General features: G+C 44.4%; 1 protein-coding gene across 5 annotated transcripts; it reads right to left on the reverse strand.

The window, feature by feature from the left end:
• Nucleotides 1–7,164: 7,164 nt before the first annotated feature.
• LOC127002509 (uncharacterized) lies at nucleotides 7,165–47,754 on the reverse strand. 5 transcript variants are annotated; one of them, XR_007756303.1, is made up of 5 exons: nucleotides 47,676–47,754; nucleotides 46,030–46,142; nucleotides 45,332–45,424; nucleotides 41,778–41,890; nucleotides 40,759–41,423 (listed from the first exon to the last, which is right to left on the reverse strand). XR_007756303.1 is itself a non-coding variant. In XM_050868562.1 (4 exons), exons 1-4 carry the CDS (start codon nucleotides 46,109–46,111, stop codon nucleotides 7,384–7,386), a joined length of 369 nt encoding a protein of 122 aa, XP_050724519.1. In that variant the 5' UTR covers nucleotides 46,112–47,120; the 3' UTR covers nucleotides 7,180–7,383. The 5 variants fall into 5 exon arrangements, 4 of the variants coding, with proteins under 4 accessions (XP_050724521.1, XP_050724519.1, XP_050724518.1 ...); XM_050868562.1 differs by lacking the exons at nucleotides 40,759–41,423; nucleotides 47,676–47,754 and adding an exon at nucleotides 7,180–7,464 and having other exon boundaries at nucleotides 46,030–47,120; XM_050868561.1 differs by lacking the exon at nucleotides 47,676–47,754 and having other exon boundaries at nucleotides 46,030–47,120.
• Between the last annotated feature and the right edge of the window lie 24,335 nt (nucleotides 47,755–72,089).

The following is a 72,089-nucleotide window of genomic DNA, read 5'->3' on the forward strand; positions in this document are numbered from 1 at the left end:
AGGTCCGAGTTGTCTGGCGAAGAAAAGTGCGCACCTACGACAGGCTGGGGCGTAGGTACACGATGGGGTGTCTCGAACGGTACGAGGTAACGAGACCCCCGGTGTAGAATATGGGCTGTGTGGAGTTGCGGGCCGGGGCGGGGAGTTGCACTCGGGTGCGGCTGTGTGCGGACTCGACTCACCGGGGCAGGAAAGGCCGCGCGCATTGGTTAGCATTTGCTTGATGTTTCCGATACCGTTCACTGCACCCACACACTGTCACCGAAGTTATGTTTGAGAGAGAGAGATATAACACCTATTTAACACTTCGGAGAGGTCCGTAAATCGTTGCCACCACTTATGTTACCCTTTTTTAAGTGTTACTTTTAAAGTGGTTGGTGTTAAGTGTTAAGTTTAAGGCGCGAACTGTTATCTCACTCGTCACAGGGCCGGTGTTACCGTGGCCTGCTTCACAAGTTGATTGTAGTAGGTGAGATAACACAATAGCCTTTAGTTAAGTGAGGTGTGTGGCCGAGCGGTAGCCGTTATAAGTTCGCTTTAGGTTACTTTAGTTCTCTCTCTCACAGGGACATTAGAAGGTGTGATGAATTTTAACTATATTAACAGTTTTACACAATAGTTATGTGAGCGAGTCGCACGAAACGAGAGCCAGCCACACCACAGAGCGCGGACGGAGGATATCACCGTCCGCCACCCGCTGCCCACTGTCTTCTCTCCTATTCTCGGCGTCATCTCTACTCCTCCGTTCCTGAAACTGGCAAACTCTGGAACAATCTTTCTTCATCTGTATTTCCTCCTGCTTACGAGTTGAACTCTTTCAAGAGGAGAGTATCGGGACGCCTCTCCTTCCGAAATTGACCTCTTGTTTGGCCACTCTTCTAACTCTTTTTATAGGGGCAGTGATCAGGGGGCTATGTTTTCTTACATTATGATTTTTTTTATTTTTACCCTTGACCCCCCCCCGCTCCCCACACACACACATAAGCACACACAGGTATACAGAAACAACATAAACACGGGTAGGAAACTATTAAGCCTAAAACCAGAGTGACTTTTTGATCTCTGAAAAACCTATTTTGGGGAACCCGGAATGACGATAGTTATTATAGGAGAGAGATCCTCGCTCTCGCGATAAAGCCTAGAGAAAAACGGCAGATATCCCAACTTCTAGTCTACAAAGTGTCTAGGCTGCACCAGCAAAATGAAGTAATAACACGTGGAATGAAGCGATCGAGAACGGCGTCAGCAGCGCCACCTGGGCACAGGTAGAGGAAGGTGCCGCCAGTCCCACACCTCATTCCTTCAATGCGCTTCGACAGAGACTGGAGGAACATTCTGAGGGAAAGGAGGGGGGGAGTAAGGAATGTGCACTAGTCATTCCGGGTTCCCCAAAAAAGGGTGCACGATAGCTAACTCCCACTTGGAGCCGGAGAAAAGGGAGCTCAATCGAAGTACCACATACTTGAGTCTACATTTGCGTCCCGCCAAGTTGGTAAGTGTAGAACCGACTGAGGTCGCCCGGACTTACCGTAGTGTCAAAGTTAAGTAATCCACTCCGTTACCCGAGAGAAATACCAGCAGAATAAATCTCCACGGTAGTCGTGAAACTTCATTTGATAACAAAAATAGGCACAACGATCTATAGCGTAGCACAAAAAAAAAAAAAATTGCAAGGGAGAAAGAGGAACATACATTCATGGAGAGAAGAGGTAGGAGTGCACCTTCACCCTCCGTTTTTTTTACCTTGCTGCCGAGGAGTAAAAAAAAAAAGTTAAATTTCTTCCTATTCCATCTCCCTCGACGGGGGAAGTCCTAACGCAACGCAGGGGGCGTCGTCCACAGACGGAGAGATAGGAACAGGAAGCAGTGCTCCACTGGACGCTCTCCTTGACCCGGTCCAGGGAATGGGTCCTAAGGAAAGCCAGGGAGGCCGCTACCCCTCGGACATCGTGAGCGCGCGGGTCATGTCCCGGATCTCCTTCCTCTATGACGGTCCTTAGGAGGCCTGCAATCCTCCTGATTGACAGAGGGAGGGCTGAAGCGGGATCACAGAAAAGGTGATGTTGTTCGTGCGCCGTAGAAGCTGTTATGTAGTTCCTTAAGGCTGACACGGGGCAGAGTGGGTGAGGCTCGCTTTGCAGGCACCAGACTGGTATGACCACTGGTTGGAGACAGTGGTCGAGGCGCTCATTCTTGGCTAGCGATTTTGGGGAGGAAGCTAAGGACACTGCAGGTCCATCTGTCGTGAATGTAGTGTACCTGGGAAAACGCGTGAGAGTCCTGAGCTGCGAGGACCTGAACCTAGAGGCGAGGGCGACGAGGAACAGGGTGTGTATTAGGAAATCCATTTCTGAAGGTCTGTCCTGGTATCTAGTGGAAGATAGAGACGTTATAACCTTTTCTAGGGACCAAAAACGGATGTCTCTTCTAAGGGGATGATCATGGTGAAAGAGGCCACGCTTAAGGAGTTGAACTGAGCGGGGTCTAGGACAATTCCCCAGCCATATTTAAGAGGGTCAGCAAGGGCGGCAAGGTGAGTTGCAATTGTTTATGGCGCCCTCTTTTTCGTGTGGGAAAGAACAGAAACTCCAAGACAGTGGCTTCGGTGGTTCTGTCGAGTCACCTTCAGGTTCTGATGTGGCTTCTCCGGCCTCGTCCCAGGTGATGCATGCTGATGAAGATGCACCTCACATTGCTTCGCCGAAGTCCGCCAGAGGTATGAAGAAGCGACATCGCGGTTCTTCAGATTCAGTTGAATCTGTTCTGCCAACTAAGATTACTGTAGGTATACATGATTCTGGGGTCTCTCAGGATAGGCCTATGGAGGAAGATGCGGAGGCTCATATTGAGCCTGCTGAGACCCCCTCTGTTCCAGTTCCTGTTGCTTCTAGTGGTTTTCCTGATCGGGATATGGAAACTGAGGAATCCCTTGGAGATAGTGTTGGGAATCCTCCCCGCGAGCACGTAGCTTCGGGGAGTGGTGTGCGGTCTGGCTCTAGTAGTGCGGCGTCCGGAGGGGGCGCAGGTTCCTTTGTTGGGAGAAAGCTCGAGGTCCCTCGACCCGGCTCCTCTCGGGTCCCAGTCTCCTCTTCTCGTCGTATTACCGTACCGAATCAGGTGGGTAAAAGGCAGTCTCTTTCAGGGGCTCGCCTGGAGCGCACTCGAAAATAGACATCTTCCTACTCCTCCAGTGGCATTGTAGAGGCCTACGAGCCTCGTGGGAGGAACTCTGAGCATTGATATCTCGGTTTTCTCCTGCTTGCCTTTGTTTACAGGAGACAATGCTCGGAGACTACACTCACTCTAGTCCTCCTGGGTATCGGGCCGTTTACATTACCCCTAATCCTGGACAGGGCCACCATGGTGGCACCGCCATATTCGTTCGCTGTGATATCCCTTCGGTCCCATTACAGCTTCACTCAACGTTGCAGTCTGTTGCTGTTAAGGTTTATTTGGGCAAATTTTATACATTATGTAGCCTTTATCTCCTTCCTGGTGTTCCCGTTGACAGACACGATCTTGACGACCTGGTGCAGGAACTTTCCTCGCCTTTACTTTTATTAGGGGATTTTAACGGTCGCCATCCGTTGTGGGATGATGGTGCTACCAACCCACGCGGACTTTTAGTTGCTTCTTTTATTGAGGATCAGGGATTAGAAATTTTAAACTCTGGGGAGGTGACACATTTTCATAGCCAGACTGGTACTTTTACCTCTATAGATCTTTCACTTTGCACTTCTAATTCTCTTCCTGATTTTCGTTGGCGGGTCTTACCGGACTTGTATGGCAGTGACCACTTTCCAATTTTATTGGAACGCATTGATTCTGTACCACAGTCACGCCTTTCTCGCTGGCGTCTAGATAAAGCAGACTGGCAGCGATTTACGGAACTTAGCTCCTCTCTTCGTCCGTTGGCTGACTTTGGAACTTCTGACGAGGTTGCATCCTATTTCACTGATGCCCTACATTCTGCAGCCCTTCAATCCGTCCCCAGGACGTCTGGCCAGTTTCCTAAACGTCCTGTTCCCTGGTGGAACGCCGCTTGCACTACTGCTGTGCAAGAGAAGCGTGCTGCATTCTCTCGACTTCGTCGTCACCGTGGGGACCCCCAGTGTTTGGATGCTTTTCGGCGAGCGCGTGCTCGAGCACGACGCACTTTCAAGGAGGCTCAACGAATTTCTTGGAAGGCTTATCTCTCTTCCATCACTACCAGAACTACACTCACAGAAGTCTTTAACAGAGTTCGTAAGATCTCCGGGAAGTTTTCCCCCCCTCCCCCTCCAGCGTTATCGCATGCAGGGAAAACGATGGCGGACCCTAAGACTGTTGCTGACCTATTCGTCAAGCACTTTGCCAGTGTCTCTAGGAAAGATCCTACTGCACCTCGTCATCACCGGGATTTGGAATCACTCGGCGTTAACTTCGCTTCCACCGGAGGGGAATCTTATAATATCCCATTTTATCTCCGAGTTGAAGACGGCTTTATCCCAGTGTCATGATTCCTCGCCAGGTCCAGACGACATCCCTTATGCTTTCTTACGCCACATGTCTGACTGTGGTTTTACATTTTTATTGGATCTTTACAATTTCATTTGGCGTACCGGTGATTTTCCATCTCTGTGGAGTGTGGCTGTAATTCTCCCCATTCTGGAGCCTGGGAAAGATCATCTCCAAGCAACTAACTATCGTCCTATTTCTTTAACATCCTGCACTTGTAAAGTGATGGAGAAGATGGTGAATGTCAGGCTTATGTGTGTTTCGTGGAAGTATCACGAAATTGGTGAATTGTGCATCATTGCTAGTTACTTTTTTTTTTATATGAATATTACTGTTTACGTTGCGCACCTCGTGTTTTGTTTATTTTCCACCTTACCCCGGCGCCAGCAGCCGCCACGTAGGACAGTTGTCTGTGGTGGCTGCTCCCGCTAGGATGTGGGCGTGATGTAGTAGCCGTGTGACCTGGCCCTGCCGGTTCCCTGCTGTTCCTTGCTGTGGGTGATCTGCTACGTCTGTGTTTGTGCTTACACTTTGGGCCAGGCGTTGTGGTTTACGGGGAAGCTGACTGCCATACCTTCATGATGTGCCCAGGGCTGTGGGCTATTTACTGCTGGTTGGTCAATATTGTAAGTAAATGTGCTTGTTTTAGGTTAGGTAATTTATGTGAACTTACTAGTTGATGACATAATATTTAGGAGTATGTGAGCTTGGATACAATGAGATTTGTAAGACATGTGGTGTTATGTTTTGTGATGTTTGGGGTAATTAGGTGATTGTTCTCAGGTTGGATCGACATAATAAAGTTGAATGCAACGCTCGACCCTCTCTACCCAGCGGTTTGACGAAACAATGTGGTACTTGGAGAGCCGGAATTTATTGACCCCGGTGCAATATGGTTTCCGAAAGATGCGCTCCACTTCGGATGCTCTTTTATCCTTGGAGTCCTCAGTTTGTGAGGCGTTTGCCAATAAGCACCACCAGGTGACCGTGTTTTTTTTATCTGGAGAAGGCCTATGACACCGCTTGGTGCCATGGAATTTTACTTAACCTGTTTGAGTTTGGTCTTCGTGGCCGTCTCCCTGTTTTTATTAAGGAGTTTTTATCTCATCGTCTTTTACCTCATCGTCTTTTACGGGTTAGAGTGGGGAGTACTCTTTCCGAGGTTAGTCCACTTGAGGATGGTGTACCACAGGGAAGTATTCTCAGTGTTACGCTATTTGCCTTTTTTTAGTTTTTAACTCATTGAATGCGGCGCCATATGACCCTGGCTGTTGCGGCGCCTAATTTAAATCAATCAATCAATCAATCCACTGCATGAATATTGCACACATGTGTCTTGTATTAACTGAAAATCACACAGTATACGCTAACCACTCTTGCAGGAAGGCTGTGACAGTTGCGGACGACTCAATTCGAGCAAGGAGGGAAGGAGGGAGGGGGCGGGAGAGCAATTAATTATCTTCTTTATTCTTTGTTCCATATCACATAATAGAAGGGTGTCGATCCAGTGCAGATGTAGCTAACAGATGTGGAGCAGAGGACCTGCATGGAAACAGTGCTCAGAAGGGAAAGACTCCGATGGTTTGGACATGTAAAGAGAGCAGGGGAGGACACAGTGCTGGGAAGTTTGGAGAGATTGGCAAGACAGGGTACCCAGTTCAGATGTAACTAATAGATGTTGAGTAGAGGACACATTATAAATTAGGAACAGCAGACGCATTATAAATTAGGAACAGCAGACGCTTTTAAAATTAGGAACAGCAGATGCATTATAAATTAGGAACAGCAGACGCATTATAAATTAGGAACAGCAGACGCATTTAAAATTAGGAACAGCAGACGCATTATAAATTAGGAACAGCAGACGCATTATAAATTAGGAACAGCAGACACATTATAAATTAGGAACAGCAGACACATTATAAATTAGGAACAGCAGACACATTATACATTAGGAACAGCTGACACATTATAAATTAGGAAGAGTAATCACTTAAATTATCTTGAGAAACAAACAAAGATTAACATGATTCTGAGGGGAAGTAGGCACCCGTTTATTATATATATACATGTCTGTACATCATCAAGACCCCAAGACCCAGACCAAGCATTCCTAAACGTATACTATAGTCGCAGCACATGAGTCTGAGGTCTTCGTTATCGTGTTCTGGCAACTTGCCAGTACACATGCACACACACATACAGCTACATAATCAGCGACCTTATTTTTTTTTTACAACAGAGGAGTGGCCGAAAGGTTGATAAGAGCTGTGTGGGTGGAGCCCCCCACACGTGCGATGCATACTCCGTACGAGGGCGGACAAGGCCCCTGTATATGGATAACAGCTGTGCGGGAGAGAAGAACTGGAGGAGACGATACAGAACGCCCAACCTCGAGTAAGCTGATTTAGTGAGAGAAGAGATGAAAGTTTCCAGTTAAGATTTCGAGTTAAGGACAGACCGAGGATATTTAGTTTTGAATAATTATAAGGTGACGTCTGAGTGTAGTAGAAGAATAGGGGATAGGTGTTTGGAAGATTGTGTCGAGTTGATAGGTGGATAAATTAGGGTTTTGAGGTATTGAAGGACACAAGGTTCCTTTTATCCCAATCGGAGATGCATACTGCAGCCTCAGCCTTATAAACTACAACAGATTTTTGCGACAATTTCAATAATATGATTAATACTGACAAATGTGTCCTATGCGTAGACTATCATATAACATCGTAGACGCCATGACGCCAGGTTGCCAGAGCACGATAATTCACACCTCAGTCTCGGGTGCCGCGACGAAAGCCAAGGCTGTTACACAGAGACAGCCTTGGCACAGCACCACTATAACTCCTCCTCCTCATTTCTCTCCTTTCCCTTCCCTCTTCTTCCTCCTCACTCAGGCTTAGTGATGCGGAAGACGAAGACGAGACCCTCCTTGTCACAGAAATAGTTTGGGACGGTGCGCCGCTCCACCTGAAGGAATTATGACCATTTCAAATACGTGACCTTCTCCCCCTGGCCAGCTCCTGACCATCTCCTTATTCCAGAGTGTCGTGACAGGCGCCCATACAGTGAACAGCCCCGCCAGACAGAAACCTTGATTAGAGTAAATGTTTTCTTGTACCAAGGTTGCCAGATAGTTGTACTCAGCCTCTTATATATTTACCAACTTCCGACTTCAAATATGTCTCCTGGGACTCAATAACTAGATTCATTTATATCTATCGTTAAAATAGTTGATTCCTGATGTTTCTTGGCTATAGTTAGGTGTCAAAAAACGGTAAATACTATGCTCTGAGTACGATAATCTGGCAACAGTGCTCCCTACCTTCTTCCACTTCCCGCCCGCCTCCAGCTGGTCCATGTAAGGCTCCAGCTTGTCCTTGTAGGAAGGCACGGTCTGTAGGTACTCATGGCGCATCACGATGATTACGAAGCCTCCTGGAGTGCCGGAGAGGAGGAAATTATTTAATCATTGGGGCATACACTAGGAGGCGCGTCATCTAGCCCACCCTAGGAAGACCACCTCAAAGTTTACTCGAGGCAAATCTGAAGTCTCTATGTAGGCTCTTTCCTATCCTAAACGGCGCCTAAGTTCGGCTGTTTGAAAAGCCTCTCGTAAAAGTTGCTGGGATTACCATGAACAGTTTTGAGATCCTATAGTGATGGTTCTACACGTCTGTCACGATCTTCAACGGGAAAACCACCCATGAAAACCCGGTGAATCTTCTCAGTGGCCTTGGGAAATAGTCGTGGCGGAAGATCGGCACGCCCAGGAGCAATGCTAACCTACGGGTCCTCGCACGAGTATCTAAACTGAGGGTCCAACTTCCAGCACCTTCACCCACTCAGCGGACCTTGCAAAACACACACACACACACACACACACACACACACACACACACACACACACACACACACACACACACACACACACTCACCAGAGCCTTCGCACTCCTACTAACCATGAACTTTACATTTCAGCCCGGAATCGTGCCAAATCTATTCTCCGACTTACCAAAACCTCTTTCATCAATAGAAAATGTCAACACCTTGCTTTTTTCTAATTCTTCCCGTGACTTCTGGCACTTAACCAATAAGATCTCCACCACTTTCACATCTTCCACTTTCCCTTCTCTCCTTAACCCTTACGGGAGCACTGCCGTCTCATCTATCTCTAAGGCTGAACTCTTCGCTCAGACTTTCTGTAAGAACTCCACCCTGGACGATTCTGGGCATATTCCTCCTACTCATACCCCTTCTGACTCCTTTTTGTTTGTTATTAAGATTATACATAATTATGTCTTCTATGCCCTCTCTGGCCTCAACTCTCAGAAGGCTTATGGAGCGCCTCCTATTGACCTTAAAAACTGTGCTTCCATGCTGACACCCTGCCTGGTCAAACTCTTTCGTCTCTACCTATCATCATCTACATCTACTGGCAGTATGCTCGTTCCAATCCCTCAAACTATAGCCCTGTAGTTTTACTTTCCTGTCTATCTAAAGCTTTTGAATCAATCCTTAACCGAAAGATTCAAAAGCACCTTTCCACTTATAACCTTCTATCTGATCGCCAGTATGGATTCCGTAAGGGGCGTTCCACTGGCGATCTTCTTGCTCTCGTAACTGACTCTTGGTCATCCTCTCTTAGCCGTTTCGGTGAAACTTTCTCAGTTGCGCTAGACATATCGAAAGCCTTCGATAGAGTCTGGTACAAGTCTTTGCTTTGTAAAGTGTCCTCTTTTGGATTATATCCCTCTCTCTGTTCCCTTATCTCCAGTTTCCTTTCCGGCCGTTCTCTCTCTGCGGTGGTAGACGGTCACTGATCTTCCCCTAAACCTAACAACAGTGGTGTTCCATATGGGTCTGTTCTATCACCCACTCTCTTCTTTCTATTCATCAATGATCTTTCCATAACAAACTGTCCTGTCCACTCATACGCCGACGTCTCCACTCTGCATTATTCAACTTCTTCCAATAGAAGGCCATCCCAACAAGAGGTACACGACTCCAGACTGGAGTCTGCAGAACGCTCAGACCTTGCTATCATTTCCGATTGGGGTAGAAGGAACCTTAGACCTTGCTATCATTTCCGATTGGGGTAGAAGGAACCTTGTGTCCTTCAATGCCTCAAAAACTCAATTTATCCACCTATCAACTCGACACAATCTTCCAAACGCTTATCCCCTTTTCTTCGACAACACTCAGGTGTCACCTTCTTCAACACTAAATATTCTCGGTTTATTCTTAACTCAAAATCTCAACTGGAAACTTCATATCTCCTCTCTCGCTAAATCAGCTTCATCGAGGTTTGGCGTTCTGTATCGTCTCCTCCAATACTGCTCCCCCGCACTATTGCTATCCATGTACTGAGGCCTTGTCTGCCCTCGTATGGAATATGCATCTCACGTGTGGGGCGGCGCCACTCACACAGCTCTTCTGGACAGAGTGGAGTCTAAGGCTCTTCGTCACATCAGCTCTCCCCCTCCAACTGATAGTCTTCTACCTCTTAAATTCCGTCGCGATGTTGCCTCTTTCAATTTTCTATCGCTATTTTCACGCTGACTGCTCTTCTGAACTTGTTAATTGCATGCCTCCTCCCTTCCCGCGACCCCGCTGCACACGACTTTCTACGCATGCGCATCCCTATATTGTCCAAACCCCGTATGCAAGAGTTAACCAACATCTTCACTCTTTCATCCCTCACGCTGGTAAACTCTGGAACAATCTTCCTTCATCTGTATTTCCTCCTGCCTACGACTTGAACTCTTTCAAGAGCAGAGTATCAGGAGAGGAGAGTATCAAGACACCTCTCCTCCCGAAATTGACCGCTCTTTCGGCCACCTCTTTTGATTTTTTTTTAGGAGCAGCAAGTAGAGGGCTTTTTTTTTTATATTAGTTTTCTTTCTTTGTGCCCTTGAGCTGTCTCCTTTGTTGTAAAAACACTCACTCACTCACTCACCATTCTTTGCGACGCGCACCAGGTCGTCGAGGCCACTGTCTGGGATGTGACCTTCGCCCATACCGCCCGAGATGACCAGCAGGTCGTATGTGTCTGAGAGAGAGAGAGAGAGAGAGAGAGAGAGAGAGAGAGAGAGAGAGAGAGAGAGAGAGAGATGTAGAAGAAAAATACGTATATTAATCTTTACATATGAAACAACAACAATAACAATAATTCCACTCACACAGCTCTCCTGGACAGAGTGGAGTCTAAGGCTCCTCGTCTCATCAGTTCTCCTCATCTTACTGACAACCTTCTACCTCTTAATTAAATTCCGCCGCTATGTTGCCTCTTTTTCTATCTTCTATCGATATCTTCATGATGACTGCTCTTCTGATCTTGCTAACTACATTCCTCCCTCCCTCCCGCGGCCCCGCTGCACACGACTTTCTACTCATGCTCATCCCTATACTATCCAAATCCCTTATGCAAGAGGTAAACTCTGGAACAACCTTCCTTCGTCTGTATTTCCTCCTGCCTATGACTTCATTCATTTCAAGAAGTGTATCAAGACACCTCTCCACTCGAAATTGACCTCTCTTTTGGCTACTCTTTACTTTTATCTTTCATGGGAGCGGCGGGTAGCGGGCTTTTTTTTGTACTCTTTTTGTTGCCCTTGAGCCGTGTCCTTTGATGTAAAAAAAAAAAAATACAAATACCTTTGGGCACGGTGGAGTGTCCGCTGCCGATACACTCCAGGAAGTCGTTGGTATAGATGCCAGTCTCCCGCTGCTTCATCATGCCCTCCGACGGGTCCACAGCGTCTATGTGCCTGTGGGAGTGGATGTAGTAGTTGTAGTAGTAGTAGCAGAAGTTATAGCAGTAGTAGTAGTTGTTGGGAATCAGTAAATTTACCCTACCCAACAGTTAGGTCACTCGCAAAGTGAATAACACACCCGTCAGACAATCCCAAACAAACAAGTGCTTACCAGCTTTTAGGTGGTGAAGGTATCCAACAAGCACCTCCAGACAGCCGAACAAATAATAATCCTACCGGATCCGTGTAGTAAAATCTATCTGTCTCAAATAACTGCTGGGGGCACTTAGCTGAGAAGCGGGTTTCAAAAGATATTGTTGTCTCTGAAGTCTCGTTGCCGGGTGTAGTATCCCTCAGTCAGGTAATAGAAGGCACACTGCGTCCGAGTTAATGGGTGGGCTGCAGTGCCTTGGTCTTTACTTTGTGAAGGCCGGTGGTGGAGTGAGCGAAAACCAACCACGTGGGTCTGAAGCGATGTTTTGAATTTCTCGCGCCAGATGGCGTGGCTTTCCTCTCTGTTTCCATCGGTTAAATTATCCTTGCTCTTTAATTATAATTCAGCAAGAACAATTAGTTATTATTTTTTGAAAGGAAACACTTCACTATTGTTATTCCTTTCATGGTAAATGTGGTTAGTCTTCAGGCAGTGAATAAGTTGATTCTGTCTCGGTTTGGGAGCCGATGACCGAAGTATTTAAGTACCATCCAAGGCTTAGTTGAGCTCAGGCGATACTCATAGTTGGCTTGAGCTCTCGGCCCGAGACTAGTTCCATAAGGGAAATAGTTAATTTGTCTAGTCCCCCGGTTAACTGGCCTAATTCCTAACATAGTATAGTCTATCGATTTTAACTTGAGCCCTTGGGCGCGACACAAGGATTCCCCACGAGACCGCGCTGGTGCCACATCACTCCATTACTCTCCTCAGAGAGGGTGTCTCTCTCTCTCTCTCTCTCTCTCTCTCTCTCTCTCTCTCTCTCTCTCTCTCTCTCTCTCTCTCTCTCTCTCTCTCTCTCTCTCTCTCTCTCTCTCTCTCTCTCTCTCTCTCTCTCTCTCTCTCTCTCTCTCTCTCTCTCTCTCTCTCTCTCTTTGCATGGCTGCGCAGAGTGAGATCTACTTGATTTGTCCATTGTGGCGTAACGCTGAATGGTGCGCCCTGGCGCCTCTTGCCAAGGTCCGTCAGGCGGCACCATAGGAGCCACGTTGCCAAGTGATATGGAAGGTTTACTGAGTCGTTGTCTTTCCCTCTAATCCCAAGCCATTCATAACACCACGCAGTCGTAGTATGAATATATATATATATATATATATATATATATATATATATATATATATATATATATATATATATATATATATATATATATATATATATATATATATATATATATATATATATATATATATATATATATATATATATATATATATATATATATATATATATATATATATATATATATATATATATATATATATATATATATATATATATATATATATATATATATATATATATATATATATATATATATATATATATATATATATATATATATATATATATTCAAAATAGATAACGTACAGACTAACAGTGAGACAAAACGCCATGCGCAGGTCATCGCTAGATCTGTAAACAAATGGAGTTTCCCCGGGCTAAGCCACAGGGCTCAATTTTAAGTTAGAGTTGATGGACTATAGTAATGCCGCTCCTGCCCGCTCCCAGTTCTCACCCAGCGGCCCTGCCTCTACACAAGCTGCTGTAATTTCCAACACATCATCTTCATCTCTTGGCGTTGGACTCGTGTTGAGGCTGAGGCACTGGCAGGCAGGAGGCAGTGGACTGGAGGATATTTAAGTATGGTGACCGGACATCCCCCTCTCTGCGGCCCTGCGGCACCCACCTGAAGCCTTCCCGGTGGAGTTCGCGGCCCACGCAGCCCGTCCCGGCGGCCACGTCCAGCACCCTGGCCTTGGCTCGCCGCTCCGGGGATACCCAACGCAGCGCCTCCTCCAACGTGATGGCGGGGCCACGGTACCCGCCTTTCCAGATCATCTAAGGGGACGGGGAAGCAGATGATTACAGGTGCGTACCCCAGGGGCCGCATCACTTCACTCCCGGACCTCACGGAGTAGTCGCCGGTTTAACGCAAAATCATTCCAGCGATACCCCATGGTTCTGCATAGGCACTTGGTACCGAAGGCATCTCTCTCTCTCTCTCTCTCTCTCTCTCTCTCTCTCTCTCTCTCTCTCTCTCTCTCTCTCTCCATCTCCTCGTAGTTCTCGGACCACTCGTCGTAGCCGGCCGCCATCTCCTCCGGCGTGATCCCCGGCCTGTGGACGTTCGCGTCCACCCTCATTGCCACGTCGCCCCGACTGCCGCCCTCAGACATTATCCTGCAGCAGGGAAGAGACGGGAGAATCACAGGCAGGGCATGACTACAATACAGTACAATTCCTTTATACATCCTTTATATATTTACGAAGGTAGGTACGGTTTTCTAGCCCGCGCCGCACTCCTCGCTGACTCGCCGGCTGGCTCTCAAGCTCCGCCCACCTCCATGACAGGTATGGCCCGCCTCTCTCTCTCTCTCTCTCTCTCTCTCTCTCTCTCTCTCTCTCTCTCTCTCTCTCTCTGGAATTAAATAGACAAAGCAATTACATAGTTAGTGCAGAGACGATATCTTGGTTTAAGAGTAGACTGGATAGCTACATGGACGAGGATGACAGGTGATAGTGAGGTGTGGGTGCAGTAAGGCTCCCCAGCTTACTGCACGGCTAGCTGAAGTTGCTCTCTCTCTCTCTCTCTCTCTCTCTCTCTCTCTCTCTCTCTCTCTCTCTCTCTCTCTCTCTCTCTCTGTGTGTGTGTGTGTGTGTGTGTGTGAGAGAGAGAGAGAGAGAGACTCGTGATCAGGCTGTGATGAATGAACTACACACACACACACACACACACACACACACACACACACACACACACTGCCAGGCTTCACGGTCTGACAGGGCGGCAGTTCGAGCCCGCTCAGGGCGAATTCTTGCCGTTCACTAGGAGTGGTTACTATCCCCCCTTGAGCAAAGGGGATGGGGTGTGTGAGGTCCTGGCAGTACCCAGAGATCGACGATAAAGAGCACATGCTCATGTCGGGAGGGTACCTGCTGCTGGCGATTATGAGCTCCGGGAGGGCAGCATGAGCCAATGCAAGATGGCGCCACTATAAACACTCGCCTGCGCCAGAACGGGCTGGGCCGACCATCAGGCCCCACCGGGAAGAAGCCTACCGGCGCAATAGCCCGCGACGTAAAAAAAAAAAATAGTAGCTATGTCAACCATTTTTCTTTTAATCCGACATAAAAATAGTTGTAAGCTCTAAAATGTCTTACTTCTATGAAAATTACATTTAAAAGAAATATGTTAAAATCCTTCAACCTATTAGGCCCGACACATACCATTCAAGTCACTTGTCAGGACCCAGAAGACCATAACAGCACAATTAATTAATAGCGATCCCAATCAGAGGCAAATACCGGAGGGAGATATGGAGACAAGTATTGTAAATATGATAGGAGAGGGAAGTGTCACGGGGTTAAATAAGATTAATAACAGGAGTGTGCTCACAAGGAGGTCGCTAGCCGACAAGGGTTGATTCCCGCGGCACGCCAGGAGACACAACGGTGTACACACCCTGACTAGGGAGTACTAACACGACTTACCTGCTCAAATCTCCCGTGGGGTTCTTATTTACTCTCCTTATGGGGCTGGAAGGCACATACGCACAGGCAAAAGGGTTACTGATAAAGCTCGTGTACAACTATGCACAGACTTAATTACATGAAGGAACAAGACACGGACAAATCTCACATACACACCCAGCTGAGCCTCGCGTTTCTCGTGCTCGCACAAGACTAACCTGCCCTGGCTACGCTAACAACTAGCTACTTAACTTGGTACGGAGGGAGAAGAGTAGAGGCTCGTTGCACAGCCTTGCTCGAGGTGGCTGCAGCTTGTCCTTCCTGCCGTGGGTCCTCACATCAGGCGCGTGATGTCGGCGGTAGATGCGGCTTTCAGAAAGAGGCCGCCGCGGACTCGACACACCCAAACTGAGACCCGGTGTGGGCTGTATCCCGAAGTGGCGAAGCCCAGGATCCCCACACTCCAGCAGGAGGAAAACCGCGTGGTGCCAAGAGGTAGGCGAGAGTAGAGGAACGTCGCCCCGTGACCTCACCAGACGGCGGTCAGGGGGAGAAGTCAGCCCCGAGCCGCGGCGAGTGACCTGACGGTCCCCAACTCGCCCGGCCGAGATGCAAAACGCTGCTGGCGAGGAAAAATACAACAGAGGGTGCTGACAGCACTCTGAGCAATACTGCCATAGGCAGATATCGTTACACTTCTCTGACGCGCAGCTATAACTTGCAAGTGCATTGCACCGCAATATAAACAGCGGAGCAAGCTATGTACAGACACGAAGAGGAAAGCAACAATCGCGAGCTAGCAACACAGGCCGCCCAGCCAGGCCGCGGGCGGCAACAGCCCCCATGGCGGGAAGCACAAAGACAATAGCCCAACATCCTCACAGCAGTGGCGTACAAGCTGCAGTAATGCACACACTACTATGCACCTGCAGAGAGTGGAGTGGTGACTCCTGAAAGTGCGTAAACGCAGGTAAAACACAGCGGGCGACCCGCACGAAAATGCACGCCTTGGCATCACTACGCTCGTCGCCTAGGCAACGAACAGGCTGAGTCATCGTGACCCGCCCCGCGCCTAGGTCACGTGACGAACTAGGAAAACGCGTCAACAGTTTCCCTATAGCAAATACTATAAAAATAACTTGTCGCGAATCTAAACCGCGACAGGAAGGAAAGCAATTAGTCAGATATACAAAGTCGTAAACATCTGATAAGCACTAACACTAACAAGGGAGGTTACGGAAAATACCAAGACCCACATACAGAAAACAGATACGGTACCCAGTAGGCGTGGTCAGAAAGTGTGGATAACCATTCAAAAGACTTTGAACACGTGACCTCAGTCGTGACGACATGCTATAAGCGAATAACTGAACAGATAAGTCACTGTGGGAGCGTCATAAGAGTGAATCACGAATAGCAAGAGAAGTAAACAATACAACATAATGAGCGAGCCAATGTTTGTTGACAGGAAGTATTGGCTACTGGTTATGTAGAAAATTAAAGCGTGTCAAGAATGTAGTTCCGCCTCAAGCAAAGAAAAAATGTGACCTAGAAATCAGTAGTAAGACCAGACCGAGCTTGGTTCTCGCCTCAAGCAGACCTGCTACTCACTCAGCTGAGAATGGCTGTTGTGATCTTAATCGAGAGTAGAAATTCGAGAATCTAAGGGAAACCGACTGTATTGTCCTGGAGATTATAATGTAGGAGATGTGTAGTAGGATTGTGAGTGGGACAGGATTGTAATTATTTTATTGCGATGTAAAGCAAAGGTAGAAACCTCTGGGTGTGGTATAATTTGGTGCTTCCGTGAAATTGTAGTAGATTATACTATAGGAATGTGTTATTAGGATTTGAGGAGAGTACTTAATTATTGTGATGTAACCAGAGAGAAACAAACCACTGCTTGTGGAATGACGAGTGTTATTATTATTGGCAACAACTGAGCACATATTGTAGTATTATGTTTTAGACATGTCGTTTGTCATATGTTGTATCCATTGCTGAATATGCCAGTGTTATGATCGTCTGAGCATAGAATATTGCGTAAGGCAATTACTTTCATTAATTTTAAATAAATGTATATTTTCTTTTTCCCTTGTTTATCTCGGAACACCAGTCTCCAATAACAACTTCAGCCAGATCACTCTACCAGGGATAGGAGACGGTGATATCATTTATGGAGTAATTAATGAGTGATAAAAGAGTTGTTTTAATACAAGCTGATGCAAATAAAATAAAATGTAAGAATTAAATACAAGAAAAGAAGGATCCACAAAATTTGCCGCCCGCGTTCGTTACCCTTAAAAAGGAGGGTCTTGAAATTATGATATAATAAATACGACCCTCCAAACTTGCTGATTCATTCAGTCATCTGTAGTTACCTAGTAATCTTTCAATGACATTTTGTACGAATCTTACTTCTCTTCTATAAATACTATCCGTTAAAATTACTAATACCTATGTAATTAATCAAGCACTCGATAACATCTGTAATCGTCATTCAGGTGTGTCGAGACTTTTGAATAATGTACGTACGTCATTAGGCTCGGGATATCGCAGATAATGGCGGACACTTGACTTTCTTCGCGGACAGGTAAAATACGGGACCTAACACTAACCCGGGAACACACACACGTTACCGCATTAATCACACGACGGACTCAAAATAGCCACGCAACCGCCTTGGGCGGCCGCCAAGTCATTACAAATAAGTCATCCAGTGTGAAAGAGGCTCAGCCTCCAAGACACATTACCGGCAGCCTTAATGGAGGAGTTCGTTTCCGAGCGGGAGAGCGTGCGAGGAAGGGCCAGTTTGCCGGATTACTTGTTTTCGTGTTTTTCTTGAAGGCCGGACTTGGGAGGTATTTGTATAATGAATGATGTATAACTATTTTCACTCACACCCACTATCACATCTTAGTGTTGCTTAATACAGATGAAGGTTTTCCTTAACTACTTATTTGTTATGGAGAGAGAGAGAGAGAGAGAGAGAGAGAGAGAGAGAGAGAGAGAGAGAGAGAGAGAGAGCTTCCTCAGGCAGGCTACCCATTTATCGACCAGCCCGAAAAGAAAGAAGGATGAACAGCTGGGTGAGCACACTGACTGCCCAAGTCGGGATTCGAACCCGGGCCCGCGGATTCGAAGCTAACCACTAGACCATGGAGGCATAAAAAAAGATTCAAGGGGTGAGAAACTTGCTATATGTGGAGAGACTCAAGCATCTAATGCAGCCATTGTCAACAAGATGAGAAAACAATTTAAAGGAAATAAACTGAAGTTGCTAACGCTTGGTTGCACTGCACACACTTTAGATGTTCTGGCTTATGATCAAACAATTGGTAACATAAAAGAAAATGTGGTTCATGTTATAAAATACGTTTGAAACCATCACCCTGCCTCAGCAAGATATGGAGAGAGACGGTCAATGTCTTGTTCTGCTCCAGGACACTAGACGAACCATGTTTGAACTGGGTCAAGGCGTGGCTTAGCAATAGGAAGCAAAGAGTGCAAATCAATGGTAAAAGATCTCACTGGGGATGTGTTACGGGTGGGGTCCCACAAGGTTCGGTATTAGGTCTACTTTTGTTTATTATTTATATCAGTGACTTAGATACAGGAATTAGTAGTGATGTCAGTAAGTTTTTTTTTGTTTTTTTTTTACAACAAAGGAGGCAGCTCAAGGGCACACAAAAAAAGAAAACAATAATAAAAAAAAGTCCGCTACTCGCTGCTCCTAAGAAATATATAAAAGAGGTGTCCAAAACCAAGGTCAAATTCGGGAGGAGAGATGTCCTGATACCCTCCTCTTGAAAGAGTTCAAGTCGTAAGCAGGAGGAAATACATATGAAGGAAGATTGTTCCAGAGTTTACCAGCTTGAGGGATGAAAGAGTGAAGATGCTGGTTAACTCTTGCATAAGGGGTTTGGACAGTATAGGGATGAGCATGAGTAGAAAGTCGTGTGCAGCGAGGCCGCGGGAGGGAGGGAGGCATGCAGTTAGCAATTTCAGAAGAGCAGTCAGAGTGGAAATATCGATAGCAGATAGAAAGAGAGGCAACATCGCGGCGGAATTTAAGAGGTAGAAGACTATAAGTATGAGGAGGAGAGCTGATGAGACGAAGAGCCTTAGCCTCCACTCTGTCCAGAAGAGCTGGCTGAGTGGAGCCCCCCCACACATGAGATGCATATTCCATACGAGGGCGGACACGGCCCCTGTATATGGACAGCAACTGTGCGGGGGAGAAGAACTGGCGGAGACGGTACAGAACGCCCAGCCTCGAGGAAGCTGATTTAGTAAGAGATGAGATATGAAGTTTCCAGTTGAGATTTTGAGTTAAGGATAGACCGAGGATGTTTAGTGTTGAGGAAGGTGATAGCTGGGTGTTGTCAAAGAATAGGGGATAGTTGTTTGGAAGATTGTATCGAGTGGATAGGTGGAGAAAATGTGTTTTTGAGGCGTTGAAGGACAACAGGAAATTATAGTAAGGTCTGAGGCTGAGCGTTCTGCAGCCTCCAGCCTTGAGTCGTTAAGTTCTTGTAGGGTGGGTATTCTATTAAAAGAAGTTGAGTAATGCAGAGTGGAATCATCGGTGTAGGAATGGACAGGACAGTTCGTTTTGGAAAGAAGATCATCAATGAACAACAGAAAGAGAGTGGGACATAGGACAGAACCCCGTGGGACACCACTGTTAATAGATTTAGGGGAAGAACAGTGACCGTCTACCACAGCAGAGATAGAACGGCCGGAAAGGAAACTGGAGATAAAGGAACAGAGAGAGGGATAGAATCCGAAAGAGGGTAGTTTAGAAAGCAAAGACCTGTGCCAGACTCTATCGAAGGGTTTCGATATGTCTAGCGCAACCGAGAAAGTTTCACCGAAACGGCTAAGAGAGGATGACCAAGAGTCAGTTAAGAGAGCAAGAAGATCGGCAGTAGAATACCCCTTGCGGAACCCATACTGGAGATCAGATAGAAGGTCAGAAGTGGAAAGGTGCTTTTGAATCTTCCGGTTAAGGATTGATTCAAAAGCTTTAAATAAACAAGAAAGTAAAGCTATAGGACGGTAGTTTGAAGGATTGGAACCGTCACCCTTCTTAGGCACAGGCTGTATGAAGGCATACTTCCAGCAGGAAGGAAAGGTAGATGTTGACAGGCAAAGGCGAAAGAGTTTGACCAGGCAGGGTGACAGCGCAGAGGCACAGTTTTTAAGGACAATAGGAGGCACTCCATCAGCTCCATAAGCCTTCTGAGGATTGAGGCCAGAGAGGGCATAGAAAACATCATTTTGAAGAATCTTTATAACAGACACAAAGGAGTCAGAGGGGGGATGAGTAGGAGGAATATGCCCAGAATCGTCCAGAGTGGAGTTTTTAGAAAAAGTTTGAGAGAAGAGTTCAGCCTTAGAGATAGATGAGACGGCAGTGTTGCCGTCAGGACTGAGGAGTGGAGGGAAAGATGAAGAAGTGAAGTTGGAGGAGATGTTTTTGGCTAGATGCCAGAAGTCACGGGAAGAGTTAGAGAAAGCAAGGTTTTGGCATTTTCTATTAATGAAAGAGTTTTTGGTTAGTCGGAGAATAGATTTGGCACGATTCCGGCCAGAAATGTGAAGTTCATAATTAGCATTAGTTTGAAGGCTCTGGTACCTTTTGTGAGCTGCCTCTCTATCATTGACCGCACGAGAACAAGCGTGAATAAACCAAGGCTTTTTAGCGTGAGGAGTAGAGAAAGAACGAGGAATGTATGCCTCCATTCCAGAGACAATCACTTCTGTGATGCGCAGAGCACACACAGAGGGGTCTCTATCCTGGAAGCAATAATCATTCCATGGGAAATCGGAAAAGTACATCCTCAGGTCGTCCCACCGAGATGAAGCAAAATGCCAGAAGCATCGCCTCTTTGGTGGGTCCAGAGGGTGTACAGGAGCGATAGGACAGGATGCAGAAATAAGATTGTGATCGGAGGAGCCCAACGGAGAGAACAGTTTGTCAGAATAACCAAAAGGGTTTGAGGTAAGGAAGAGGTCTAGAATGTTGGGCCGGTCTCCAGGACGGTCGGGAATACGTGTAGGGTGCTGGACCAGCTGCTCTAGGTCGTTGAGGATAGCAAAGTTGTAGGCTTGTTCACCAGGCTGGTCAGTGAAAGAGGATGAAAGCCAAAGCTGGTGGTGAACATTGAAATCTCCTAGGATGGAGATTTCAGCGAAGGGAGAGTGGGTCAAGATGTGCTCCACTTTAGAATTCAAATAGTCAAAGAATTTTACATAGTTAGTAGAGTTAGATGAGAGATAAACAGCACATATGTATTTAGTAATAGAATGACAATGAAGTCTTAGCCAGATGGTAGAAAATTCAGAAGAGTCAAGGTTGTGGGCACGAGAGCAAGTGATGTCGTTGCGCACGTAGGCGCAACATCCAGCTTTGGATTGAAATTTAGGATAGAGATAGTAGGAGGGAACAGAGCAGAGATTGCTGTCAGTAGCCTCAGAAACCTGTGTTTCGGTAAGGAAGAGAAGGTGAGGTTTAGAGGAGGAAAGATGATGTTCCACAGAATAAAAATTAGAACGGAGACCGCGAATGTTGCAGAAATTGAGAAGAAAGAGGTTCGAGGAGTCATCAAGACACCTCTCGGGTCGGCAGCCAGAAGGGGAGTCCTCCCTGGGGCATTTGTGCCCCCTAAGGCGGGGACTCCGAGGCTTGATGTAGGTGCGCCATTTTGAAATTTGAATTTTGGGAAAAGGTGTATATGTTGTGTCAATGTAGTGTGGTGTGGATAGAGAGAGGATCTGTCTTTAGAGAGCAAGCTGAACTACTCTCCGGTGTTGTTTAGACAATAGGGAAACGGTTAGTGAGGACATGGAAGGGTCTTTGTAGGGCTTCAGCTCCCTTCTCACCTCCCATATATACCTCATCGGGAGTGGCTTGCGCCCGTTCGGTAGGTGTCTTCCTACGTACTCCGGCCATATGATGATACCAAGTTCGGTAGAGTAATTGAGTCGGATCAGGACGCTAGTATTCTCCAGGATGAACTAAACATTGTATGACAGGGCGGATAAATGGCAAATGGAGTTCAACAACCCCTCACATAACTATTGCTTAAATGACGCTCCCACAAGCAGGTCTGGGTGCGAGAGGGATTTAGGGGTCTTAGTGAGCTCTGATCCCCGTCCAAGGACACAATGCATTCAAGCTAGAAATCGAGCAAATAGGGTACTGGGATTTATTTCAAGAAGCGTAAGCAACAGAAGCGCCGAAGTCTTCCTCAAACTATATTTAGCATTAGTTAGACCTCATCTTGACTATGCGGTTCAGTTCTGGTCACCTTACTATAGAATGGATATCAAAATGTTAGAATCGGTGCAGAGGAGGATGACTAAGATGATTCAGGGTTGAGAAACTTGCCATACGAGGAAAGACTCAAACAGTTAAACTTGCATTCTCTAGAAAGGCGAAGGGTGCGTGGAGACTTGATCGAGGTTTATAAATGGATGAAGGGCTTTAATAAGGGGGATATTCATAAGGTGTTGTTGGTAAGAGAACCGGGTAGGACACGAAGTAATGGGCTTAAACTGGATACATTCAGATTCAACAGGGACATAGGCAAAAATTGGTTTACTAACAGAGTGGTGGATGAGTGGAATAGGCTTAGCAGTCATGTGGTGACTGCCAATACAACTGTCACATTCAAAAATAGATTAAATAAATTCATGGACAGCGAAATTAGGTGGGGTTAGATACACAGGAGCTTAGGTTCAATAGAGCTGCCTTGTACAGGCCTACAGGCCTCTTGCAGACTCCTACGTTCTTGTGTTCTTATGTTCTTATATGTAGCTGATTGAATATATATATATATATATATATATATATATATATATATATATATATATATATATATATATATATATATATATATATATATATATATATATATATATATATATAATGAACTAACAAGCTCATGGAAATCAGTGAAGTTAATGATAGGGAAAATATTGATATCAAAGTTAGTGTTTTCTTAATTAGTTTTTCCGTAGTATATTGTTGCCCTGGTAATACGGTCAAGATTTAAATCAATGACATTTGAAAAGAGTATCATAATTAAAGTCGATTTACATCAATGATTAAAAAAAATCCTTAAATTTAAATCAGTGATTTAAATCAACTTGATTTAAATCAAACAACCCTGCGTTATATAATTATGTGTCTAATAAATTAAACAATATTGATCTGCCTTGTTAGGAGCTCACCTTCACCACCCCCGCGCAGCCGCCGTACCCGAAAAGAGACATTTTCTCCACGGTAATAATTATGATAGCTTTCGTCACGTCATCGAAGTGTTTTATACATACTTTGAAGGTACAGTCGTGGGACGCAAGTGTTGACACAGTTTCCAAAATGTTTCGGACGCCGCCAGCGAAAGACGGCAACTATCCAGCAGAGCTACATTTGAGTTATATGTGACGTATGTGTGTGTGTGTGTGTGTGCGTGTGTGTGTGTAAGGGTCAAAGAGTGTGTGTGGGTGTGAAAGATATATTATTTAAGGATTTTTGTTACGAAACTGTGAGCGTCAACTGCACGACGATTATGTTTTTTTAAAAAGAAATGTTATGAATCCTCTTGTTTCCACCAGTGCACGCTCTGTAATAAGATTTTCTGCATTCCATAAGCTAAATACTTGCTTGGCTTTGGTCGTCAGTGTTCATTCTGGTGTGTGTGTGTGTGTGTGTGTGTGTGTGTGAGAGAGAGAGAGAGAGAGAGAGAGAGAGAGAGAGAGATTAATTTATGTTAAGAAAAAAAAGTTACTGCAAAATAATAGCCTAGTTTTCTTAAATGCATAATAATAGCTTAGTATTCGTAAATGCAAAGTAATAGTATAGTTTCATAAATGCAAACAAATCGCTTAGTATTCTTAAATGCAAAATAATAGCTTTGTAATTATATTCAATTCATAATAGCCTACTAGTTTCCTAAATGCGCCGGCTGGCATGGTCGATGGCGACGTAATTGCATAACATTGTCTAGCGAGAGTTAAATGGTGACATCATTATATATTTTTTATATTATATCATAATATTTGTGCACGTTATCAATGTTTTCTTCGTATTTTCTTAGGGACGACGTTGCAGAAATGAGTACAACATACATTCAGATGCGTAATAGCGTTGTAAACAACTTTAGCTGTCCTTGACTAAATTTGAACGAAATGTAAAAGAGACATTTTCGTCCACAAATTACAAACTTGTTATCAGTGTGCACAACTGACAGATTCATATCTAATAACTTATGGAGAGTGTATATGTAGTGACATATCTGAACATTAGCCTCTTTCCATGCGATGTATATATTTTAAAGTCAGGGCCGGTGAACGAAACCGAGTGGACAGTGTGTCAACACTTGTGTACCACGATTGTACAACAGTAGTTTTCCTGGGTTATTGGTCATGGAGTTCTCTGACTTTAGGCACTGTAAAGCCAAAGACAGGGAGGGGATGGTAGTTGGGGTAGTGCTAATTGCCATTTGAGCAACGTAAAAAAAGCAGCGAAAAGGGGGTGGGGAGAGAAAAGGGGCAGTATACACGATTTGCCGTTTCTGTTGTAACCGACGGTGGAATTTACGAGCTCACATAACTATACACGGAAGGAAGTACTCTTGTAGGTGATGCAATCCTTTCACTTTCTTATTCCTGAAACATCAGTACAAACCTCTTGTGCTGCTACGAGGCAACCCACGGAAGTACTTCCCAGGAATAGGTGTTCGGTCCCTCAGGCTGCCCCTCCGTCGCTGCGTCAATCTGGGTTACACGCGACACAACAACTGGTCACATGCGTTCGGAAGAGTATTTAGGAGCCTCAAAGGGTACGTGATGGTTACACTTATGACAGGCCACGCGCCACTACCACCGGACTCCTCATATGTGAGCTCCGTCACCTCAGGCAGCCGTGCGCCACCCTGCAGTGTTGCCACCGGCCGTTGGGGTAGATTCCCTGGGACAAGGTTACCCGAGGTCTCCTCAGAATAGTATACTCAGTATGACTTGATTAACGATGAGTGAAGGGTATTTGCTCTGGAGACTATTTGAGAAAATATCACCCGCTAAGAGTTAAAAAGTAAAGTTGATTATGGCGGAATCTGAAAACTTTCCATCGCCTATAGATGACTGAACTTCTGTTGGAGAAACAAGCAATGAAACCTACTCGTCCCCGGATCCGATGAGCGTTAACAAACAACGTCGTTGTCTGAGAATTACAATGCATTTCTTATACATTTTTATTTTCTTGAAATTGAAGTTTACGAAGATTCAAAACAATTACTTCCTTAAAACGCTGAGCTGCATACACAAAACAAAGCAAATATTACAAGTGTAAACACAAGATTTACTCATGCTCGTTAAGTGCTTGCTTCGTGCCTACGTGTGGAGCGCTGCCACCACTAGTGGAGGGGTACAGTGGAAGTGATGCAACATCTTGTCAGGATGACACGACAGTGTAGCAGTGTCATATGCAACCCTTACCTCCCATAATGGAGGCTCGTTACTCTTCATAAATTATTATACCTACCGTTCGTGATTTCCCTCAGTTTAGTGAGGACATACAGGTCAGTAGACGGATGATTTGCTATCTCTCTCTCTCTCTCTCTCTCTCTCTCTCTCTCTCTCTCTCTCTCTCTCTCTCTCTCCACTGCCCAGCCCACACGTCAGGCCCGTCGGGTTATCCATTTTTTTTTCCCGTCCGCTGCTGATTGTTAATAAAAAACTTTACTCTGGAAATAAGCGAGATACGAGCATTTTCAATTTTGATATGTTTGCTTGAATTACACTGTACGTGTGTGTGTGTGTGTGTGTGTGTGTGTGTGTGTGTGTGTGTGTGTGTGTGTGTGTGACTGAGGACTGAATATATTTGTTGGCTCGGAGCTCCTAGTTACTTGTATTACAGAGGTATCTGACACAGCCACACTTTTGGACCCTTCTTTTCTTGTATTTAATCTTTATATTTTATTTCATTTGTATTAACTTGTATTAAAACAATTATTTTATCACTCATTAATTACTCCATATATGACCGTCTCGTATCCCTGGTAGCGTGATCCGGCTTAAGTTGTTATTGGAGACTGGTGTTCGGGGATAAACAAGGGAAAAAGAAAATATAAATTTATTTAAAATTAAATGAAAGTAATTCCCTTACGCAATATTCTATGCTCAGACGATCATAACACTGGCATATTCAGCAATGGATGCAACATATGACAAACGACATGTCTTAAACATAATACTACAATATGTGCTCAATTGTTGCCAATAATTATAACACTCGTCGTTCCACTTATCTCTCTGCTTCTCTGCTTACATCACAATCATTATGTACTCTCTTCACAAAATCCTAATAACACATTCCTATAGTATAATCTACTACAAGTCACGGAAACACCAAATTATACCACACCCAGTGGTTTTACCTTTGCTTTATATCGCGATAAAATAATCACGATCCTGTTCCACTCACAATCCTACACATCTCCTACATTATAATCTCCAGGACAATACAGTCGGTTTCCCTTAGATTCTCGAATTTCTTCTCACGATTAAGATCACAACAGCCATTCTCAGCTGAGTGAGTAGCAGGTCTGCTTGAGGCGAGAACCAAGCTCGGTCTGCCCATACCACTGATTTCTAGTTCACATTTTTCTTTGCTTGAGGCGGACTTACATCCTTGACACGCCTTAATTTTCTACATAACCAGTGGCCAATACTTCCTGTCACACCCATTGGCTCGCTCATTATGTTGTATTGTTTTACTTCTCCTGCTTATTCGTGATTCACTCTTAAGACAGTGATTTTTCTTTTAAGCTAATGGTTTATAACATGTCGCCACGAATGACGTCACAGGTTCAGAGTATTTTTCAATGGCTGTTCACACTTTCTGACCACGCCTACTGGGTATCTGTTTTCTGTATCTGAGTCTGGGTATCTGTTTTCCTTGACCGTCGTTGTTTCCCCTTTTTGTTATCGTTTGTACTATGAGATGTTTACACTATTATATATGTCACCCTTCTTGTTAGTGTTTGTCCTGTCAGATGTTTACACAGTTGTATATCTGTCATTCCTCTCTGGGTATCTGTTTTCCATTACCCTCGTTGTTTGTTCGTTTTCTGGGTCCCGACATACTTCCCCTTCAGGAAGATCTCGCCCCTGATATCTCACAGGTGTTGGTTGAGAGAGAAGATACGCCTTTCAATGTCTGCAATTGGCTCTATTCTGGAAGTAGGCGGTGTTCTGCGTAGCGCAGGACATAGGAATACCCCACGGCAGACGTCACCAGCAGAAGAACCCGGATCACGACAATGGCGAAGACAATCCACCAAGGGATTGCTGGTTGAAAGGGCTGATCCGGCTCGACCACAGAATTAAGGGGCTGCAAGCCATCTGTTAGCTCCTGTAGGGAGATGGACTCAGCACTACGAAGAGAACCTTGCCTAAGCGTCAATATTCCATTACCCGCCAAGCTGACAGTATGTTTGTTTACAGGACTGGTAGGGCATGTGAGTGTCAGAGTGATGGGGGAGGCAAGTGAATAGGTCCAGTAGCCAGGACCTTTTATAAACATAGGGGTAAATGTTTTCAAGACTATTGTGTGGCAGAGGTTGATCACTGACTCATGATTGAAGAAAGCAGCCGATTCACAAGAGGCTGCGTCACTAGCCTCATAGACGGGGCCTGTGGGAGGACAAACTAACATATGGTTATTCTTGTTACTGTGTTCTATACTAGAAAGCAGAAAATATATTTTCCTATTCTCACTGAAGGCAATATATCGTGAATCAACACTATACATAAGAAAGTAAGTGCTATTCTGCACAGAAAATGGAAGGGAGTCGATTCGAAAGACATCAAAGGTGTCAGGCGGATCTCCTCGTAAAGGTTTGGTGAGACAGAAATTACGAGAATCGTGCAAAGCCGTTGTCCTGGAGGACAGTTATTACATCCCTATATAAAGCTAAAAAATCAAGAACTGCAAGGCACAAAAGACCTGGAGGCCGAACCTAGGCTTCCTTTAATGTACTGAACAACTGTTTGTCTCACATAATGGTTGGAGTTATGTATGTTTGCAGGGGAGCCTGCAGACTCAACTTTAAATCTTGTATACCTGGTCAGCATAATGCTAAGTCAAAATACAACAATGCTTGTAGGAGCTTTTTTCTCTTCCTAAAGCCAAAGTCTATAGAAAATTGGCGCACGACTTGGTTCAATACATCTACAGCTGAATATAGCCTATTGAAGGCAGATTGCATGGCATGCATATTACTTAACGATGTTGAGTTTTCCATAATAAACATTTAACTATATAAATTTTTCTCAGTTAATGACTCTAGTACTCTATTTTTCCATGAATAGCATCAACTTGAGCCTGGGTCGCGGTACCAAATAAGATATTAGACAAGGATCCTTAAAAAAATAATTATTTCACGTTTTTTTTTTTTTTTTGTATAATTCATAGAAGCATGCAGCTTGTTTTGATTAGTAGTCATCACATAGCCTAAAACGTTTCTTAGATGATGCAACAATGAACTGAATTCATGTTCAAAATTAAGGAGTGTGTATTTTATTGCTTTTACAGCTGGATACTCAGGTGACATTTGAATAACATTTCAAGCTAAAGAAGCAGTTAAATTCCGTGCTTTATATAATGCAGCTAAAACATCTTCTGTGAGGCTAAGCGGTACTATAGTCTCTGTCTGTGAGGACTATAATATAGATAGTATGTTGGTGTGAAACTTTGGCCAGCACGTGTTGGGGACTCCTGTTGTGTTATTGAGTTGTACACCGAAAGAGTCAAATCAATCTGTGGTCTATTTCGTCATATTTCCGCTTAATCATTGCATTTTCATCTTTATACATTATTCCTGTTTTATATCGTATTGGTTTTGACATTACATTAGGCAACTCTTGTACCGTAGAGGAAGAGCAAAGGCTTTATCTATGCTGAGGTGGCTCTGAAAGTTTGGGAGTAACCTGAGAAGGTAGGGCCTGTGCATCAGCTGTTTATTGCTGTTGTAGAACGAACATTATTTAATGTGTCATCAGTAGTAGTCACCTCTCCGCTACGAGTTTTCATTTTCGGTAGAATTTTTTTCAGCGATTTCAGGGTTGAGCAATGCAAAGAATAGATCAGTGTCTGTCTCTGGATTTAAGGGTATGCTCGCCTAACCGTTGGACATTGCTGCACATCGATGCAGTCTTCATGAAGGACTTTCACTCTATCTGTGTGGACCGTTGAAACCTTACTAGTCCTGAGGTTCCTAATTTTTACCACTATATCACTGATCTTCTCTATTACCCTGTAGGGTCCATCAAAAATAGGTTGCAACTTTTTATTTTATTTTATTTTTGGTGTATGTTTGAGGAACACTCTGTCGCCAACGCTGATAGTTTTGATTTTTGTAGCTTTGTAGTACTTTTCCATTTCTTCTCTACCTTCTTCAGTGTAAACCTGGCATCTATCATAAACTTTCTTTGCAATTGCAGCCATTTCCTTTTCATAGGAGTCAATATCGTAAACTTTCCTTGCAATTACAGCCATTTCTTCTTTATAGGAGTATTATCATAAACGTTCCTTGCAATTACAGCCATTTCCTCTTTATAGGAGTAAATATCATAAACTCTCCTTGCAAGTGCAGCCATTTCCTCTTTATAGGAGTCAATATCATAAACCCTCCTTGCAATTGCAGCCATTTCCTCTTTATAGGAGTCAATATCATACCAGGGCTGCTGAGGTTTATATTTTTTTCTAACATAGTGTAGGGCATACGAGGATCTCTAAAAATCCTCTCTCTGTCTCTCTCGATAAAAAGGGGACTCCTTTATGGTGCGATGATACGCAGCATTATAGGCCAGGGTGACTGCAAGTAAGTAACATTATCTCCCAAACGGACACATTTCCTAGAACCATTGTCCTCAAAATGTTAACAACGGTATAATTTGCGCGCTTTATTATTCCATTTCCACTTGTATGGTAAGCCGTTATTTTCGCGTGTCGCATAGGTATCTTCTAATTTATCTCCTGCATCACGGAATTAACGAACTCTGAACCTTGATCTGTAACAACTGTCTGAGGAACACCGTGTACACAAACAACATCCATGTACAGTCGACGACAGAGAGTAGTGTCACGGTTTTCAGAATGTTTAGCCTGGTGGCGGTATCTGGCAACTATACCACGGTGGCGCATTCACTGGTGATGTTAGTGACGCGCATCAGTGTGTACAGTGTGTGTGTGACCGTGAAATTATAATATTGTATAATATTATATTATATTATAATATAATGTAGTTAGAAATATACCATATTACATGAAATCAATTTAGAAATGCGATAATGAATGTCTTCTACATGATGATGATGTTATGCCGGACGTATTACTTGGGTTCCGTGTCGCCGTCACAAGACTCCGTGGGAGGGAGATATGTAAACACTTCGCACAACTTCTGTAGTTTAATATTCTTCCTTAGTAGTACACTTCACTCGACTCTTCACTGGCCACTAGCTTACTATGACTCGGACTTGACTCTCTCGCCCTCTTCTCCTATATATATATCCAGAACAGTACAGTCTAGAATGTTACAGTATATTTTAGATCATACAAGAACATGTAGCAAAAATATATGCGAGTTGGCAACACTTCCCACCTGGCGTCTGGCCGCGCCCCGCGGGGCGCGGACGGCTCGCCTTGCTCCCCGCCCCCCTGCTCGCTCCTCCCGTAGCCTTCTAGAGGCCCATGGACGCCGGGGGAAGCTTCCAGCACAACACTATCCCCCCCTCTTAATTGTGATCGTCCCGATCACGCACTTAACTATATACAAACATAAGATAATTAATCAAAACATAATAATCGTCGTATCGCTGTGGACGCCTGCGTTGTCTCTGTCTTCTGTTCGCTGCCTCCTGCGCGTCTGTCTCCTGGTGCGCCTCGTCGTCGTCCGCTTCTTGGGGTGTCCCTGGAACATCTGCCGAAGCCGGGAGGTTATCTCCCTCGGCTGAAAGGTCCAGAAGGCTTATGTCGTCGTCGACCTCCTCTTGGTCCTGGACGTCCCTTACGTTTTCGCCGGCTGCTGGGTGTCTGTAGTTGTTCCAGGTGTAGTTTCCCGGACCGCGGTACCTCCATAGGCGGCTGACGTGGACAACTTTCGGCTTGGTCCTTTCCGTTCTCCGGATTCGGTAAGTCACGTCGGAGAGGCGTTCTAGCACAGTATAAGGGCCTTCCCAGGGGTTCTGTAACTTCGAGACTGTCCTTTCTTCCTCTGCGGGTTGTAAAACCAGACTTGGTCTCCTTCCTTGAAGTCAACGTGGCTTGCCCTCATATTGTAACCGCACTTCATGGCCTCCCCGGAGAACTTCAAGGCACCACGGACTTGATGGTGCACCTCTTCCAGCCGTTCCTCTAGTTGACGGGCAAAACTGGAGGCGTCCCTTGGAAGACTTTCCCCAGGAGGCCTTCCTGTCAGTAGGTCCACCGGCAATCGCAGCTCACGTCCAAACATCAGCTTTGCCGGTGAATACCCCGTAGTCTCGTGGACGGCAGACCTGTAGGCCATGAGGAGCGCAGGCAGCTTCTGATCCCATGAAGACTGATCATTGTTGCACTGCTTGGCCAACTCCTGGCCCAACGTCCAATTAAACCTCTCCACCATTCCATCTGACTGGGAGTGCAGAGGGGTGGTCCGGGTCTTCTTGATACCCAGGAGCTTGCAACACTCAGCAAGGACTGTTGACTCAAAATTCCTTCCCTGATCGGAATGGAGCTCGTTAGGCACACCGAAGCGACAGAAGAACTCCTCCACCAATATCTTAGCGATGGTAGTGGCTTCCTGGTCAGGGATGGCGTTGGCTTCCGGCCACTTGGTGAAGTAATCCATTGTGACGCAGATGTACCTATTTCCGTTCGTCGTCAGAGGCAAGGGTCCTGCTATATCCACTGCCACCCGTTCATTGGGGGCTCCAACCTGGTATAGTTGCAATGGGGCACGGTGACGCTTCTTGGGGCCCTTCTTTGCACAGCACACCTTACACGCGTGACACCATTCTTCCACGTCCTTCCTCATGCCAACCCAGTAGAACCTTTGGCGCAGGCGACTCAGTGTCTTCTTTACCCCAAGGTGTCCGCTGGTGATGCTGTCGTACATTTCTTTCAAGACTCCTTCCCGGGACTTCATAGGTAGCACCGTGGACCAGTAGTGGTCAAGACCATCATGAGAGACCCAGCGTCGCTGCAACACCCCGTTGCCCATCCGAAGAGTGTCACACTGAGTCCATTAATTCTTGGTGGTAGGGCTTTCTCTCGAGATTACTTCCCACCCAGGTCGCGTTGACGATTGACTCAGCCAATCCATAATTGGTCTCAGATCTCGGTCCTCCTGCTGCAGTTTTCCCAAGTCTTCCCATGGCACTTCCGCTGTCTGTTCCACTGTAGTGCGGCGGCACATATTCTGGACGCTTTCCCTCTGGAGGCAATGTTGACACTCAAGCCTCGATGATGTCGTGTTGGACCGACTGGTTAAGTGTACAGCGTCTGTTGGTTTCGTCATCACCATCCATGAAGAAGACATGGACAAACTTGGGCTCTTCATATTCTAGGGGGAGTAGACTGCCCATGCGGTGGTAGCACTGGCCTTGGATCTTGTAGGTAGTAACGAACCCATGCAGTGAGCTTCTTGGTGGCACCAAAGGAAGTCATCATTAAGGCAGCATTGTACTTCCAGATCTTTCTTCTAAAGTTTTTGGCTTGTGGGCTGTTCTCTGTCAGCAGCTTCTGCAGGATCACTGGCGGTGCCTGAAGGGCCTCCAACTTGACTTTTCCTCCAGTGCAGCACATGACTGGAGCTTCTCTTGGCCACTTCTTAGCTCTGCATTGGGAGCAAACTGTGTCCATCTTGCCAATGCAGACCTTTGGGCTGCTGTTGTAGTCCTTCTTGATGGCATAGGAGAAGGCCCATTTGAACCAGGTGATGCCCTTTGTATTTGCTCTCTTTTGACGTTCAGCTTCCAGGCGTAACCTTTGCTGTTCCAAGGTTTCTTCTGCTCTCCTTTGACGATGTGCATCTGCATTCTCCAGCCTTGTGTCTGCACGTTGTTCATCTGTTGCCCTTGCTCTGGTTCTTTGGTGGTGCAACCTATCCGCTTCTTGGCGGTTTTGTCTCTGCTGGTCAGACAGTGATGCCCTTGCTTCAGAATTGTAGAGTCTGAGAGCCTCCAAACGATGAGCACGGTCTGCCTCAGTTTCTCCATCCCGTCTTTGCCGCTTACTGCGAGCCTGAGAAGTTAATTTGCCAATGGAGGGACGTTCTGGAGGCATTGTGGAGGTAAGGATGAATCTACATGCAAAAGGGAAAAAAAAAGTACTTTTGATGATTTTACTAAAAAAAAATAATAGGTACTACTTTTGCCATTTTTAATAATAAAATAGGTGAAAATATAAAAAAAATGAAATTAAACAAAATTTGATACTATTGTGTGGCAAAAAAAAAAATTTTTTGGCAAATTACTAAATTGACATAAAATACTTAAAGTAGTAATTTAAACCAAAATAACAAAATAAAATGTGACCTTACCATTAGGTGTAGCTGGAGGTTTGATGAAGCTGAGGATTCGTAAATGACTGTGAAAAGGGATTTAAATATTCGATGTGAAAATGAAGGGTTAAAATGAAACGGAAAATAACTCTTAAAACAAAGAAATCAACGTGAAAAGGAAGAGTTAAGCCGTTTGAAACGGAAATTTTGGAAAACGTCGTTTTGGGGATTGTTTTTCTTTTGCACTGAACATAACTCGGCTGAGTCCCTCTTTGTCCGCAACCTCCGCCGCTCCGGCATCAGCAGAAAACGCCGATGGACCCAACGTTTGGACCATTTTTGATAGTTTTATTAAATAACTTCAAAAAATTGTATATTAATGTCCTCATATTATGTGCCATGATTACTCGGGAGCATAGTACGCTTCAAAAACATATAAAGCCTATGTCTGTAGCTATCACCGTTTGGTCGTCTATAAAGGACATACAGACGGACGTGAGTCGACTTTATATTGCCCAATTCCACGTTTTGGGAGCTAGGATGGCTAGGACTTGATGTAGTGCTCGCAGCTATTACAGTAGTCATCACAGCTTTGAGGGTAGTCATCACAACTATCACAGTAGTCATGCTGCTAGATTATTTGAAGTAACAGCTTGCAGGTGCCCTGAATTCCAGTACTGTGCCTGTCCTCGACAGAAGAAAGTCCCCAAAATAGAACAAGAATTTGTAGAGGACCAAATAAATGAACGTAAAATGTTCATTGGAGGAGTGAACAAACGAACAACTGAAGCCATTAGGAAAAGAGAAGAAAGAAGAAATCAATATGCTGCAAGACCATCAGCCAGTTACAAGCATCAGGATGTCTTGTTCAAAGTGATACCTCGTCCTCAAATTTGACTGACTCGGAAGATGAATACACCCCTTCCAAGTATCAGCTCCATCATAGAAAACCAAAAGAAGGTGGAGCTGTGGGACAACAATGAAGAGATGAAAAAGAAAAAAATAGAGAACAAAAACGTCTGTTCTCTTCTTTCCATGAGGTTTGTGACTGGGTTGGACTGTCTGACCGTGGTGCTGCATTACTATCTAGTGCAATCCTTGAAGATTTAGGGGTTATTACAAAAGAGGATCCTTCCAAAGTCATAGATAGGAACAAAGTACGGAGATCGAGGCAATCAAACGGACAACATTTGACAAAGGATGCACATGGGAAAGTATAAGTTGCAGGCATCTACTTTGATGGAAGGAAAGAAACTCTTACTACGGAGAAGATTGGAAATAGAGACTATAGGAGAAAGGTAATTGAAGAGCATATTGCTATAGCGGCTGAACCAGGTTCAGAATATCTAGGCCATTATTAACCTGCCACTGGTTCTGCAAAGAGTAATAGAAAAGAATTTCCACGGAAAACGTACTGGCGATTGGATGTGATGGACTACTGTAAATACTGGGAATAAATCTGGGGTGATTTGTCAAGTCGAGAAAAGCCTTGCCCACCCAGTTCATTGGTTCATCTGTCAGGTCCATGGCAATGAGCTGTCACTACGTCACCTTTTTGAAAAACTCGATGGTAAAACAAGTGGGCCACATGGCTTCGCAGGACCAATTGGGAAAAGCAATCTCTAATGGGACTGTTCCTGACACACTGTCAAGGAGAAATCCAGGAAATTTAAACCACTCCAGATGGCTCACAACAGCCAATAGGATTCTCCGCCTGTAAGTTGGTACACAACATCCTTCAGAACAACGTAAAACACTTTTTTTTACAACAAAGGAGACAGCTCAATGACACAAAAAAAGGAAACAATAATAAAAAAAAACGCTACTCGCTGCTCCTAAAAAAAGAATCAAAAGAGGTGGCCGAAAGAGTGGTCAATTTCGGGAGAAGAGGTGTCCTGATACCCTCCTCTTGAAAGAGTTCAAGTCGTAGGCAGGAGAAAATACAGGTGAAGGAAGGCTGTTCCAAAGTTTACCAGCGTGAGGGATGAAAGAGTGAAGAGGTTGGTTAACTCTTGCATAGGGAAAGCATGAGTAGAAAGTCGTGTGCAGCGGGGCCGCGGAAGGGGGGGAGGCATGCAGTTAGCAAGTTCAGAAGAGCATTCAGCGTGAAAATATCGATAGAAGATAGAAAGAGAGGCAACATCACGACGGAATTTATGAAGTAGAAAACTATCAGTAGGAGGAGGAGAGCTGATGAGACGAAGAGCCTTAGACTCCACTCTGTCCAGAAGAGCTGTGTGAGTGGAGCCCCCACACACACACACGTGAGATGCACACTCCATACGAGGGCGGACAAGGCCCTGTATATGGATGGCAACTGTGCGGGGAGAAGAACAGAACGCCCAACCTCGAGGAAGCTGATTTAGCGAGAGAGGAGATACGAAGTTTCCAGTTGAGATTTAGAGTTAAGGATAGACCGAGAATATCTAGTGTTGAAGAAGGTGACGGCTGAGTGTTGTTGATGAATAGGGGATTGGTGTCTGAAAGATTGTGTCGAGCTGATAGGTGGAGAAATTGAGTTTTTGAGGCATTGAAGGACACAAGGTTCCTTCTACCCCAATCGAAAATGATAGCAAAGTCTGAGGTTAAGCGTTCTGCAGCCTCCAGTCTGGAGTCGTGTACTTCCTGTTGGGATGGCCTTCTAATGAAAGAAGTTGAATAATGCAAAGTGGAGTCGTCGGCGTATGAGTGGACAGGACAGTTTGTTATGGAAAGAAGATCATTGATGAATAACAGGAAGAGAGTGAGTGATAGGACAGAGACTTGTGGAACACCACTGTTGATAGGTTTAGGGGAAGAACAGTGACCGTCTACCACAGCAGAGATAGAACGGGCGGAAAGGAAACTGGAGATAAAGGAACAGAGAGCATGATAGAATCCGAAAGAGGGTAGTTTAGAAAGCAAAGACCTGTGCCAGACTCTATCGAAGGCTTTCGATATGTCTAGCGCAACCGAGAAAGTTTCACCGAAACGGCTAAGAGAGGATGACCAAGAGTCAGTTAAGAGAGCAAGAAGATCGGCAGTAGAATACCCTTGCGGAACCCATACTGGCGATCAGATAGAAGGTTGGAAGTGTAAAGGTGCTTTTGAATATTCCGGTTAAGGATTGATTCAAAAGCTTTAGATAGACATGAAAGTAAAGCTATAGGGCGGTAGTTTTAGGGATTGGAGCGGTGTGCCTTCTTAGGCACAGGCTGTACAAAGGTATACTTCCAGCAGGAAGGGAAGGTAGATGTTGATAGGCAGAGACGAAAGACTTTGACCAGGAAGGGTGACAGCACGGAAGCACAGTTTTTAAGGACAATAGGAGGCACTCCATCAGGTCCATAAGTCTTCTGAGAGTTGAGGCTAGAGGGCATATAAAACATCATTATGAAGAAACTTAATAACAGGCATAAAGGAGTCAGAGGGGGTATGAGTAGGAGGAATATGCCCAGAATCGTCCAGGGTGGAGTTGTTACAGAATGTTTGAGCGAAGAGTTCAGCCTTAGAGATAGATGAGACAGAAGTGCTCGTGTAAGGGTTAAGGAGAGGAGGGAAAGAGGAAGAAGTGAAATTGGTGGATATATTTTTGGCTAGGTGCCAGAAGCAAGGGAAGAAATAGATAAATCAAGGTGTTGACATTTTCTGTTGATGAAAGAGGTTTTGGTAAGTTGGAGAATAGATTTGGCACGATTCCGGGCTGCAATGTAAAGTTTGTGATTAGTAGGAGTGCGAAGGCTCTGGAACCTTTTGTGAGCTGCCTGTCTATCTTTAATGGCACGAGAACAAGCATGGTTAAACCAAGACTTTTAGCATGAGGAGTAGAGAAAGAACGTAGGATGTATGCCTCAATTCCAGAGACAATCACCTCTGTGATGCGCTGGGAACACACAGAGGGGTCTCTCTCCTGGAAGCAGTAATAATTCCACGGGAAATCGGAAAAGTACATCCTCAGGACGTCCCACCGAGCTGAGGCAAAATGCCAGAAGCATCGCCTCTTTGGTGGGTCCAGAGGATGAACAGGAGCGACAGGACAGGATACATAAATAAGGTCGTGATCGGAGGAGCCCAACGGAGAGAACAGTTTGACAGAGTAAGCAGAAGGGTTAGAGGTAAGGAAGAGGTTTAGTATGTTGGGCGTGTCTCCAAGACGGTCAGAAATACGTGTAGGGTGCTGAACCAACTGCTCTAGGTCGTTGAGGAGGGCAAAGTTGTAGACTTATTCACCAGGCTGGTCAGTGAAAGAGGATGAAAGCCAAAGCTGGTGGTGAACATTGAATCAGTGAAGGAGAGTGGGTCAAGATGTGCTCCACTTTAGAGTTCAAGTAGTCAAAGAATTTTACATAGATAGCAGAGTTGGGTGAGAGATAAACAGCACAGATGTAGTTAGTAATAGTATGACAATGAAGTCTTAGCCAGATGGTGGAAAATTCAGAAGAGTCAAGGTCGTAGGCACGAGAGCAAGTTATGTCGTTGCGCACGTAGACGCAACATTCAGCTTTGGATTGAAATTTAGGATAGAGATAGTAGGAGGGAACAGAGTAGAGATTGCTGTCAGTAGCCTCAGAGACCTGTGTTTCGGTGAGGAAGAGAAGGTGAGGTTTAGAGGAGGAGAGATGGTGCTCCACAGAATGAAAATTAGTATCCTACATATCATGAATATGAAATATAAGTACTTAGCTACAAAATAACATATACAAGAGGTCGTTGTGGTTAATGCTGTCCATATGTTTGTCAACAAATGATGGACGATGGACTGACGGAGTGGATCATCCGTGCCGAGCGGCCGCTATTTCGCTGACGTCATTTTGAGGTCATTATTAACGTCGACGGATCCGTCAAAACGGAATAGTGGGAACCTCGCCTTACTCATTTCCCTCACCTCCTTCCTTTTCCTCCATCCCCTCCTTTCCTCCCTTATTTTTTCTCTCCCTCACCTTCCTTTACTTACACCCCTCTCTCCCTCTTATCACCTCCCTTACTCCTTACCCCCCTCCATCCCTCCTTTCCTCCTTTATTCTCTCTCTCCTCCCTTTTCCTCCATCCCTCCTTTCTCTCCTCTCCCTCCCTTCTATTCTCTTCAATATTCTCTGCTCACTTACTCTTACTCTCCCTCACTTTCCTTTTCCTCATCTCCTCACTGCCCAGTTCCCACCTCCCTTATCCCGTACATTCTCCCTCTCCTCCCTTACTCTTTCTCAGTCACGTTGTTTTGTTTAGAGGTGAGCCCAGTCCCGCCCCCTCGTCCCACTTTGACCCGTTCTATTGTTATATATTTCCATTATTTATATTCCCCTTCCTTCTGTTTCCTCCATTCCTTCTTTCCTCTTCTTTGTTCTTCTGTAATTCTCCTTTATCACACTTCTCATATTACTGTTATTATAATTATTATTATTGTTATTATTATTATTGTTATTATTGTTATTATTATTATTATTATTATTATTATTATTATTATTATTATTATTATATTATCTTTATTATCTCTCTCTCATATAGGAGAAGAAAAAAACTATTAAAACAAGAACAAGAAAAAAACGACCTCTATCTGTGGAAAATGATTATAATTGGTTTCATGCACTTAATTAATATTCCTTCCTTTACTGTTTTCTATTATCATATTACGAGTCTTATCATTTTCTCCACTGCATGAATATTGCACACATGTTTATTGTATTAACTGAAAATCACACAGTATGCGCTAACCACTCTTGCAGGAAGGCTGTTACAGTGGCGGACGACTCAATTCGAGGAAGGAAGGAAGGAGGGAGGGAGGGAGGGGGCGGGAAAGCAATTTATTCTCTTCTTTATTCTTTGTTCAAAATCTCATAATAGAAGGGTGTCGATCCAGTGCAGATGTAGCTAACAGATGTGGCGTAGAGGACCTGGAAACAGTTTCTTTTTTCCTTTTTTATATATGACCTAAAGCGCCGGCAGGCTTTTTTTTATTCGGGGTCTAATGGTGGGCCCGAGCCCGTTATGGCGCAGACAATTGTTTATAGTGGCGCAATTATTATTGGCTCATGCTGTCCCCCGGAGATCTTTCTTGACTTCACTTGCATAGCATCTTCTAGAGTCCGGGTTGGTGGGTAGTCTTCAGGACAGCATGTGAGTAGTCTTAGGCCCCTCGGCGGTGACTGAAGAATCCCAGGTGGTTAGCGGCGGATTCCAACCCTCATCATCATCAAACCTGCGAATGCGGGGCCGGCACGCTAGCCACTCCGCCACCACCTCAGAAACATGGAAACATGGAAATGCAGGCAACATAAAGCCTATTGGCTCATTACGAGGTTGCCGGCTTTGGTGATTTAATCTGCTCGACAGCCACTTGGGGCCTGGGGAGCAGATGAAAGCACCTCAATATTCAGTTTACTCCCGACGCAGCGAAGTGAAGGTCGATTCTATATTTGAAGGAGTTGATAGTATTCGCATTTACTACTTCTGAAGGAAGATTGTTCCAGTGACGGATGACTCGGTTTGAAAAGAAACTCCTTCCGATGGGAAAGACTCCGATGGTTTGGACATCTGAAGAGAGCAGGGGAGGATACAGTGCTGGGAGTTGTGGAGAGATTAGCAAGACAGGGTATCTAGTGCAGCTAGATGTGGCTAAAAGATGTGGAGTAGAGAACCTGGAAACAGTGCTCAGAAGGGAGACTCCTATAGTTCGGACATGTGAAAAGCAGGGGAGGATACAGTGCTGGGAGTTTTGAAGAGATTGAAAGTAAAAGGAAGGAGACCAGTTGGTAGACCTAGGAAAAGGTGGAGAAGGTGTATACAGGAAGACTTGGCAGTGATGGGATTGGATGAGCATCAGGCAGAAGACAGAGCAGAATAGAGGAGACCAATAAAGCGTCCAACCGCTCAGGAAGAGTGAAAACGGACGTTAAACGAAATTATGATGATGATGATGATATCTCATAATAGAAGAAGAAAATAACAGAACTAAGAACATTAAGTGACCTTGGATACGTTCAGTTCACTCCCGACGCAGTAAAGTTACTGTCAGTGGAAATGGAGTTGATCGTTTCCGCACTGACTACTTCTGGGGAGGCTGTTCCAGTGGCGGACGACTCTGTTCGAGGAAGGAAGTATGGAGGAGGGAGGGATGGGGCGAGAGTTTTATTCTTTTCGTTAATCTTATTCTCTCGTTCCATCTCATCCTTCCACATGCTACCTGCCACATATACTTCACTACTCTGTTACTTAACTTTACTTTATGATCATTTCACTTTACTTTCAGATTAAATAAGTTAACTTCCTCTGCATTGCGCCACGTAGGGCTACAGCAGACGCTTTTAAAATTAGGAACAGCAGACGCTTTTAAAATTAGGAACAGCAATCGCTTTTAAGATTAGGAACAGCAGACGCATTATACATTAGGAACAGCTGACACATTATAAATTAGGAACAGCAGACACATTTAAAATTAGGAAGAGTAATCACTTAAATTAACTTGAGAAACAAACAAAGATTAACATGATCCTGAGGGGAATTAAACACCCGTTTATTATATATATACATGTCTGTACATCATCAAGACCCCAAGACCCAGACCAGACATTCCTTTTATCCCAATTGGAGATGATAGCAAGGTCTGAGGTTAAGCATTCTGCAGCCTCAGTCTTATAAACTAAAAGAGATTTTTACGACAATTTCAATAATATGATTAATACTGACAAATGTGTCCTATGCGTAGACTATCATATAACATCGTAGACGCCATGACACCAGGTTGCCAGACCTCGATAATTCACACCTCAGTCTCGGGTGCCGCGACGAAAGCCAAGGCTGCAACACAGAGACGGCCTTGGCACAGCACAACTATAACTCTTCCTCCTCATCTCTCTCCTTTCCCTTCCCTCCTCTTCCTCCTCACTCAGGCTTAGTGATGCGGAAGACGAAGACGAGACCCTCCTTGTCACAGAAATAGTTTGGGACGGTGCGCCGCTCCACCTGAAGGAATTATGACCATCATTTCAAATACATGACCTTCTCCCGCTGGCCAGCTCCTGACCATCTCCTTATACCAGTGTCGTGACAGGCGCCCATACAGTGAACAGCCCCGCCAGACAGAAACCTTGATTAGAGTAAATGTTTTCTTGTACCAACGTTGCCAGATAGTTGTACTCAGTCTCTTATATTTACCAACTTCCGACCCCAAAACCGTCTCCTGGGGCTCAATAACTAAATTCATTTATATCTGTCGTTAAAATAGTTAATTCCTGATGTTTCTTGGCAATAGTTAGGTGTCAAAAAACGGTAAATACTATGCTCTGAGTACGATAATCTGGCAACGGTGCTCCCTACCTTCTTCCACTTCCCGTCCGCCTCCAGCTGGTCCATGTAAGGCTCCAGCTTGTCCTTGTAGGAAGGCACGGTCTGTAGGTGCTCATGGCGCATCACGATGATCACGAAGCCTCCTGGAGTACCGGAGAGGAGGAAATAAGTTAATCATTGGGGCATACGCTAGGGGGCGCGTCGTCTTGCCCACCTTAGGAAGACCGCCTCAAGGTTTATTCCATGCAAATCTGAAGTCTCTATGTAGGCTCTTTCCCATCCTAAACGGCGCCTAAGTTCGCCTGTTTGAAAAGCCTCTAGTAAAAGTTGCTGGGATTACCATGAACTGTTTAGCGATCCTATAGTAGGAGTAGGTAGGAAGACACCTACCGAACGGGCGTGACCTACTCCCGGTGAGGATATATGAGAAGCGAGGAGGATGCTGAAGCCCTTCAAAGACCCATCCCATGTCCTTTCTAACCGTTTCCCTTATGTCTCATCAACACCAGAGAGCAGTTCAGCATGCTCTCTAAAGACAGTTCCTCTCTCTTTCTACACCACACTATATTCACACAACACACACACCTTTTCCCAAAATTCAAAATTATAAATGGCGAAAAATAACAATGCCTCGGAGTCCCCGCCTGGGGGGAGGGGGGGACCATAATTTCCCCCAGGGAGGACTCCCATTATGGCTGCCGACTTGAGAGGTGTCCTGATAACTCTTCGAACCTCCTCCTTATCAATTTTTTGCAACATTCGCGGTCTTCGTTTTAATTTTCATTCTGTGGAACACCATCTCTCCTCCTCTAAACCTCACCTTCTCTTTCTCACCGAAACACAGGTTTCTGAGGCTGCTGACAGCAACCTCTACTTTGTTCCCTCCTACTATCTCTATCCTAAATTTCAATCCAAAGCTGGATGCTGCGCCTACGTGCGCAACGACATCACTTGCTCTCGTGCCCACGACCTTGACTCTTCTGAATTTTCCACCATCTGGCTAAGACTTCATTTTCATTCTATTACTAAATATATCTGTGCTGTTTATCTATCACCTAACTCTATAAATATGTAAAATTCTTTGAATATTTGAATTCTAAAGTGGAGCACATCTTGACTCACTCTCCCTTCGCTGAAATCTCCATCATGGAGATTTCAATGTTCACCACCAGCTTTGGCTTTCATCCTCTTTCACACACCAGCCTGGTGAACAAGCCTACAACTTTGCTCTCCTCAACGACCTAGAGCAGTTGGTTCAGCACCCTACACGTATTCCCGACCGTCTTGGAGAGAGGCCCAACATTCTAGACCTCTTCCTTACCTCTAATCATTTTACTTACTCTGTCAAACTGTTCTCTCCGTTGGGCTCCTCCGATCATAACCTTATTTCTGTTTCCTGTCCTATCGTTCCTGTACATCCTCTGGACCCACCGAAGAGGCGATGCTTCTGCCATTTTGCTTCAGCTCGGTGGGACGATCTGAGGATGTACTTTTCCGATTTCCCGTGGAATGATTACTGCTTCCAGGAGAGAGACCTCTGTGTGTGCCCAGTGCATCTCAGAGGTGATTGTCTCTGGAATGGAGGCACACATTCCACGTTCTTTCTCTACTCCTCATGCTAAAAAGCCTTGGTTGAATCATGCTTGTTCTCGTGCTGTTAAAGATAGAGAGGCATCTCACAACGCTAACTATGACCTTTACATGTCAGCCCGGAATCGTGCCATATATATTATCCGACTTACCAAAACTTCTTTTATCAATAGAAAATGTCAACACCTTGCTTCTTCTAATTCTTCCCGTGACTTCTGGCATCTAGCCAAAATATCTCCTTCAATTTCACTTCTTCCTCTTTCCTTCTTCTCCTTAACCCTGACGGCAGCACTGCCGTCTCATCTGTCTCTAAGGCTGAACTCTTCGTTCAAACTTTCTGTAAAAACTCAACCCTGGACGATTTTGGGCATATTCCTCCTACTCATCCCCCCTCTGACTCCTTTATGCCCGTTATTAAGATTCTTCCAAATGATGTTTTCTATGCCCTCTCTGGCATCAACTCTCAGAAGGCTTATGGACCTGATGGAGTGCCTCCTATTGTCCTTAAAATCTATGCTTCCGTGCTGACACCCTGCCTGGTCAAACTCTTTCGTCTCTGCCTATCAACATCTGCCTTCCCTTCCTGCTGGAAGTATGCCTTTGTACAGCCTGTGCCTAAGAAGGGTGACCGTTCCAATCCCTAAAACTACCGCCCTATAGCTTTACTTTCCTGTCTATCTAAAGCTTTTGAATCAATCCTTAACCGGATGATTCAAAAGCACCTTTCCACTTCTAACCTTCTATCTGATCGCCAGTATGGGTTCCACAATGGGCGTTCTACAGGCGATCTTCTTGCTCTCTTAACTAACTCTTGGTCATCCTCTCTTAGCCATATCGAAAGCCTACGATAGAGTCTCTGGCACAAGACTTTGCTTACTAAACTACCCTCTTTTGGATTATATCACTCTCTCTGTAACATTATTTTCAGTTTCATATCCGGCAGTTGTATCTCTGCGGTGGTAGACGGTCACTGTTCTTCCCTAAACCTATCAACAGTGGCGGTCCACAGGGCTCTGTCCTATCACCCACTCTCCTTGTTATTCATCAATGATCTTCTTTCAATAACAAACTTTCCTGTCCACTCATACGCCGACGACTCCACTCTGCATTATTCAACTTCTTTCAATAGAAGGCCATCCCAACAGGAAGTACACGACTCCAGACTGGAGTCTATCATTTCCGATTGTGGTAAAAGAAACCTTGTGTCCTTCAATGCCTCAAAAACTCAATTTCTCCACCTATCAACTCGACACAATCTTCCAAACACCTATCCCCTATTCTTCAACAACACTCAGCTGTCACCTTCTTCAACACTAAATATCCTCGGTCTATTCTTAACTCAAAATCTCAACTGGAAACTTCATATCTCCACTCACGCTAATTCAGCTTCCTCGAGGTTGGGCGTTCTGTATCGTCTCCTCCAGTTCTTCTCCCCCGCACAGTTGCTATCTATATACAGGGGCCTTGTCCGCCCTCGTATGGAGTATGCATCTCACGTGTCTCATCACCTCTCCTCTTCCAACTTATAGTTTTCTACCTCTTAAATTCCGTCGCGATGTTGACTCTTTTTATCTTCTATCGCTATTTTCACGCTGACTGCTCTTCTAACTTGCCTCCTCCCTCCCGCGGGCCCCTGCACACGACTTTCTACTCATGCTCATCCCATACTGTCCAAACCCCTTATGCAATATTTAACCAGCATCTTCACTCTTTCATCCCTCACGCTGGTAAACTCTGGAACAATCTTCCTTCATCGGTATTTCCTCCGGCCTACGACTTGAACTCTTTCAAGAGGAGAGTATCAGGACACCTCTCCTCCCGAAATTGACCCCTCTTTCGGCCACCTCTTTTGATTTTTTTTATCAGGAGCAGCAAGTAGCGGGCTTTTTTTTATATTATTGTTTCCTTTTTTGGCGCCATTGAGCTGTCTCCTTTGTTGTAAAAACATTCTCACGCTCACGCACGCACGCACGCACGCACGCACGCTCGCTCACCGTTCTTTGCGACGCGCACCAGGTCGTCGAGGCCACTGAGTGGGATATGACCTTCGCCCATACCACCCGAGGTGACCACCAGGTCGTATGTGTCTGAGAGAGAGAGAGAGAGAGAGAGAGAGAGAGAGAGAGAGAGAGAGAGAGAGAGAGAGAGAGAGAGATGTATAAGAAAAATACGTATATTAATCTTTAAATATGAAACAACAACAATAACAATAATTCCACTCACACAGCTCTCCTGGACAGAGTGGAGTCTAAGGGTCTTCGTCTCATCAGCTCTCCTCCTCTTACTGACAACCTTCTACCTCTTAAATTCCGCCGCTATGTTGCCTCTTTTTCTATCTTCTATCGATATATTCATGATGACTGCTCTTCTGAACATGCTTACTGCAGCCTCCCTCCCTCCCGCGGCCCCGCTGCACACGACTTTCTACTCATGCTCATCCCTATACTATCCAAAACCCTTATGCAAGAGGTAAACTCTGGAACAACCTTCCTTCGTCTGTATTTCCTCCTGCCTATGACTTGACTTATTTCAAGAAGAGTGTATCAAGACACCTCTCCACTCGAAATTGACCTCTCTTTGGCGACTCTTTACTTTAATCTTTTATGGGAGCGGCGAGTAGCGGACTTTTTTTTTTGTACTCTTGTTGAACTTGAGCCGTGTCCTTTGATGTAAAAAAACAAATCACTAATACCTTTGGGCACGGTGGAGTGTCCGCTGCCGATAAACTCCAGGAAGTCGTTGGTATAGATGCCAGTCTCCCGTTGCTTCATCATGCCCTCCGACGGGTCCACAGCGTCTATGTGCCTGTGGGAGTGGCTGTAGTAGTTGTAGTAGTAGCAGTATTAGAAGTAGAAGTTATAGCATTAGTAGTAGTTGTTGGGAATCAGTAAATTTACCCTACCCAACAGTTAGGTCACTCGCAAAGTGAATAACACACCCGTCAGACAATCCCAAAGAAACAAGTGCTTACCAGCTATTAGGTGGTGAAGGTATCCAACAAGCACCTCCAGACAGCCGAACAAATAATAATCCTACCGGATCCGTGTAGTAAAAATCTATCTGTCTCAAATAACTGCTGGGGGCACTTAGCTGAGAAGCGGGTTTCAAAAGATACTGTTGTCTCTGAAGTCTCGTTGCCGGGTGTAGTATCCCTCGAGTCAGGTAACAGAAGGCACACTGCGTCCGAGTTAATGGGTGGGCTGCGGTGCCTTGGTCTTTACTTTGTGAAGGCCGGTGGTGGAGTGAGAGAAAACCAACCACGTGGGTCTGAAGCGATATTTTGAATTTATCTCGCCAGATGGCGTGGCTTTCCTCTCTGTTTCCATCGGTTAAATTAAATAATCCTTGCTCTTTAATTGTAATTCAGCAAGAACAATTAGTTATTATTTCATGAAAGGAAACACTTCACTATTGTTATTCCTTTCATGGTAAATATGGTTAGTCTTCAGGCAGTGAATAAGTTGATTCTGTTTCGGTTTGGGAACCGATGATCGAAGTATTTAAGTACCCTCCGAGGCTTATTTGAGCTCAGACGATACTCATAGTTGGCTTGAACTGTCGGCCCGATCTGCGAGAGCAGTACCTCTCCCGGTGTTGTGATGTACATGAGAATGTTTCCCTTTCCCTAATGCTGGGAGAAAAGGCGCTCACCCCTGGACATGACGTCATAGGGTATCTGCAGGAGATGGGCATCCTCCATCTCTTGTAGGGTCTCTTCATAGAAAGTTATTTGTATTTCACTAATGCATTTTTAATAAACATTTTATTATATTTTAAACTAGTGCTATATCTGAATGGACCATTTCAAAACTATCTTCCTAATAATGTTTATCACCCTTAGATTATTTTAATTATTTGCCTTCCATTTTATTACCCCGGTGCCATATGACCAAGATGTTGCGGCGCCATTAAAGAAACTCTAAATCAATCAATCAATCAATCCCTCTAATCCCAAGCCATTCATAACACCACGCAGTCGTATTATGAATGTATGTAAATTCCATAAATAGATAACGTACAGACTAACAGTGAGACAAAACGTCATGCGCAGGTCATCGCTAGATCTGTAAACAATGGGGGTTTCCCCGGGCCAAGCCACAGGGCTCCATTTTAAGTTAGAGTCGATGGACTATAGTAATGCCGCTCATGCCCGCTCCCAGTTCCCACCCAGCGGCCCTGCCTCTACACAAGCTGCTGTAATTTCCAACACATCGTCTTCATCTCTTGGCGTTGGACTCGTGTTGAGGCTGAGGCACTGGCAGGCAGAAGGCAGTGGACTGGAGGATATTTAAGTATGGTGACCGGACATCCCCCTGTCTGCGGCCCTGCGGCACCCACCTGAAGCCTTCCCGGTGGAGTTCGCGGCCCACGCAGCCCGTCCCGGCGGCCACGTCCAGCACCCTGGCCTTGGCTCGCCGCCCGGGGTACCCAACGCAGCGCCTCCTCCAGCGTGATGGCGGGGCCACGGTACCCGCCTTTCCAGATCATCTAAGGGACGGGGAAGCGGGTGATTACAGGTGCGTACCCCAGGGCCGCATCACTTCACCCGGACCTCACGGAGTAGTCGCCGGTATAACTCACAATCATTCCAGCCATACCCCATGTTTCTGCGTAGCCACTTGGTTGTGACTGCATCTCTCTCTCTCTCTCTCTCTCTCTCGCACCACGACCTGGTCTGAAGAACTCCTGGAGAAGTACCGTAGGCTCATCCAGCAGTATAAGTCTAAATCCCCTAACATTTTGATTTCAGGAGTTCTACCACGGACTTGGGCGGAGGGCGACTTTTTCAGTAAGGCCTTCAGCCTAAACAACCGCTTACAGACTCTTTGTAGGAGCTTGACGTGGAGTTCTTAAACGCATGGGACAATTTCTATGGACAAAGTGAGCTCTTCCACAGGGACGGATTGCACCTTTCTCCCATCGGGGCAGCCAGATTCGGAAGGCTCCTCAACGACGCAGTACGTGTCATCCGAGCAAAAAACGAGTCACAGCCACGTCCCCCCACCCCACCCGTGTAAATAGACGCCGTGCATCGCAACAAACCCGTAACCGTGATCCCGCAAGTACCACCACCTCTATTACCAAGCCTCTAGATAACTTAAAAATCCTTAGTTTCAATGCGCGTAGCCTAAGGAACAAATTTGATGAACTGAGATGTCTTGCTCTAACAGAAAATTTTGACATAATTGCTATAACCAAAACATTTATCGACACCACAAATATTGATTTAAGTTCCGAATACAACATAGATGGCTACAGACTCTTCAACAAAGATCGTGTAAACAGTAGAGGCGGTGGCGTCGCCCTTTATGTCAAAAAGCTATTTGCAACCCACTAACAAAACACCGGGGAACAGTAACGTTGAACATTTGTGCGTGCGAGTAAACATTGAAAAAGTCAATTTAAATATATCTTTCACATACAGACCTCCCGGGCAATAATCTGTTGACGACCTTGAAATGTACAGCGTCTTAAGGCAGTCAATTAATAACAACGACTCACTGATATTAGGAGACTTTAACCTCCCCATATCGACTGGGCGACACTGTCAGGTACAGAAGGCGAGTCACATAGAATGATCGAATTTCTAGAAGAAAATTATCTAAGCCAAATGGTTTCTGAGCCAACTCGACAAAATAATATACTCGACCTTGTTATAACGACCCTCGGTGTTTAATACTAACAGTCTTCCTCTCGCTCCCACCAACACCAGTACTATTGTAAATCTCGAGCATGCATTGCCTAATTTTGAAATAACAACCAATGAAGTCCTTAAAGCTCTCCATTCACTTAAAACAAATAAAAGTCCAGGACCCGACAAAGTATATCCTATACTGCTTAAAGAAACAAAGAGCGAAATACTCTCCTCCCTCACTACCGTATTCAATATGTCCTTGCGACAAGGCATCGTCCCTTCGGATTGGAAAAAGGCTAACGTGACACCGATTTTTAAGAAAGGAGACAAAAAAATACCAGGTAACTACCGACCCATTAGTCTAACTTCAATTGTAGGTAAGCTACTCGAGAGCATAATTAGAGACATATTTTGTGAGTTACCTCGAAAGCCACTCATTAATTGGGGATTCACAACATGGCTTCCGTAACAAAAGATCCTGCCTGTCAAACCTACTGACCTTTTATAACGGTCTCTTCTCAATTTATGACGTAACCAAATCAGTGGACGTAATCTATCTTGATTTCAAGAAAGCGTTTGATAAAGTCCCACATCATAAATTACTTTATAAATTAAAGCAAATAGGCATTGACGGTCAAGTAAAAAAAATGGATCGCGAATTGGTTGAGCAACAGACAACAAAGAGTTGTGATTGACGGATTTAACTCAGAGTGGCGCCGGTCACTAGTGGCGTCCCTCAGGGCTCGGTTCTTGGCCCAGTGCTCTTCATTATTTACATCAACGACGTGGATGTTGGACTCAATAATCGCATTGGTAAATTTGCAGACGACACAAAGATTGGTAACTCGGTTCTTACTGACGAAGACAGGCAAAGCCTCCAAGAGGATTTGCACAAAATTTCAGCTTGGTCTGATAAATGGGAGATGCCCTGTAACGTAGACAAGTGCCAGGTCCTTCAAGTTGGAACAAAAAATAAGAAGTTCGATTACGAAATACACGGCGTTAAACTCACAAGCGTTCAGTGCGTTAAGGACATGGGGATTAAAATCGCGTCAAACCTCAAATTCTCACATCAATGCATCGATGCAGCAAATAAAGCGAACAGAATGTTGGGCTTCATTAAAAGAAACTTTTTATTCAAGAATAAAGATGTAATACTTCCGCTCTACAATAGTTTAGTCAGACCCCACTTGGAATATGCGGTACAGTTTTGGTCTCCCCACCATGCAAAGGACATTGCTAAACTAGAAGGTGTTCAGCGTCGAGCAACAAAAATGATCCCTTCCTTGCGCAACAAATCTTACGAAGAAAGGCGGAACCCTTAACATGTTCTTTCTTGAGAAACGTCGCCTGTGAGGAAAACTGATCGAATGTTTTAAAATACTTAATGGTTTCACAAATGTAGACAGATCAAAATTGTTTATGATCGATGACACTTTGCGAACGAGGAACAATGGCACAAAACTCAAATGTAGACAAGTAAATTCAGACTGCACCAAATTTTTCTTCACCAACGTTGTAGTGCGAGAATGGAATAAGCTCCCACCGTCAGTGGTCCAGTGTAACACGATTGGCTCCTTTAACAACAAGCTCGACTGTCACTTCCTTGAACTTAATATTAACGAGTTAAAATGCAACGTTTTGGAGCCATCTGATTAATGTAAAATCAATTAGGGTTAAGGACAGACCACCTAGTCTGGACCATGGTGTCTGTGTGGTCTCTCTCTCTCTCTCTCTCTCTCTCTCTCTCTCTCTCTCTCTCTCTCACCATCTCCTCGTAGTTCTCGGACCACTGTCGTAGCCGGCCGCCATCTCTCCGGCGTGACCCCGACCTGTGGACGTTCTCGTTCGCCCTCATTGCCACGTCGCCCTGACTGCCGCCCTCAGACATTATCCTGCAGCAGGGAAGAGACGGGAGAATCACAGGCAGGGCATGACTACAGTACATTACAATTCCTTTATACATCCTTTATATATTTACGAAGGTAGGTACGGTTTTCTAGCCCTGCCGCACTCCTCGCTGATTTGACGGCTGGCTCTCAAGCTCCGCCCACCTCCATGACAGGTGTGGCCCGCCTCTCTCTCTCTCTCTCTCTCTCTCTGGAATGGAATAGACTAAGCAATCACATAGTTAGTGCATCGACGATAGCTTGGTTTAAGAGTAGACTGGATAGCTACATGGACGAGGATGGCAGGTGATAGTGAGGTGTGGGTGCAGTAAGGCTCTCCGGCTTACTGCACGGCCAGCTGAAGTTGCTCTCTCTCTCTCTCTCTCTCTCTCTCTCTCTCTCTCTCTCACGCACACACACACACACACACACACACACACAGGCTTCACGGTCTGACAGGGCGACGGTTCGAGCCCGCTCAGGCCGGATTCTTTCCGTTGACTAGGAGTGGTTACTATCCCCCCTTGAGCAAAGGGGATGGGGTGTGTGGTGTGTGAGGTCCTGGCAGTACCCATAGATCGACGATAAAGAGCACTTGCTCATGTTGGGAGGGTACCTGCTGCTGGCGATTACGAGTCCAACTCGTGATCAGGTCGTGGTGAATTACACACACACACACACACACACACACACACACACACACACACACACACTTTACACGTGGCAATTCCTGGCCGGCAATACAGCCGCGACGATCTAGCGGCTAGACCGTCTGGGTGCTCTCGGGAGAAAGTACCTTCACACGTGGGAGGAGCCGCCGGGAGCATCAAGACGTAAACTGCTAGTAAATGCAAGGGCATGAATTCACCCCAGACACCCCAAAAGGCTACTACCATATCTTAAAACCACAATGAGTTTGGTCCATCAGCCTAATATTGTAGAAATACTTTAGTAAACGAGTTTTATCATAAGTAGTATTGATTGAATGACTGATTGTTTATTGTTGCATTTAACAACAAAGAAGAAGGGAGGAACATGCCATCCCAACTCCCAGGCATTGCATAGTGTGATTATATAATACACGAAAATAACCGTTCCTTATACCTCCTTCGATATCTCGCAAAGAGATAAACATTTCCCGCAATGTTGCTGCCACTCCATCAAAAGTTGTTTTGCGCAGACTCTGCTTCTTGTAGAGCTTATCTTGTGGGTCCCACAAGTGTCGATGCTGTCTCACTTCCTCTAGCAATGCCACCTCGGCCTCCCGGCTCCAAATATTGTTATCTGCATCTGTCATTTCTTGTTTTATTGGCGCCGACATGTTGTTTACCTGGCCGCCAGTCGGCAATACAAGACGGACACGCTCAGCTGCAGAGAACTTGCCGCGAGAAGAGCTCCCAGACCCAGACCCAGACCAAAAATGCTGCCGCGCCTGTATTGCTAGCCGCGAATTGCCAGGTGTAAAGCCACCTTTAGAGGTGAGGTTCGTGATTTAAATGAGAAGAGATCGCAAGAAGAGAAGGGGGAGTTTTTTTGGAGAGTAATGGATATGAAAGTGAGAAAGTAGTTCATAGGGTCGAGAGGAAGAAGGGAATAAAACTAACAGAAAAGGAGAAAGGGTGGAAAGTGACATATACGAATATTAATGGAATAGTTTCATCGTAGATAGAATTAACGACTATTTGAGAGACGAAGAACCTGATATTGTGGGGCTGACGGAAACTAAGTTGTGACTCAATTGAGGTGGTGGGGATTGGAGAAGGTGCAAACAACATATGGAGGAGAGACAGAAAGATAAAACAGGGAGGAGGTATGATGTTAATGGTTAAAAAAGGCATTAGGGTGGAGGAGGTAATTGAGGGTGAAGGCTTGACAGAGGTGTTGAAAGTGAAAATTGTGGGTGCTGAAGGAAGAAGGAGGCATTATGTAGTAGGGTATGTGCCCCCATGAACAAGCGTATGGGGTTGCGGGAATATAAACAAATGATACAAGAGACGGTGAGTTGCAAGGATGAAATGTTGAGGGCGTGTGAGAGAATACTTATAATGGGTGATTTCAACTGCATGGAGGTGGAATGGGAGGATTGGGAGACGCAGGGAGCAGACGAGTCGTGGGGAGGAAGACTCCTGCGACTGGCAGTGGAACATGTGCTGACTCAGTGGATCAAGGAACATACCAGATTCGGGAAAGAAGGCGAGGCATCAAGACTAGACCTGGTATATATTTAGTAAGGCGCCGGAAATAATAGAAAATCTTAACGTAGATTGTCCAATAGCGAAGAGTGACCATGAGGTTGTGGAATTTGAAGTATCAGAAAAGAAAACGATTGACCGAAAAGAAAATCACAAAATTGGGAGAAGCAACAACTGTGACTTTGTTAGCATGAGAACCTTTTTTGAAAATGCAAATTGGAGTGGGCTGTTCAAAGCCAAGAGTACACAGGATAAGTAAGAGGCGTTTTTAAAGCTATACAAGGAAGCCGAAAATAGATATGTCCCCAAGGTAACCAAAAAGGATGTTGGTAAAAAGGAGTGGTTTAACAAGAGATCCGAGATAATTAGAAAGAGAAAAGAGGAAGCTTGGAAAGGATGGAGGAGACGAAGAAGAATTAACTCGTGGAACGATTTCAAACAAGCAAGGAATGAATATACAAAGATTAGAAGAGAAGAAAAAAGGAAATATGAAAAAGATATAATCGACAAGTGAAAAGACCTACCCAAACTATTTGATAGACGTGTGAACGCCAATTAAAGAATAGAGAAAAAAATCGATAAACTGAAAATGGATGAAACAACATATGAGGTCCCAGCAAAGATGGCAGAGGTGATGAATAACAGCTTCCATAGAATGTTCACAAAAGAAGAATTTGTACAACCCCCGGGCCAAGAAAAAGGAAAGGTTATGCAAGAGATTCAGTTAACGGTGCAGGAGGTCAAAGAAAGTTTGAACAAATTGGATGTAAGAAAGGCGACGGGGCCGGATGGAGTATCAGGGTGGATCTTGAAAGAATGTAGTGATCAACTTGCAGAGAAACTGCACTCCATAATGAGTGCCTCTCTGAGTGAAGAAAAGGTACCACAAGATTGGAAGAGAGCAAACATAGTACGGTACCGATTTTTAAGGGAGGCAAGAGAGCGGACCCATTAAATTACAGACCGGTATCACTCACTAGTGTGGTTGCGAAGGTATGTGAGAGACTGGTTAATAACAGGTGGCCGGATTTCTTAGAAAGTGAGAAAATTATATCGGATTTCCATCGAGAGAGAGAGAGAGAGAGAGAGAGAGAGAGAGAGAGAGAGAGAGAGAGAGAGAGTGTGCACGTTTACACGTGAATGCTGATGAAGGAGCGGAACATCAAAGTCTCGACTCTTGATAATACGCCTCGTCTTCTCTCTGGTGTTATTATTTTGTAGTGGTTTAACATGTGTTACATACACATGCTACATTTATTTCCACCTCTTAATTATGGATAAAGCCTCCCTTACACTTCCTGAATAGCAGTGAACCTCTCCGCTACTCACAGCCGAACACGACGAACATCGTTTATTCACAACAACACTTGAGTAGCACTACTGCGACGTTGCCGGTTGGAGGGAAGGCTTACCACAGGAACAGGAAGAGGAACTCGTTTCCGCAAATGTACCAGGAACATCAACAGCTCTCTCCTCCTGAATTTTGCAAAATCCAGAAAGTTGAGAATTGCGGGTTCCTGGTACCAGAGACCAGAGCTGCACCGCTGGACTTGATATAGCGATGCCGGAGGTGTAGCTAAGGAGATCGACCACATTCTCGTAAATACTCGTTGGAGGATCCTTCAGAACTGCAGGGTTTACCGGAGTGCTGCGTTCTTTGCAACTGACCATAGGCTTGTTGTTGCAACACTCAAGCTTCATGTTAGGTCAAAAAGAATCTCGAGATGCAACACTACTGTGTTCCATCTCGAGAGGCTGAAGGACCTGGCATGTGCTCAGGAGTATGCAGTGACGGTCTCAAATCGGTTCGATGTGCTTACCACCCTGGAAGACCCTGTAGAACTGTGGAATACCTTCAAACGTAAGACTCTGCAAGATGCCGAGGAGTGCACTGGAGAGCGCCCGAGATCTAGGAGTGCCTTTGCCTCGGTGGAGACGTTGGATAATATTGAGGAGAGTCGCGCTGCCAGACTTGCTGGGAAGCGGGACCAATACAGGGCTCTGTCGCGTAGGACTAGAGCTCTCCTGAGGAGAGACAAGGAAAGGTATGTCAGGAGTCTCGCTGAGGAAGTCGAGGGCCATTTAAATGCGAATGACCCCCGACCTGCTTATCGAGCCGTGAAGATGCTCCGCTCCAAGTCTCCCTCTTATTAGGTGAGCACTATCCGAACAGCTGACGGCTGCCTCGTGTCTTACGTGAATGGGCAGAGGGCACGTTGGGCTGAGAACTTTGAGCAGCTGTACATGGTGGACTCTCCACGTCGGCAGCTTCCAGTTGCTGGGTTACAAGTGGTGGATGCTGACCCACCCATTGACGAAAGTTCATCCTCTCTGGTTGAGGTCAAAGAGGCTGTGGTTAAGTTGAGGGGTGGGAAGGCACTTGGCATGCTGTCCGGATCTTCAATCAACCTTAACTTCAGCAACTTCGGTCAAGAGGAGCACCGGGAGGCATCATGGGCCAAGCAAGTCATACATCACGCCAGCCACCATAAATAAAATTAGCTTGCGCCACTAACAGGCTGGGGCCGTCTATAACGCCCCTCAAAAAACCCTACCGGCGCTACAGACAGCACAAAAAAGTGTAGCAAATCTGAGGTATTCCAGTGGAAAACAAGTTCGCGGTCCTCACCTGTGTTTCTGGAGTGACGGGAGGAAATGTTGTGGGCAGCCCGGCGTGGCGATAAATCTCATCAATGTATTTTAGTCTATCTGATCCTGATCTGCGCATGCGCAGAACCCAATGTTTACTATCACAGAGTGTTGATATTAGTTTGTCCAGGCAAGATGGCGGCAATACAGCATGCTAGTTTTTATGAGAGAATGGCCAAATTCCAGGATGACATTCAAGGGTTATCACATTTATCACATTTACCGACATACAAGGGGTATAGGTTATCACATTTATTACATTTACCGACATACAAGGGGTATAGGTTATTACATTTATTACATTTACCGACATACAAGGGGTATAGGTTATCACATTTATCACATTTACCGACTTACAGGGGGTGCAGGTTATCTCACCAATCACATTTACCGACGTACAAAGGGTGCAGGTTATCTCACTTATCACATTTACCGACACAGGGGAAGGTGGGGCAAAACGGCACCCTTAAGGTTTCACTCCAGATTTTGCATCAATTTTGTAGTATATTCAGAGATAGCTGGTGTTTTTGCAATCTTTATTCATCATTAAACAAAATAAACTCTCTTTGGAAGAACTACTTTGGATCCTTTACTCATGAATTAAAAAAATAAAATAGCCACAAGTGGACCATTTTGTACAACGGTCGGGGCAAAACGGACCTCACTTATGGGGCAAAATGGACCTCATATGGAAATGCTTGGTAACATGCCAAACATACGTTTTGACAGATAATCACATTAGAAAGATTACTTAACAAAACTAAAATAATCTAGTTCTTATTCCATTAGAAAACAATTGCTCTTAGGCTCAGTAGCATGAACAACAATGAATTCCAAATGAAAAGTGATATTACCTTCCTGAACATCAAGTTCTTATTCCATTACAAAAATAAATGATCTGTGGCTCAATAGCATGAACACCAATGAACTCTCATGAAACTACTCACAAGTTAAAGTGAAATTACCTTTCTCAACATAAAAGTTCTTAATGCATTACAAAAATAATTGTTATTTTGCTCAATAGCATGAACAACATGAACTCACAAACGAAAAGTGACATTACCTTCCTGAACATAAAATTAATATTCATATAAAAGAAACAGAGAACACTTTGTCCTTATCTTTGTTCACTGAAGTTGTGAGTTAGTTAGCAGCAAAAAGTAATTATTATTGTTAAGTGGGCCGTTTTGCCCCAAGGGTAATGAAAATGTTAACAACAATCTCAGCGGAACAATGGCGGTGCAGAAAAATGTTTCAGTAGTCAGACTCATGCACAGAGTAATACCAAAGAATCATGCAATAACACATGAAATTATGAGTCACAGTACTCCTATAAACACGATTTTATCAGACCCTTACCAATAGAGCAGCTGGTGATAAAATATTCTGGGATTTTTCACACACAAACAAACGACGGCGTCCAAACTTGCCCCGATGTCACAGCTGACTAATGAGCCGAGGAGTAAGTCCATATCATTATCAATAGCTGGCAGAAGCTAAAAACACAGAAAACGGGGTGGTCCATATTACCCACCCACGCCATTTTGCCCCACCTCCCCCTACAAGTGGTGCAGGTTATCTTATTTATCACATTTACCGACATACAAGGGGTGCAGATTATCTCATTTATCACATTTGCTGACATACAAGAGGTGCAGGAATCAACTTTCATATTTCACGCATTTTCCAAATTCAAAACATACGTCATCATTTACTTTCATAAAAAACAAATATAAACTCGGGTGGGACAGATCACAATAAGTAAGCGAGAAAAGACACGGTACCGTGCCGAAAATAATCCGCCCTGTATGTAAACAAAGTCCGCGCATGCGCAGATCAGGATGGGATGTTCACCCATAGCGGATCGTTGGCAACACTGCTTACCTCCCAATGGCCACTTCCACTGCTCCCACTAAGACAAATGTAGGCTATGCCTTTTCACTGGCATTCTAATGTGATTCTGTTGATTTCTCAACCTCATTTGAAATGCATATTACTCGATTTCATGCTCCCCCACCCAAAAACCCCGTGTTCCCACAGGTCCCCCAAGATCGTTTAGGGAAGGGGATAGGCATAACTTGAAAAGAGGCATAACTCGAAAAGTAGACATTTGCGACGGAAATGAGGAACAAAATCACGGAATTCTCTACATCTATCACTAGAAAAACATGAACCACGTGAGAAAATCGTTGGTTAGGTGAAACCGTAAATTGACCAAAAAAAGTTACTGCAAAATAATAGCAGTTTTCTTAAATGCATAATAATAACTTAGTATTCGTAAATGCAAAGTAATGGCTTAGTTTCATAAATGCAAACGAATCGCTTAGTATTCTTAAATGCAAAATAATAGCTTTGTAATTCAATTCACAATAGCCTATTAGTTTCCTAAATGCGCCGGCTGGCATGGTCGATGACGTCATTACATAACATTGTCAAGCGAGAGTTAAATGGTTTCATCATTATATATTTTTAGATCATATCAGAATATTTGTGCAAGTTATCAATGTTTTCTTCGTATTTTCTTAGGGAGGACGTTGCAGGAATGAATACAACATTTATTCAAATGCATAATAGCCTTGTAAACAACTTTAGCTGTCCTTGACTAAATTTGAACGAAATGTAAAAAGAGACATTTTCCTCCACAAATTACAAACTTGTTATCAGTGTGCACAACTGACAAATTCATATATAATAAATTATGGAGAGTGTATATGTAGTGACATATCTGAACATTAGCCTCTTTCCATGCGGTGTATATATTTTAAAGTCGGGGCCGGTGAACGAAACTCAGTGGACAGTGTGTCAACACTTGTGTACCACGATTGTACAACAGTAGTTTTCCTGGGTTATTGGTCATGGAGATCCCTGACTTTAGGCACTGTAAAGCCAAAGACAGGGAGGGATGGTAGTTGGGGTAGTGCTAATTGCCATTTGAGCTATGTAAAAAGCAACGAAAAGGGGGGGTGAAACGGGGCAGTATACACGATTTGCCGTTTCTGTCGTAACCGACGGTGGAATTTACGAGCTCACATAACTATACACGGAAGGAAGTACTTGTAGGTGATACAATCCTTTCACTTTCTTATTCCAGAAACATCAGTACAAACCTCTTGTGCTGCTACGAGGCAACCCACGGAAGTACTTACCAGGAATCGGTGTTCGGTCCCTCAGGCTGCCCCTCCGTCGCTGCGTCAGTCTAGGTTACACGCGACACAACAACTGGTCACATGCGTTCGGAAGAGTATTTAGGAGCCTCAAAGGGTACGTGATGGTTACACTTATAACAGGGCATGCGCCACTACCGCCGGACTCCTCATATGTGAGATCCGTCACCTCAGGCAGCCGTGCGCCACCCTGCAGTGTTGCCACCGGCCGTTGGGGTAGATTCCCTGGGACAAGGTTACCCGAGGTCTACTCAGAATAGTATACTCAGTATGACTTGATTAACGATGAGTGAAGGGTATTTGCTTTGGAGACTATTTGAGAAAATATCACCCGCTAAGAGTTAAAAAGTAAAGTTGATTATGGCGGAATCTGAAAACTTTCCATCGCCTATAGATGACTGAACTTCTGTTGGAGAAACAAGCAATGAAACCTACTCGTCCCCGGATCCGATGCGCGTTAACAAACAACGTCGTTGTCTGAGAATTACAATGCATTTCTTATACATTTTTATTTTCTTGAAAATAAAGATTACGAGGATTCAAAACAATTACTTCCTTAAACGCTGAGCTGCATACACAAAACAAAGCAAATATTACAAGTGTAAACACAAGATTTACTCATGCCCGTTAAGTGCTTGCTTCGTGCCTACGTGTGGAGCGCTGCCACCACTAGTGGAGGGGTACAGTGGAAGTGATGCAACATCTTGTCAGGATGGCACGACAGTGTAGCGCAAGTCATATGCAACCCTTACCTCCCATAATGGAGGCTCGTTACTCTTCATAAATTATTATACCTACCCTTCGTGATTTCCCTCAGTTTAGTGAGGACATACAGGTCAGTAGACGGATGATTTGCTCTCTCTCTCTCTCTCTCTCTCTCTCTCTCTCTCTCTCTCTCTCTCTCTCTCTCTCTCTCTCTCTCTCTCTCTCTCTCTCTCTCCCCCACGTCAGGCCCGTCGGGTTATCAATTTTTTTCCCGTCCACTGCCGATTGTTAATAAAAAACTTGACTTTGGAAATAAGCGAGATACGGTCATTTTCAATTTAGATATGTTTGCTTGAATTACCCTGTACGTGTGTGTGTGTGTGTGTGTGTGTGTGTGTGTGTGACTGAGGACTGAATATATTTTTTGGCTCGGAGCTCCTAGTTAGGGGGAAGTGGGGTAAGATGAACCACTTTTTAGATTTTTCGACCTGGGGTCTTCCCTGGTAACGTGACCCTGTCTCTGTCAGTGTTCATTTGAGCAGCTGTCATTTACCTTTAACCATAAACAAAATTGATATTCTCCTGATAAGGCTTTCACCTTTTTAAAGCCTTTAAAAAAGAGGATAGTACACATTTTTTTATGTATCAATAGTACATATACATCCTTTTGAAAATTTAGCAAAATGCACTTATGTCCATCAACAGGCCTACGAGAGATTGAATCTTCCCAAGTCACATGGGAACACAAACTGGTTCGACTTTCGCAGACTACCAGACAAGTTTTTCGGAGCTGGTAGTGTCACCGAAATATCTTTTTTATCGAATGATGCTTCATCATTGTGGTCGATTATGAAGGCCTATTTGCTTTCAATGGGCCTGTGTCCCGGGATTCTCTTCATGAAAACTCCTCGATTGCTTCACCGTCGATTACGTCGACTCTTGCGACATATCTTTGTGTGGTTCCCTTCATGCTATGAATGTTCACTACCACGAAACCGCCTTCCATTAACTCGTCATCCGATATATCGTCATCAGAGTCTTGTGTAAGTGAATCCATGGTCTCGCATGCATCGTCCTCACTATCATCATCCGAAGTGGCATTATAGATGCTGACTTCTGTCTCTTACCAAACAAATTCTTCACAATTTCTTTATTCGCCTTGGCGGCCTATTTTTCTTCTCTCTCTGCTGCTACTTCATCCCGGACTAGCGTATCAGTCAGTATTTTTGTGGCCCTTTTCTTTCTTTCTTCTTTTTTCCATCGTCGAATGCAGCGGAGGCCCTTTTCATCACATCGAGGGGTACAGGGGCCCGGCCCGTTTTTCTGATGTACTTTCGCGGCATCTGATATCAAATAGATTACAATGAGGATTAAAAATAATCATTCAAACATGATGGGTAAGATGAACTGATGGTTCATCTGTCCCCAAACTTAAAGGTTCATCTTACCCCTCCGCGGCCATTTTGAATGAATCGTTTGTAAATATGTTAATACAAACCGTTACCATCGAAAACATGGACAGAAGAATTATCAAATACTAAACTAATCACCAAAAATTTGCAACAAAAGTAAGACTAATACATAGCAGAGTAATTGACGATATTCTCGGCTTCCAATATTTTACTTTTCATTGGAAGAAACATTTTTTGCTGTAAAAACTGACAGACTCTCCACAGGAACGTCTCGCTGCTACCAGAGACACGTGGTGACTACTGGTTTGGTTGTGCAGCATTAGAGCTTGATGCAATCTTTGATCATGTGATCGCAAGGGGTGGTTCATCTTACCCTACGGTTCATCTTACCCCACTTTCCCATACTCGTATTACAGAGGTATCTGACACATGCAGCAGATTGCTGTAAAAATCGTTCAGATGGTGAAACAAGCATGAAATTTGGCACAAACATTCCTAAGACTACGCTCTCTTAGAAAAGGGCGCTGGCCACCTGAAAATCCAAGATGGCGGCTATTTTTCAAAATGGCCGCCATCTATGTTGAGATTCACCGGTTTGGGAGCATCTATTGGATGGAATATGCCATTTTTTTTTTTAAACCTCGACTTTTAGGTTATAAAAATGTTCCATACCACACATTTTATTGAAAACCCTTACTAAATGAATTGTAACCAAGATGGCGTACAAAATGGTTGCCATAAAAGAGTTTGTTTTTCTACTGCTCAATATTGGATTGGCATCACATTCTGCCATGATTTCACTTTTGATTAAGGCCGAGGAGTTATCCTTTTACCACCTTAAACAAATCACACATTCCTGTATGGGATTCAACTAGGTTCGGTCTCCCTACACCTAGCCCGATCATTCATCCAGTGCCATTTAAGTCCCGTGTGATCTGTACACCATCCGGGTAAGTACATGAACCATCATGTACAGCCCCCATACCCTTGGCTCGGCTCTCCCGCGCTGGCACATCCTGTCTATTCAGGTGCGGCTATCTAACTATAGCTGGTCTGGGGCTGTTAGAAAGCATTTGGGACACTAAACTAAACTATACTACAACTACTAGTCTAAGACTACAGGATTAATAAAGCTGGATTAGCTGGCACTGAACCCCATGCTGAGTTACACAGCAGTGATGTCACCAGTGTGCCCTGGTTGTGTGCAGACATACACTCTTTTACATTTATTAATTTTCCTTCAAAATTGATGAGTTATTCGAAAGAGATGGCCTCATTAGGATCTAAAACCACAGAAACCAAGATCCATGCTTAAAACGATAATTGTTGAACGGGCATTATTTCTCATTGTAATTATTGTTTCTACCTTTTCTTGGCAGCCATATAGCCCCCATATTTAAAGGTAAACTGTACTGGGAAGCTACAGAAACATAATATTCACAAGAAATAGTATGGAAGAGCTTTACCATATTGCTAGAAGCAAATACATGCCATTCTAGTGAAAAATTAGCCAAAATCTGTCGATACTGGCCGCCATATTGGAATTTGGCCGCCATATTGAATTTTTTGCGTGGCCAGCGCCCTTTTCTGATAGAGGGAACTTTAAAGAGCACTTGTGCAAAATTTCATGCTTGTTTCACTATCTGAACGATTCTTATGAAATATGCAATTATCTGCTGCACGACGCGCGGGGGAGATAACCTACCCCCCTTTTCAAGGCCACATCACTCTAGCTTCCTCACCCGCAGGCAGAGCTCGGGTCAAAATTAGGGCCGACATGTGCTGTCAAACCACCATTTACTTCTATAATCTTGGCTCTACCCTCGAAACAAGCAGTTTCAAGATTGCAAAGGGAAGGGTTTTCAAATAAGTTTGTCTTCAGTAATATAAGTGAAGCCATGCCCATTCCCGAGGTGTTCCTTCAATTGTAGGTTCTTCCCTTTTTCATTTTATTCAGAATTTTTCCTTAAAGTGCATATGACGAACAACACATCTTTGATTTAGTTCCTCATGGGTGCAGTTGCAAAGGACGGGGATGGATGGACGAGAGTGAATGGGAAGATGGGTAAGGCAAGGAAGGGGATGAATGAAGAGAAGGGGAAGGAGTGGGTGGAAACATGGAAACATGGAAATACAGGCAACAGAAAGCCTATTGGCTCATTACGAGGTCGCCCGCTTGGGTGATTTAAGCTGCTCGACCGCCACTTGGGGCTTGGTGAGCAGATGAAAGCACCTCGATGTTGAGGAGCAGATGGAAGCCCCTCGTTATTCAGTTTACTCCCGACGCAGCGAAATGACGGTCGATTCTATATTTGAAGGAGTTGATGGTATTCGCATTTACTACTTCTGAGGGAAGATTGTTCCAGTGGCGGATGACTCGGTTTGAAAAGAAACTCCTTCCAATGTCTGTGTTACATCGACTCAACTGAATGGGTAAACCGTTATATCTAGTTCTTGAGTTGGTTTGCAGTTCAAAGAATTTGGAGTAATCGACGTTATTGAACTTTTTTAGATACTTGAAGACTTGAATCATATCCCCTCGTAGGCGTCTTTTCTCCAATGTAAAGAGATTGAGTCGCTTGAGTCGTTCCTCGTACGGTTGAGCCCTGAAGGTTGGAATCATCTTTGTGGCGCGTCGTTGAATCCTTTCCAGTAAAGCAATGTCCTTTCTGTAATTGGGAGACCAGAACTGCACTGCATACTCGAGGTGCGGTCTTACCATGGAATTATACAAGGATAGCATCACGTCTGGTGTTTTACACTCGAAGTTCCTCGCTATGAACCCGAGCATAATGTTGGCCTTGTTGTATGCTGGCCTTGTTGTATGCTGGACATGTCGCCGAATGGCTAAGACTATTCGGGACATGTCCCCGAATATTCGGCGAATAAATCACGACACGGCAAACGGGTCGCGGTGGGAGGTGTACACGGGAGTCTATCTATCTATCTATCTATTTATGGATTATCTCTCTCTCTCTCTCTCTCTCTCTCTCTCTCTCTCTCTCTCTCTCTCTCTCTCTCTCTCTCTCTATATATATATATATATATATATATATATATAAATATAAATATATATATATATATATATATATATATATATATATATATATATATATATATATACGGAATAAAATAATACTATAATAAAAAGTAAACAAGAAAATATGAAAAACAAGAAGAATCATGAATATATAAAATAGGTATGGAACTAACATTTTCATTTATTTCATAATTAATTTACTATTTCTTTATTTATTTATTTCTTAATATCATTATTCTGCCATTATTTAACCTTTGTTTCATTTTCAGTTATTTAGATTTATTTCTTCTTTCAGTTACTGGTTTGTTTACTGATATTACGTAAACATTCATTCATTCTAAAATATTTGTAGGAGAGTAAAACAAAAACAAGTCACATTTATACATTTTATTACACATACTATCATACATATTACTACACATATTACCACACATGGTATTTACTCGCCCACAATTCTGTCCTGCCAGGCCACTGCTCCCCGGGTGTTGTAGTAGTCCATGCAGCTGTCAGAAATCTTGGCACTGTCGGAGAACTGTCCCCGACATGTCGCCGACACTTCGGGGACATGCGAAGACAATTCGGAGACTTGTCGTCAGTTATTCCGCGACAAAAAAAAAAAAAAAAAAAAACATATCAGATTTTGAGCTCGGCGACTTGGACGCCGAATAGTCGGCGACATGTCTCCGAACTGTCCCCGAATTGTCTTGAGCATTCGCCGACATGTCGCCAAATGGTCACGAACTGTAAGAATCTTGGTAATGTCGGCGAACCGGTCGCCGAATTTTTTCACGAACCGATTCGGCGTCAAGTTCGTGGCCAAAATTCGGCAGTGTATTTGGGGCTTAAGGCGTCTCCTAGAAGTGATAATCAAGACTTAATCAAATGACAGAGCAGTAGCAGAAAGACGTCGCATTGATATTGCCCATAGTATAATATCTGCTGTCAGACCTCGTTCATTCCTATCACCAATTTTGCTAGGAATATCTGTGTATATTAATAGAAAACTGGAGTCACGTGAACTCATTGATCTTCTCGGTTGTTTATCTTTTGCAGATAACTACAGGGAGGTTCAAAGACTATATGATGCCCTTTTACCAAAAGGAGAACAGTTTTTTTACCTTTCTGGAGATCTAGTCAATTTTATTTTTGACAATGTAGATATAAATGTTCGCACTCTAACATGTCATGGCACGTGGCATACCATGGGTGGCATTGCATATGTAACCCCAGCAGCAACAGATCAGGTTTCATCTCTGCTACAAAGGTCCACCAGTATCAGATCTGTAGTTCAGATGGGACAGTTCAGTCATGTGCCCATAAAGCCATACAAAAAACCTAAATCTGCAGGACTGAAGTCAGTCATAACTGACCCACCTGAACCCTCTCAACCACTCCCAGCCCTGTTGAACCTGGCTAAATCTCTGGATAGTATATAGTTTGCTAGTTTTTCCCAAGCTATTCCTGCAGCAGAGTGTCCTTCCTGGAGTGGATTCATGCAGGTGGCAGTCACAGGGGACAATAATCATAAAAGCAAGATAGAAATTCTTCCATTCATCAACCAAGCTCCATCTCAGCCATCAACCATTTTTGGGAAAGTGTCTTGACATTTGACCAGCCACTGTATATCAAAGCTGTTAAGGCCTCCCCTGAGCTCAAGAACACAATAGTCAGGCTTGGTGGGTTTCACCTTCTGATGTCATTCATGGGATCTATTGGCTACATAATGGGCGGTAGTGGTTTGGAGAGTCTGTGGCAGACAGTCTATGCGCCAAACACAGTGAATCATATGATGACAGGGCATGCATATGCAAGAGCTCTTCGTGCCCATTTACTCACAGCAGCTGCTCTTGTGAGGATCTTACTACAGACACCAGGTTGTCTGATTGGGATGGATATCAGTCAGTTTTGCTCTGTTCAAATAATGCTCCTTGCCAGGGAGTGTGACATGAGTAGCATTATGAATGAAGAGGTAGTTCAGCAGCTGACTCACATTTTACATGATCTCATGGCAGATGCTGCTAGACAAAGTCGTACAGGCAAGTTATGGATCCAGTATTTAAAGCAGGTGCAAGTAATTATGCTCTTTATCAGAGCAGAGCGCACAGAAGACTGGCATTTGCATCTTCATGCTGTGAGTAAATGATCCCGATATTCCATGCAGCAGGCCATACTGCTTATGCTAAATCATCACGTTTGTATCTTGACTCAATGAAGAGGCTACCTGAAATCATGGGTGAAACTGAATTTCTAAATTTCCCCAAGCATGGTTACTTCACAATACGGAGAAGTGATACATTTTGGAATGGGAATTTTACAGACCAAATAATTGAGCAAGAACTCATGAGATTATTGAAGACATCTGGTGAACTGGCTCGTGGTAGGGGAATAACTGATAGCACTGTGACCAAATGGGTCTTTGTAACTCCAAAATGTGTTCCTATCTGCAATGCACTGGAAAACTTCTGTGGTGTTCATAACAGCACATCAGACCAGCATGCTGATTTACGTCCATCCAGAACAGCACGTGACAGTCAGGATTGTGAAACTTTCATTAATTGGCTTTCTACACATTCCCCGTTCTCATATCAAGGGTATGAATCTCTTGTCTGTATTTCTACTGGTAAAGTTGCTAATACTGCACCAAATGCTGATGAATCCTACACAGAGGGTAAAGCTGGAGCAGAAGCAATGACAGGACACAACTATGCTGATCAGAAAATGAAGCGAAAAGACAGGGTTTTGTCAATCAGCAGCGCTAGATCTCAAGTTTCTATAAGAGGACAGAGTGTGGAAGTCAACGCAGCCGTTCTTTTCATGCTTGTGACATGTATTATGAAGCATCATAATGAAATGCGGGATTTCCTTTGTTATGAATTTGGGACCCACCTCCTCCCTTTTTCATCATGGGATGATGCGCAAAACACCAAAAGTGTCCTTGCCATTATGCTGAAGTCAAAGGTGAATGGCCAGTTACAGATTCCCGAGAACTTACAATTCATTATTGATGGTGGCCACCTCTTACACAGTGTAACTTGGTCATGTGACGCTACATATGGAAAGGTGTGTGACACCTATGTGACACATGTTCTTAATTATTATGGAAGGGGCTCAGCAATCATATTTGATGGATACGATTGCACCATATCAACAAAAGCACTAGAACAACACAGGAGAGCAGTCCAGAATGCATCTGCAGGTATTATATTTGAGGTGGACATGGTGCCTACCACCTCCCAAACGTCATTCCTGGCAAACAGTAAGAACAAGCAGCGGTTGATTGGTATACTCATGAAAAATTAAGTCTAATGGTGTGAACTGTTAGCAGAGCACTGCAGATGCAGATCATCTCGTTGTAGCCACATCACTGACTGCAGCAGCTGGTGACCATGAACGACCAGTTGTAGTTGTTGGGAAGGATACTGATTTGCTGGTGATGCTCACTGCCCAGGCAACTAGAGATATGAACATTTTCATGATGTTTGAACGTGATCCATCAGTTTACAGCATACATGCTATTCAACAGGCCATCAGTCCCAACCTTAAAACCAATCTCTTGTTCCTACATGCTATAACAGGCTGTGATACTGTTTCAGCCTTATACGATGTAGGTAAGATGAAGGCAGTGTCCATTATTGAAGGCAGGAACGAATGGGGAATGTTGGATGTGTTTCATCAGCCTTCATCAAGTCATGAAGATGAACCATCAGTTCATCTTACCCATCATGTGTGAATGATTATTTTTAATCCTCATTGTAATCTATTTGATATCAGATGCCGCGAAAGTACATCAGAAAAACGGGCCGGGCCCCTTTACCCCTCGATGTGATGAAAAGGGCCTCCGCTGCATTCGACGATGGAAAAAAGAAGAAATAAATTGTGAAGAATTTGTTTGGTAAGAGACAGAAGTCAGCATCTATAATGCCACTTCGGATGATGATAGTGAGGACGATGCATGCGAGACCATGGATTCACTTACACAAGACTCTGATGACGATATATCGGATGACGAGTTAATGGAAGGCGGTTTCGTGGTAGTGAACATTCATAGCATGAAGGGAACCACACAAAGATATGTCGCAAGAGTCGACGTAATCGACGGTGATGAAATCGAGGGAGTTTTCATGAAGAGAATCCCGGGACACAGGCCCATTGAAAGCAAATAGGCCTTCATAATCGACCACAATGATGAAGCATCATTCGATAAAAAAGATATTTCGGTGACACTACCAGCTCCGAAAAACTTGTCTGGTAGTCTGCGAAAGTCGAACCAGTTTGTGTTCCCATGTGACTTGGGAAGATTCAATCTCTCGTAGGCCTGTTGATGGACATAAGTGCATTTTGCTAAATTTTCAAAAGGATGTATATGTACTATTGATACATAAAAAAATGTGTAATATCCTCTTTTTTAAAGGCTTTAAAAAGGTGAAAGCCTTATCAGGAGAATATCAATTTTGTTTATGGTTAAAGGTAAATGACAGCTGCTCAAATGAACACTGACAGAGACAGGGTCACGTTACCAGAGAAGACCCCAGGTCGAAAAATCTAAAAAGTAGTTCATCTTACCCCACTTTACCCTAACTAGAGCTCCGAGCCAAAAAATATATTCAGTCCTCAGTCACACACACACACACACACACACACACACACACACACACACACACACACACACACACACACACACACACACACACGTACAGGGTAATTCAAGCAAACATATCTAAATTGAAAATGACCGTATCTCGCTTATTTCCAAAGTCAAGTTTTTTATTAACAATCGGCAGCGGACGGGAAAAAAAATTGATAACCCGACGGGCCTGACGTGTGGGGTGGGCAGAGAGAGAGAGAGAGAGAGAGAGAGAGAGAGAGAGAGAGAGAGAGAGAGAGAGAGAGAGCAAATCATCCGTCTACTGACCTGTATGTCCTCACTAAACTGAGGGAAATCACGAAGGGTAGGTATAATAATTTATGAAGAGTAACGAGCCTCCATTATGGGAGGTAAGGGTTGCATATGACTTGCGCTACACTGTCGTGCCATCCTGACAAGATGTTGCATCACTTCCACTGTACCCCTCCACTAGTGGTGGCAGCGCTCCACACGTAGGCACGAAGCAAGCACTTAACGGGCATGAGTAAATCTTGTGTTTACACTTGTAATATTTGCTTTGTTTTGTGTATGCAGCTCAGCGTTTTAAGGAAATAATTGTTTTGAATCTTCGTAATCTTCATTTTCAAGAAAATAAAAATGTATAAGAAATGCATTGCAATTCTCAGACAACGACGTTGTTTGTTAACGCGCATCGGGTCCGGGGACGAGTAGGTTTCATTGCTTGTTTCTCCAACAGAAGTTCAGTCATCTATAGGCGATGGAAAGTTTTCAAATTCCGCCATAATCAACTTTACTTTTTAACTCTTAGCGGGTGATATTTTCTCAAATAGTCTCCAAAGCAAATACCCTTCACTCATCGTTAATCAAGTCATACTGAGTATACTATTCTGAGTAGACCTCGGGTAACCTTGTCCCAGGGAATCTACCCCAACGGCCGGTGGCAACACTGCAGGGTGGCGCACGGCTGCCTGAGGTGACGGATCTCACATATGAGGAGTCCGGCGGTAGTGGCGCATGCCCTGTTATAAGTGTAACCATCACGTACCCTTAGAGGCTCCTAAATACTCTTCCGAACGCATGTGACCAGTTGTTGTGTCGCGTGTAACCTAGACTGACGCAGCGACGGAGGGGCAGCCTGAGGGACCGAACACCGATTCCTGGTAAGTACTTCCGTGGGTTGCCTCGTAGCAGCACAAGAGGTTTGTACTGATGTTTCTGGAATAAGAAAGTGAAAGGATTGTATCACCTACAAGAGTACTTCCTTCCGTGTATAGTTATGTGAGCTCGTAAATTCCACCGTCGGTTACGACAGAAACGGCAAATCGTGTATACCATCCCCTCCCTGTCTTTGGCTTTACAGTGCCTAAAGTCAGGGATCTCCATGACCAATAACCCAGGAAAACTACTGTTGTACAATCGTGGTACACAAGTGTTGACACACTGTCCACTGAGTTTCGTTCACCGGCCCCGACTTTAAAATATATACACCGCATGGAAAGAGGCTAATGTTCAGATATGTCACCACATATACACTCTCCATAATTTATTATATATGAATTTGTCAGTTGTGCACACTGATAACAAGTTTGTAATTTGTGGAGGAAAATGTCTCTTTTTACATTTCGTTCAAATTTAGTCAAGGACAGCTAAAGTTGTTAACAAGGCTATTATGCATTTGAATAAATGTTGTATTCATTCCTGCAACGTCCTACCTAAGAAAATACGAAGAAAACATTGATAACTTGCACAAATATTCTGATATGATCTAAAAATATATAATGATGAAACCATTTAACTCTCGCTTGACAATGTTATGTAATGACGTCATCGACCATGCCAGCCGGCGCATTTAGGAAACTAGTAGGCTATTGTGAATTGAATTACAAAGCTATTATTTTGCATTTAAGAATACTAAGCGATTCGTTTGCATTTATGAAACTAAGCCATTACTTTGCATTTACGAATACTAAGTTATTATTATGCATTTAAGAAAACTGCTATTATTTTGCAGTAACTTTTTTTGGTCAATTTACGGTTTCACCCAACCAACGATTTTCTCACGTGGTTCATGTTTTTCTAGTGATAGATGTAGAGAATTCCGTGATTTTGTTCCTCATTTCCGTCGCAAATGTCTACTTTTCGAGTTATGCCTCTTTTCAAGTTATGCCTATCCCCTTCCCTAAACGATCTTGGGGGACCTGTGGGAACACGGGGTTTTTGGGTGGGGGAGCATGAAATCGACTAATATGCATTTTAAATGAGGTCGAGAAATCAACAGAATCGCATTAGAACACCAGTGAAAAGGCATAGCCTGGAGTGAAACCTTAAGGGTGCCGTTTTGCCCCACCTTCCCCTGTGTCGGTAAATGTGATAAGTGAGATAACCTGCACCCTTTGTACGTCGGTAAATGTGATTGGTGAGATAACCTGCACCCCCTGTAAGTCGGTAAATGTGATAAATGTGATAACCTATACCCCTTGTATGTCGGTAAATGTAATAAATGTAATAACCTATACCCCTTGTATGTCGGTAAATGTAATAAATGTGATAACCTATACCCCTTGTATGTCGGTAAATGTGATAAATGTGATAACCCTTGAATGTCATCCTGGAATTTGGCCATTCTCTCATAAAAACTAGCATGCTGTATTGCCGCCATCTTGCCTGGACAAACTAATATCAACACTCTGTGATAGTAAACATTGGGTTCTGCGCATGCGCAGATCAGGATCGGATAGACTAAAATACATTGATGAGATTTATCGCTACGCCGGGCTGCCCACAACATTTCCTCCCGTCACTCCAGAAACACAGGTGAGGACCGCGAACTTGTTTTCCACTGGAATACCTCAGATTTGCTACACTTTTTTGTGCTGTCTGTAGCGCCGGTAGGGTATTTTGAGGGGCGTTATAGACGGCCCCAGCCTGTTAGTGGCGCAAGCTAATTTTATTTATGGTGGCTGGCGTGATGTATGACTTGCTTGGCCCATGATGCCTCCCGGTGCTCCTCTTGACCGAAGTTGCTGAAGTTAAGGTTGATTGAAGATCCGGACAGCATGCCAAGTGCCTTCCCACCCCTCAACTTAACCACAGCCTCTTTGACCTCAACCAGAGAGGATGAACTTTCGTCAATGGGTGGGTCAGCATCCACCACTTGTAACCCGGCAACTGGAAGCTGCCGACGTGGAGAGTCCACCATGTACAGCTGCTCAAAGTTCTCAGCCCAACGTGCCCTCTGCCCATTCACGTAAGACACGAGGCAGCCGTCAGCTGTTCGGATAGTGCTCACCTAATAAGAGGGAGACTTGGAGCGGAGCATCTTCACGGCTCGATAAGCAGGTCGGGGCTCATTCGCATTTAAATGGCCCTCGACTTCCTCAGCGAGACTCCTGACATACCTCTCCTTGTCTCTCCTCAGGAGAGCTCTAGTCCTACGCGACAGAGCCCTGTATTGGTCCCG

The sequence above is a fragment of the Eriocheir sinensis genome, chromosome 23 (genome assembly GCF_024679095.1).
Source record: "Eriocheir sinensis breed Jianghai 21 chromosome 23, ASM2467909v1, whole genome shotgun sequence".
Classification (NCBI taxonomy): Eukaryota; Metazoa; Arthropoda; class Malacostraca; order Decapoda; family Varunidae; genus Eriocheir; species Eriocheir sinensis.

What these genes read in the sequence shown, in the direction of transcription:
- LOC127002509 (XM_050868562.1), bottom strand. Translation starts at nt 46,111, where the DNA reads ATGATGAAGCAACGGGAGACTGGCATCTATACCAACGACTTCCTGGAG. An exon ending in GGTGCGCGTCGCAAAGAACG is followed by an intron (nt 41,891 to 45,331) that starts GTGAGCGAGCGT and finishes CCGGTACTCCAG; the next exon opens with GAGGCTTCGTGATCATCGTG. An exon ending in CGGACGGGAAGTGGAAGAAG is followed by an intron (nt 7,465 to 41,777) that starts GTAGGGAGCACC and finishes TAATTCCTTCAG; the next exon opens with GTGGAGCGGCGCACCGTCCC.